This window comes from Pagrus major, chromosome 20, assembly GCF_040436345.1.
Source record: "Pagrus major chromosome 20, Pma_NU_1.0".
NCBI classification, from domain to species: domain Eukaryota; kingdom Metazoa; phylum Chordata; class Actinopteri; order Spariformes; family Sparidae; genus Pagrus; species Pagrus major.
The window spans coordinates 23,164,272-23,231,524 of record NC_133234.1 but is presented as its reverse complement, the minus strand read 5'-3'; the positions used below and the strand labels follow the sequence as shown (position 1 = coordinate 23,231,524).

At 42.5% G+C, this 67,253-nt stretch overlaps 2 protein-coding genes across 2 annotated transcripts; both read left to right on the top strand.

Moving 5' to 3' along the window:
* The first annotated feature begins 16,039 nt into the window (after positions 1-16,039).
* On the top strand, positions 16,040-29,877 carry dusp3a (dual specificity phosphatase 3a). The gene is made up of 3 exons (XM_073489290.1): positions 16,040-16,242; positions 24,515-24,747; positions 28,552-29,877. The coding sequence occupies exons 1-3, from the start codon at positions 16,040-16,042 to the stop codon at positions 28,779-28,781; spliced, it is 666 nt and encodes a 221-aa protein (XP_073345391.1). The 3' UTR covers positions 28,782-29,877.
* Positions 29,878-51,911: 22,034 nt separating this feature from the next.
* Positions 51,912-57,217, top strand: sost (sclerostin). Its single transcript, XM_073490060.1, has 2 exons — positions 51,912-52,311; positions 55,160-57,217. Exons 1-2 carry the CDS (start codon positions 52,062-52,064, stop codon positions 55,567-55,569), a joined length of 660 nt encoding a protein of 219 aa, XP_073346161.1. The 5' UTR covers positions 51,912-52,061; the 3' UTR covers positions 55,570-57,217.
* The last annotated feature ends 10,036 nt before the right edge of the window (positions 57,218-67,253 follow it).

Sequence of the window (67,253 nt, the reverse complement as noted above, 5' to 3'; positions counted from 1 at the left end):
GCATGTATAGGTGACACGTCCTCCAGCGCTGCTTTAATCCTGTTAGACAGACCTGACGCTGGGAGAGTTGCCAGGAGCGTTTCCACCGGAGGAATGAGACCAGCGGGTCACAAATAACCTTAAGTCCCGTCTAGACAAGAGAGCTAACAGACGCTAACACTCTGCTGTACATGTGCACACACATGTCCTGCAGGATGATTAAGAAGATATGTGTGACGGAGTCAAGTGTTGACTTCCTTCAACAGTTTTTGATGTTGACATTGGCTGGTCCAGCTTCTCAGATCTGAGGATTTCATGCTTTTTTTGTTGTTTATTATGTTTTATAATTAAATATCTTTGGTTTTTGGACATTTTTTTTGCATTTTTTTCTTTTTTTGACATTTTTTACAGACAAAAGTCTAAAAATCTTTGTTTTTTTTGGACTAAAATTGCATTTTATTTTATTTTTTTGACATTTTTTTCCGACAAGATACTAAATATCTTTGGTTTTTGGACTATTATTTGCATTTTCTTTTTTTTGTTTATTTTATTTCTGAATTTTATTACGTTCGGACATTAATCTTTTCGATTTTCAGGAGCTTTTACATGCACAAGAACCAAAACACTAAGCGAAAGGGGGAAAAAAAAATGAAAAAGCATAATAGGTCTTCTTTAAGGCGGTATTTTAAATCAACAGATTGTTTATTTCTTTAAATCCTGAGACATTTTTTCCCAAATACATGTCTTTTTTCATTGAACATAAGCCCGTCATTCGTGTAAAATGTGATCAGATCAATTTTTTCTAAATAATTTAATATACGACTATCAATTATGCTAAAATGTGGCTATAACAGATACATGATGACTTATTTGATTGAATGTTTGTAACTCCATCTTAAAAACGGCCAAAAAGTTCCATAACATTTTTACATTTCAGAATATTTTTGTGGCATTTTGCCTTTATTGATGGGGAGAGAGAAAAGAGGATGACATGCAACTGAACTCGATCTGGGACGCCCCGTCTTAGTTCATTTAATGTACCAACCAACTCGTTCTGTGAGTGAGCAACACTGAAATAAAAGGACAGAATATATTATCCTGTAGATCCTCAGAACTCATCAGCGTCAAACAAATTCCTTATTTTTCCATCTTTCCTGATCAATTTCAGTTTTGCACCGTTGATCACACAACAGAAAATATCCACAGCGTCCTTCACTTCCCTCGTTACATTCTCACATGGTGCAATGTGGTGAAATGTGGACTTGGCGTCAGGAGTGTTTGTCTTGCTCGATTGAGCGTGCAGCTTCATTTATTTATTTATTTATTTATTTCACAATGGCACCCGTGTGCACACTTGAAAACATCCAGCCCAGAACCATCATGCCATTCCCAAGGAGGGGAAGAGGAGGAGGCGGGTGGGGGGCACAACCATTGTGCTTTCCTTTTGTCTTGTTGCCTGAGACACCCCTGCCTCCATTACTATAATAGCAGAGGAGGAGGAGGAGGAAAGTAAATGGAAAGCCATTGTGTGAATGCTTTTTGGAATACGTCCCATGGCACACATTTAAATCACCCTAAATGGAGCATCCAATGATCTGTAACTGTGCAGAGGAGATTGAGTCAAACAGCTTCCGCCTGCCCTCTTTCATTAGCAACTTATTAAACCTGAATGGAAACTCGGAGCGTGCGACAGCAACAAGAAAAAAAAGGAGACAGAAACGCCTCAGGCATCAGTTGAATGCGACTAAATACCCTGTCATTCTGTCAAGGGCGCGCTGCAATTTTAGGGAAACGCAGAGGATTTTCAGACTCTTTGCTTTTCTGCTTTTTTTACTTGGGTATAGTTTTATTAAGGCAGTGAGGCCACGGTTTGCCATCCCATTCATTATTCACCAGCTGTGTTAAAGCGCACGTGCTGGGATTTAGAACAGCTGGATGGAAAAACAGCAGGAGGTTAGCAGGAATATCTAACGAAAAATAAAATCTTAAGAAGGAGAGTAAATATGATTTTTTCCACCTCGATCGAAATCTTTTCACCGCTCGTTTAAATCTCGGGCTGGTGAGACTGGAGAACTGAAAATATCCCTCTCACTTCAGAGCCACTTCTCCATGATATATGAACACCCACTGTGCTAGTGGCTCGTTCGCTATGTTCAACAAGCTCTCGTAGCTTTTCTTTTTTAATAACTGTGACAGTTACTTGTAAATGCTGTTGTTGTGTGCTTTGTTCTGACGTTAGCCGCTAAAGGGAGGCTGTTGCTGCCTCTTCTGCTCTGCTCTGTTCTCAGGGGCTGTGTGCTTTGTGCTACTGAGTTAGCTACCAACATTAACATTAGCAAAATGAATGTAAACACCAAACATGGCTATAAGGCCATGACTGCCTTATAGCTCTCACTGACTAAATGGAGGATGTGTGTTAGCGACTAGTTCCACAAGCACTCTTAGCTTTTTTGTCTAATAAATACATAAACAGTTTTGTTAAATGCTACAATCATACAAACACAAGCAATACTGCCATCACAAATGTGTGCTTTGTGCTAATGTTAGCCACCGAAGAAGGCTGTTACTGCTGCAGCGGATCTGTTCTTTGGCTCAGGGGCTGTGTGCTTTGTGCTAACTGGGTTAGCGGACAGTAGTCACTACTGTCAAGCTAGTATGTTAGCATTGGGACATTTTGGCTGCCACTAGCTCGCTAATAGCTTCAGCAATACATTTGCCTAGCCTTATGAAGGACTCAGGTAGCCTCTTCAGTCATTTTTAGACATTTTCTTTTATATGTCAGAGCATGCTGCCAGATTTTCGACAAATCTAACAAAAATGTTTGTAAAATAACTCACCAACCCTCAGCTTTAAACATGGAGAATAATATGATTGTTGTCCCATGCACACTTTCTATTCCTGTAAACAAAGAAGAGGGCAAAAGCAGCACTTTCTCATCGCTGTCAGCTGCAGTGTGGATCTCACAGCTCAGGGGACAAAACAGCTCAGAAGGTGAAGCGTGAGGACGGAGGAAGTGTGTATCGTGTTACTTGCCGTGTTGCCTGGTGGTCTGTGCACAGGGGCAGAGATGACGGGCAGAGGCCAGCGATGACAACACGGTGGTGCATATGCTCTCCTGACAGCTTCAGACGCCGCAATGCAGAAACAGGGAGAGGAGGAGAGGGGGAGGACACGATTACAGGTGCACGCTGACACCAATAACTCTCATTCTGTGGTGTAAAATGACTATTATTAGACGGTCTCATTCTGACATGATTGAATGGTTATTAAAAATGCATGAACGCTTCCCAGGTAATTTTCACACACTGGGAGGAGAGATGTTCTGTTCAGGTAATGACAAGATGTACAGTATGATAAGTAATACAGAGAGGTTTGAACGTTAATTATCTCTTATATTCAAACATCACCTGACAACAGTGGGTCATGCTGTGCAGCCAAACTTCATTCCCAGAAGTCGGTAAGGATGGCAAGTCAAGCTGGGGAGAGATGTGCATAAAATGGTGCAGAAGTAAAAGAAAAATGTGTAAAATACTGTACTTTAAGCTTGGATTAAAGGGGAAGTTTATCTTAAGAGTGAAAAGGGACAGTTCATCCAAAAATGAAAATTCAGTCACTATCTACTCAACCTTATGTGAATGGACTATTGGATGTTTTGTAAAAGGGGGAAATGAGGACAGACATCTTTTTGTCTTGGACCAGCTTGGATTTAAGGCTGCTCCTGGCTAATGTCCGGTTGCAGGACAATGAAAAGGGCAAATGGGACTCAGGCTCGCCAAACAACAGGAAACTAGCGAGTGTTGTGCCTTCATCTTTACAGAGACCTGACTCCACCACAACATCTTGCATCAAGCTGTTGCACTCGACTGACGTACCATGTTTTTGAGAGTGCAGGACTACATCAGGACGAGGAGAGGTGGACTATGTGTTTACGTCATCGATGCTTGGTTTACTTTCACCCTGACCCAAATTTAAAAAATGCGCTAAGACGAAACAGCTAGCTTGGCTTTGTCTAAAGCTAATGCTCACTAATTAACAAATGATATCTTGCTTGTTTAATCTTACAAGTGGACAGAGCCTGGCTAGTTGCTTCTCCTTGTTTCCTGTCCTTATGCTAAGCTAAGCTAAGCTAACCATATCCTGGCAATAGCTCCATAGTCAGCGGACAGACATGACACCAGCATCAAAAATATAACATTATATTTAAAGAGGTCATATTTATTTCACAGATATTGTATTGTTATTGCATTTTTATTGTAAACATATTATTTTGTTCATCATCTCTGACTTGGATTGAAAGAGCATTTTAGAAGCTAATGTTGGTCTGTACAGACTTTATCCTCAGCATGGCAGCATTTAACATGATTAACACTGATTAACCAGGTTGATTGACCAAGCTATTTAGAGCTGTTTTAATTACAATAATGAGACTGTGTTGTTGTAATTAATCCCCTACATAAGGCTGCTTTTGTTTTTGCCACAATCGCTGTAAAAAAAAATCAGAAGTGCTTTGTTGGAAAACAGCCAAAGGATCTGGTAATAATATTACAAAATCAGTAAGCTCTGCTCCAGAATGGCTAATTAACAGCTAAAATTAGCAATCACACAACTAGGAAAGCATTTCACACCATTAGCAGCAATAGCCCATGTGCCTAATATGCAATATAAATGTGCAATAAGAAGCAGAGGCAGTGGGCCGTTCAACACAAATGATAGCTGGTGTGTGCACAGTTTGGTTCGGAGCAAATTCATTTATTAATAGTGAGTGCACTACTGACTGAATTTAATGCATTTTCAGCCAATAGGAATACGAGAGTGTTTCCTGCGAGGCCCGTGGCTCGTAACTTGCCTTCAGGCAGGAATCAGGGCCGCTCAGGGAACAAGAGTCAGTCTTTCACTCTGCACCAAGAAACAAACATCCGCCTCATGTTTTTTATCCCAGAAGTAGGTTGCTTCGTCTAATCTGCCCAGTAACAGTTATGCAGTGTGCATATGTATGTTACAGTGGTGTGTCTGTGTGTGTGTGTATGGGAGTTGTGGTTGTGTGCAAGCATGCATGAGTGTGCGTGTTTTTGCATGTGCAGCCAACAGTGAGTGGGCTGGAGGAGGAGGAGGAGGAGGAGGAAGAGTGGGAAGAGTAGGAGGAGGCCAGTGGTAAAAGCTTCAACAAAAGCTAAAGATAGCACAGCGCTCGCAGGCACTCAATGAAGCTTAGCTTTCACTGTCAAGGTTACACACACACATACAGAGGACCACAGCGAGGGCCTGCGAGTGCACGAGGAGCACGTTTTCAACAGAAAAAGTAAAACACAGGTTATCAAGAGTTTACGGGATAATGCACAATATTGTATATAATGCATGACAGTGAATTACAGTAATGTTCAGCTCAGGCCTGCGCTGATGGAAACGTGCAGAGTTAGTATGTATGATGTGAGACAGAGCTTCGTATTCTGCAGCATGGCGTCCACGTTATTGACTGTAGCACAGTTAATATATAGCATCAGTAAAACATCCAGCTACCCATAAATTATAAAATATATATGCACAGTTTTAAACACACAGCGTGGTGAGATGTTCTCCAAATTAGTGCAACTGCAGAAAATCCTCAGTGAAACTTGGCGGCATGTGTTTAAATCGCTAACTTTTAATCTTTGCAGTCGAGGAGGCATAACTACCTGGAGTATATGAGCAACTGCGAGGCTAGCGATTTAGCTGGGATACAGCGTGCACACACGAGAGTTGTGTTGAAGTTCATCTTCAGACAAGGCAGCGGTCGCAAGTGGTTCTTATTTAGTGAGTCACATGTTTGTGGCCTGCTAACGAGCACACACCTGTTCACTTCTTAAAATGAAAAGGCTGCAGATTGTTTGTCTTAATTTCCAGTTGTGTTTCAGATTGTACTTCAGCATTTAAGGACACTAACTGATGGTTTTGCACACAACAAACTGGAGCCAAAGGCTAAAAATAGTTCCCGCTTTTCTGTTTTTGAATCAGCGACTCAAAATCTGGTCGAATCATTAGACTGCCAAAGATTTACACCCCTAATGTTATGAGTTGAAAGCTTGCATCTTGGAGTAAACAATATGGCAGATTGTTGTGCTCTGCCTGCATCTCATCAGCCCTGTGGTGGAAACAATACTTTTAAACTTCACACTAATCTTCACAGAAGATCTTCAGTCAAAGTAATCTGAGATTTATAATGGTTTAAAGCTCCTGACGAGTGTCCTGACCACATCCTCCATCGTGATGATCCAGAGCCCTGACACACGACCCGCTGTGACTAATCTCTAATGAATCAACACTTGTCAAACCGAACCTGCTGAACGTGAGCGTGAAGTGGTTAATTAAACAGAAATGACATCATCAGCGGCAGCAGTGACCCATTGATCTACTCCCCCTTCAGCCGCATGTCAATACGTCTGGCCGACTTCATCCAGCTCACTAACAGCTCGGCTCTAAAGATAGAACTGAACTAATGGATTTTGTCCAAAAAGAGCCACGAGCTCAGTCACACGGGCCGATTAAAGCCTCCGAGGAACTCTCCGAGTAGATTTGTAGCTTTTGGCCGCAATAACAACCAGCTTTTCTTAAGAAATGGGATAAAGTGCTCATGGACGGGGTGATAAACCCTCAGATTACCCTCCCACACACTTGTGTCTCATGGCTGCTTAATACCGGGATCAGGCTACATGACTGGACTCGGGGTGTTGGGCTCAAAAATGAGTGTCAGTTGCTCACAACGCAGCAGCTGTGTTTCCACGAACCAACGATCTTAGTTTTGCTTAACGGGAGAGGAAAACACCTTTTTCTGACGTAGCGAAGTTGAAACACTTGATTGATCAGCTGATTTTGCTCCAAGAAGACGAAGAGGAAGTAGACCACTCTCCACTCTCTGCTTTGCAACATAACTGGATGGAAATGCTAATACAGATGCTAATTCTTGCTCAAATCCAGACAAACAAAGCGTCCCTTCACATGAGCACACAGGTGACCTCACAGCTTTTAAAAGCAGGTCATGTTATTGTGGATTTACATGTTCCTATATAACTAGATTATAAAAGGGCCTGCTGGTCATTGTGCTGTAACATGAACTAGAAAGCTTTACGTAAGAACTGCTGGTGGATCATCGTCTAACGTAACATAAAAAGTCACTTATATAACTCATCATAACGGTATCATACATTATGGATCATGTGACCAGCGTCCTGCTCAGACAAACACTCCCTCCTTGTCTTTACGTCCTCAGACTCTTTCCCCTCGGGGTCATTATTCGATCCATCCAAACACTGATTACCTAAAGACAACACAGCGTGGCCGTGGTTATCACATCATCACCCTGTTGTTGAAATAACGTCCAGCCTAATCGCGCCCTGACAAAGAGGCCCATTGTAGGTCCAACACAAACACGCCGGCTTGTGAATCGCACCTCAGAAAAACCAGGAGAAATCCTTTCCTCAAACGCGCCTCTCTGCTTATGAGACCGAGGTTTGTTTGCAGGGGAAAGCGAGGAAAGTGTTTGTCGTGGAAGGAGAACGTTATCGGCGTTCCCAGATGTTAACGAGCGAGGCCCCGTGATCGCTATAAGCTCGTACAGGGTCGGCGTTTAACGGTTATTCTGGTGAGTTATGGAACAAAAGTAGGTTATGAAACTGTGAGGAGAATCCAGCCCGCTCTAGTCTGTTTTATAGGGTATCTGCATAATATGAAGGACCTCACTAAATAATGCATTCACGTGCCTTAATTTATAATGTTAATAATTGATATGAATGGAGGGGAATGAGGCAAGAAGGGTAATACGGTTGCTCAGTCATCTCGGAAAAAGTGTAAAAATAGAGAATCATAAAAGAAGAGAGAGTGAGAATCATCTTTTACACAAACATTCACACTGTCTCGTCCTTTAAATGTAAAAAGCTTCATCTGAAAGTGCCAGACAGAAGATACAGATGGACCATTACACAGAGGGAAGGACGTTAAATGTCCAGCTGAGTGACTCCACCGGTGTCTTGATGCTCTTGGTGAAGGATTTAATGGCTGCTTTGTGTGATGTTGGATACAAAAACACACAACTACAGTTTTCTCCACAGGATGGACTGTACTGAATTTCAATTGTTTTTTTTTTTTTTGATTTCCTGTTTTATTTTGTAGTTCTATCTTCTTGTGTCTTGCGTCACGTTCTACTTCCTGCTCACCTGTGTTCCCAGTGTTCCTGTGCTCCTCCCCACACCTGCACCTCATCCCCTCGTTAGTTTGGTTTGTTTTCAAGCCTGTGCCTGTTCCCCGGTCCTCCTGTGTTCCCTGAGTCCCTGATATGTTTGTTTGGTTTCCTGGTTTGTATTACTTTTGTTTTTCCCTTCGCCTGCCTTTTGTTGCCAGTTTTTTATCGCCTGCGTTGGTGCAAACAAGTGACAAGCTGAGCTTTAGGGTGAACCAAAGGCCAAAACAACAAACAAAACCTGAACGATCTCCCCAGTTAAAACTGACTAAACCCTTAACAGAAAGAGAAAGAAACAAAAGACATTTACTAAACCTGCCTCCCTAAACTTCACACAAACAGGAGAAAACGGTGTCAAAGGAAACGGCAGTTCACCCCTACGCTTCGTGGACTTTTATACGCTTTCACACTGCTCCAATGTTACCTTGTTCAAGCAGCTCGATTGTGAGGTTTTTCTGCTTTTTGTGGTCTCATGTGACAGTGAATAGTGTATATTTCACTTTTGGACTGTTGGTCAGACAAAAAAGAATTTGATGGCATTGATTTGGACTTTAGGAAATTGTTATGGACATTTTTTTAGACATTTTACAGACTAAATGGTTGATTAGGAAACTATCATGACGAATAATGAACAAAGAAAATAGAAGCAGCCTCACAAAAATCATCTTTTGACTCTTCGCCCTGTGAATATAAACTAAACAGTGATTACAGTATGCTTTGGTTTAGCATATAGAAAGCATCTTGTGTTTCATTTATTTTTCCAGAACGCTGCCGGCCTTCGTTTTAATTAACCACCGAGGAAACGCACAGTCTGTCGAGAGGTTACTCAGAGCTCTGCATTTACAAGTCCCGTCAGAAAAAACGGAGCAGACTGCCCAGACTGAAAATGACCTCGCCTGAAAGAAAAACACCCGAGGTCAGGACCTCATCCCTCAACCGTGAGATTAATGTAGGCACACGGTGGCCACCCAGAAACGGTACCGAGCGGTCAGCGAGGCTCCGATTTACAGACCAGACGGGCACGTTTACACAAATACGAGGAAAATTCACAATAACGCTGCACCTATCACACTGTGACCGAGGTTTTATCATCATCACACCCTCATACTTGAAACTCTTTTGTGATCTGCACTGTCCTGACGCATCAGCATTCACATTACACTCCACTCCTAAAGTTTAATCAAGGTGTCCGGTCAGGCAGATGGCTTCACAATCCGGGTTTCCCCCACCTCGTATAGAAACTTCTATTGTCACGAGTCCTCTGACATAAGACGAATAACCTTCTACTGCCCGGCTACAAAAGCTGCCGGCTAAAAGCCGGACCGAGCCGTGGTCACCGCGAATAAAAGGAGCTCAGATTGATTGAGACGCACTGATTCTGGTATGAAAGGAGCTCAGGGCTAAAAGATATGCATTACAATGGAGGGAGCATGTAGAGAGGCAGCTTTAAGTGACAGAGTACAGCACATGCAGAGACCATCTGGATAATTCAGCAAAAAGGCTGCTGCTGTGGAGAGACCTCGCATCTTAGAGTGAAGAGAGGAGACTTTGTTGTATATTTCAAGGACTGTCTTTCTTAAAGGAAAAGTTCACCCAAAAAATGGAGATTCAGTCAGAGCTGACGGGAAGTCGGGTGAAGTTTTCGTAGTCCGTGAAACATTTCTGGAGCTTCACTGTGAAACAGTGCTACAGCACTTAAATGGCTCCATACAGCTCGTCTGGTGTGTTTCAAGTCTCTGGAAGCCCTGAGATCACAAATTGATCTGAAAAATGTGTTATTAACTCTCTTTTTAAGCCAAAATCTTCAAGTGCAAGAGCTCAAATGAGCATTACAGGTGTAAATGATGTCTATTATAACATCTTCCAGTGTAATTCAAGTCTCTGGAAGCCTCAAGATGACACATTTAATTGAAAAGATCTAAATTACACCCACAACAAGTGGCCGACCTACTTCAGATGGGGTACGTGCCAACGCTTTGGACTTTTGTTGCAGCATTCTCCTGAACACCTGAAGTAGATGGAGACTTGTCCAGAAACAAACGTGTCCAGTTTAATCCAAGTCTACAGAAGCTCCCCGACCCAAAACTGATTTGAAAAGATGTTATTTTCAACCTTTTGTAAGCTGAAATGTAGCCGCCGAGCTAAAACCAGCTCCTCTCAAGTGGCTCAACCGCCCAACAAGGCAGTAAATAAAGTCTTTTTTAAATCAGTTTGGGATCTTGGAGCTTCTGGAGACTTGGATTACCCTGGAAGAGCTGCATGGAGCCATTTTATGCTTATTTTCAGTTGTCCCCATCTACTTCAGTTGTTTAGGAGGATGCTAAGACTACGAAAATTCACCTGACCTTCCATCGGCACGAGGGGGAGAAGATAATGACTGAATTCAGTTAACTTTTCCTTTAAAGCAAATACTAGTCCATAAAACATTGAATATTTTCATGACCCATGGGTTATAAATATTGGTGGAGCTCCCCACAGCACATATAGTCCTCTTCCGGAGTTTCTCAGAGAGAGATGAGAGTAATTTCATAACACTATACTATCTCTGTCACTGTATTTTTAAAGCATAACGACTCACAGAGGAAAAACCACCAATGCCTCATGCAAGTTTCACCCACACAGGTTTTGAAGGAGTTAGCATTAGTCTTCGGATTGAGAATACAAATGCATCTGCCCACTGGATGTGCACGAGGCACGAGGAGAGGAATATCCCACATTAAAATGTATATATTTAGACATTATTCATGTGTGGATAGTGGGCCTGTGTTCAATCTGCTGATGAAGATGCAAACAAAAACCATTCTCCCAGGCGGAGTGGCTTCGAGCCCCCTCGGGAAAAACTATCAATTATTACCGAGCTTCTCTTCTTGTATGGATTTTTGTGCTAACAAATGAGAAGGAAGATGTAGGAAAGACGAATTCAGACCTTTGTACCAAGGGTTAGTGTTGGATCTACAGATTTACAGGTGGATCTCAGCTCTAATCAGCCACGTACAGGCTCCATGCGGGTTTTTCATTTTAAGATAACAGAGCTAATCTCAGATATTAGTCAGAACCGGGTCATCTCAAATCAGATTTGTACCTCCACTGCCTGTCACTGATAGCTATTCTGCAGAGGGACTCAGGTGGTGGTCGTCCAATTAACTTGCATCATGGTGCAGAATGAGGAAGGCGAAACTGTCAATAAAAATGCTCCTAAATCAATGTTCAGTTCTGACTTCTCTCAGCCAGATGGGACTCGCCGTGGACCCTATCACAGACAACCCCCCATAATTTATGTATTCTGCATTTTTATGTTACATTATCGCTGCGGTGCCGGCTGCTGGCCATTGTTTTCTTTGAATAGGTAATAAAAAATAAGTCATTAGGTAGATTGTAATGCTAAACATACATCACAGCTACTGAAGGAAAACAAAAATGAATATTAAAATTGAGGATGCAATTGTCTAAAAACTGTAATACATGTATACATACATGGTACTGGCTATAGTAAAACTACATTGAATTAGAGTAACGTGACCGTTAAGCCCCGCTAGTGACTGATGTTAGCATTCTTGTACTGCTCATTTACAATGTTGACAAATTTCCCCCTCTAAGTTTTAAGCTAGAAATGTTTAAAACAATGTTTCCTTGATAATTTACAAAATCAGCTTCTCATTAGTTTATTTCTGCCTGCTGAAATGAGCGGTGGCTGTCGGATTTGATCAACTGTAGCTAACTAGCTAATTAGGCTAACGTAGCTAGTCATGTCAGAGTAGGTAGAAAACAGTCTACCACTTAATTTTTAATGTTTCCAGCCAACTTGTTTTGGTTTGTGAATCTTGTAAAAGCTGTCTTAAATTGATGGCTAGTGCGTAAATAATATTGTGCTAAAGCTAAAGCTAAAGCTAACTACATGTCCCATTGCACTCGACAAAAAGCCTTCAGGGTTTTTCCAATTGGATATTTTAATGCAGAAAAATAATCTCTGTGGAAAACGCAAGTTTAGATACTTACATATTTTGTTCAGCGAGATAATCTTCACAATAGTTGAGTTTGTTGTCTGAAGTGAGCTGTAGCCGGCAGTTTTGATCATCTGTAGCTAGCAAGCTAATTGAGCTAACATTAGCTTCACTTCGGAGTTGGTTGTAAACATTGTTTCTCACTGACTTTTTAATGTTTCCAGCCAACTTGTTTTGAATTGAGAAACTTGCAAAAGCTGTCTCGAATAAATGGCCAGTACATAAACAATATTGTGCTAACGGAGTAAAGCTAAAGCTAAACTACACGTCCCATTGCCCTCGACAAAAAGCTCGTACAACTGGATTTTTGAGCCCTGTGTTCACCGCGTCATCGTGTCAAGAAATCCAACATTTGCTAAACCGTAATTAGACAAGTGAACAAGTCTATTGAAAGATAACACAGAAATAATGAACTTCAGGTCGAGTTCTCACCAAAGTGGATATGAAACACTTCACAGCGGCTCATTACTTGAGATTAAAACATCTTTTGTGTTGAACTCAATCAATGTCAAGTTCCATTAAGTCACCATCAAACATGTTAAGAGCAGACCTGTATTACAATGAACACACACACACACACACACACACACACACACACTCACAGGTGTGTGCACAACAGGGAGCTCAAATTTGGTTGCGCAAGATCTGTTGTTGCCATGGTGCTGCACTGCATCTCCTTACATTGCCATGGAAACACAAAAACGATGACTGGCACGGGGCTTTAAGTGAAATGGGTCAAGAGCATCCGAGTTAAGTCAAGTCAAACCCAATTTATAAGCGCAGCCCGGCACCACTTAAGTACCTCGGTGGGCTCAACTCAACCGACCCAGATGGAAAAAACTCCCCGAAAATTGAAACCACACTGCAAATATTCCACAAATCGTCATCTGATTGTCGGGTTGATCCCCTTTAAATCACTTTATCTGAGGAATATTTGACACATGTTCTTCAAAATGGTGGAAGTAAAACTAAGTTGGTGGAGAAATGAAAGAACGTAACAGTGAGATGAAAACCTTTTAGTCAGCAGTGGAGTCAGTTTTACTGGACGAGATGAATCTTTTGCAGGTCGCTGCCTGAACACGTCTGAATGCACCTGTTCTGACTCATTAACCTACTTTATAAGAGGAGAGCTGCTCTCGCTCCCTAAGCCTCCCAAAATACTGTTGTATGACTCGATTAACACAACCCAGTGTGATCACTGTTATTTTAAGACTTATTTCTCTCTGTTTGCATTGTTATAATTACTGTTTGGTTAAATTTACCCTCACTGTGCCTCCAAAAAATGACTGTTTCATGTGTTTACTTGTGATTTAATAGAAATGTAGCTCCACCTTGTGGTTGTAGGTGTTACAGTGCACAATATGCAGGTTAGTCCGGCACAATCACACTGGTGTCGTTCACTGCAGGGAGACCACAAACAATACAGGTCAGTGCTCGTTCTGCAGGAAGCAGCTCAGAATCTGCAGATCAGAACTGCAGTGAAAATATTTAATGAGTCGTCAGATCACGTGTCAGAAAACAGTTTGATTATTAATGCAAATTCTGGGAATCACGTGCCTGTTTTCATGATATGCATTAATGTAACAAGACACATTTCCAAGAGCTAAAAATAGCATTTTCACCACCACAGGGCTCAATGAAGCGGCTCACTAAAGGCTCGTGCTGACATCTAGAGGTGGACCGAGTCAGTACATCTATCAGGATGTGTGAAACGTGCTCATTAAGAGTATGTGTGGAAAAATCCAGACATTATTTCCTCCAACTGTGGCGGTAAAATGCTTACGGGCCGGCACCAACCTACATAAAAATAAAGACAAATGACTTGTAAAACTGGAGGGGATGCCCGATGTCAGCTACTCGGACAATAAACCAATAAACAAATGTGCTCCGACAAGCCCCAAGGAAATAAAATGTCCTCGGTCTCTCCTCACCTGCACACAGGTGAAAGACAGGTGAAAGACAGTGAGTCTCAAACAATGAGACTGCTACACAACAGTGTGACAAACAGTGACAGAGACAGCAGGTGCACTAGTCTTTTATCTGACCATTATTATAAGGTGTTGGCCGTGGTGTTTTTAATTTAGTGTGCAAACAACCATGAATGTTTTATTTCAAATGACTGGGAATGTTTCTTGTTCATTTTTCCTAAAGTTTCCATCTGGCGCAGGAATTTGCACCTCTCAGTTATGTGAGGATCGAGTAACTAACTGCAAAGATGGATTTTATTAAAGGAAATTACATGTGAACAACATGTATAAGATATATTACTGCATCACCGTAAACAGTGATTAGATTATTATTTCTGTATATATATTTGTGACAAGACAGGAGCAGAGAAGCAGGAGGATCTGCTTGGTCTTTACATTCATAAAACTGACTAATAAATGAGTATATCAACAATAAAGTTATGTGATTTATAAATTAACCTCCGATTTTCAAAAAAAAATAGAATAGAAATACTCAAAATCTTCTAAATGTATCTACAAACAGATCAGCAGAGACTCACAGGTGTCATAAGAAACCCGTTCAAAATAAAGAACTAAGTTGTGGATGTTACGAGCGGCACTTGAAGGCAGCACGCTACCCTCTCCTCCCGTCGGTGTGTCCCCGCCGTCCTCCGCCGGTCCCGCTCCGTCTCCGGAGTGTCTGACGGCCGATGGGGTGTGTCTGCTGGAGATAGTGGAGGCGCGAGGCAGCTGCGTGAAGAGAGCCGCAAACACCCAGAGTCAGACAGGAAGCCGTGTGATTTAATCCTAAACAATAAAAGCCTGGAAAACATTGTGCCGCCCAGAGTAAAGACGATGTAATGGATGGAAAAAGTGATCAGTGACCAGTCATATTTTAAATTATAGATACATTTACATATATGCTGTATGCTAGGGGTTGATTATTGGAACCACTAATTCAGCATTTTTTTTCCTGAGTAACAGAATCAGACTAAAACTAATTAATTAATAAAAAAATACTCATGTACAGTAAGTAAGTAACTGTAAAAAAGGTAAAAAAAAAAAAAATGGTTCCACAGTTTGCGCTCAACATACTGTACTGCTGTAACGTCAGCTAGCCGCGTTAGCTAGCGTTAGCAACATGAGCGTTAGCTAGCTAGCATTAGCAACGTTGAGCTAGTGTTAGTGCAACAAACTGGCATCAGCTTCAGGGAGAAGAGGATTCAAACAACAGCGTGTTGTGACGTGAAAGCAAAGCGAGATGAAATCCAGCATTCAGTGGTTGAATGTTATTGTTGACCCCTTTAAGTTATCAAATAAATGTGGTGCAGTAAAAAGTACAATATTTACCTCCAAAGTGTAGTGAAGTGGAAGTATGAAGTAGCAGGAAATGGAAAAATAGTCAGATAACACTCGTACCTATTTAAAAAATGTACTTTTGTACAGTAATTAAGTAACTGTACCTTCCATCACTAATTAATATACCATTAATATATATCATTAAAAAGTAGAGTAGAATAACATTACCCACAATGCAACTTAGCCAATGAGTGACATCATTGGAGGTACACAAAAGGCTTTATACTACTTTTATTTCACATCAGCAGTAGTACAGTACTACACAAGACCTGTAAACACGCTTTAATCGTACAATTAGTGGAATTACCCTTTAAAGTACAATAAATACTATCTAGCTAGCTAGCTATCTATCTTATTTTGAAAGTGCGGACCGGAACTACATGTCGAACGTCTCGCGCACTTGCCGTTGGTGGTCAGACACCTCGCAGACTACGAGACAGCGCGCGCACGACTCGCGTGCGGAGGTAAGATGCAGCTGAGCGGCGGGACGAGGCTGAGCGCGGAGCCGGCGGTCGTCTAACGGGAGTCCCGGAGAACAGAGAGCCATGAAGAAGCACCTGAGTCCGGCGAAGCAGCAGCAGCAGCAGCCGCCGGCGGACGTCCCGGCGGCGGCTCCCGGCGGCGGCGGCGGCGGCGGAGAGGTGAACATCCAGCAGCTCAACGAGCTCCTGGCCAACGGCACCGGCTTCTACAGCCTCCCGACACAGCACTTCAACGAGGTCTTCCCCAGGATCTACATCGGCAACGCGTGAGTCGTTTCTGTCTTTCTCAGTCAGGACAGGTTGTTGTTTCCCTCTTCATCATCTTCATCATCATCATCCTCCTCCAGACGGCCACGGTGACAACAGTGTCGCATGCCGGCCAGCACGCACGCAGGGCGGGCTTGTTGTGTCGCTGTCTCCGCTCTCGTCGCGGAGGCAGCGACCGCCTGTTGTTGTCAACAAATTGCGTTGTCGTTCCTCGACGTTACACGCCCGTGACTCACAGCAGGCACACAGGTGGATATTGTGTAACAGCACAGCTTATCAATACCAGCAGGATCGATTATTTTCCTCCATTTATAGCTCCGATAAACACGCCCGGGCACAAAGAGCTCCGTGAACCCCTCCGTCGTTACCGTCGCTGCCGTGTCTCCGTCGAGCCGCTCCCATCGCGTCCAGCTGGGCCGCGGGGAGGCGACATGACCGGGGCTCGTTTTCATTCACAAAACAGAAGGAAAACAACAGGCTGCTGCAGAACAAAGAGGGAGAAGCAGCAGCACGTGAATTCAGGAGTCGTGAGGGTGAAGATGATGTGGTGGAAACACACAATTATGTCCATTGCATTGGACATAATAACAATAAGCAGATGTATCAGCCATTATACACATTATTCTTCCAGTAAGTCCTCAGATATGGTTGTAAACACTTGTGGCAAAGACATTTATTGAAGTTAATCAGAAATATACTTTATTGACAGTAAACTTGAGCATCTTTCACTGCGTTATAATCTCTAATCAGAAATAGACGAGGTTTCGCAGCCCAGGCAACACATTTATAATGATAATAATGATATAAACTTTATTTACATGACTCAAAATTAGTGTAGTTTCACTTGATTGTTTATTCTCTGACATATCTGAATTTTTTTATATCGTTTTTTGTGAATATTTTTGGTCCCCCAGAATAATGTGACACATTTCATCTATACATGGTGTATATATGTATATATATATATATATATATATATATATATATATATATATATATATATATATATATATATATATATATATATAGCACCTTTTTAAAACAGTTTACAGAGTGCTTTGACAAACAAGCGAAAATATATCCGTTGTAGGTCTGTATCTGCCGATAAAAGAGAGTCTGTTGGACCACCTGGGACCTAATTTTGGAAAAAAACATGTATGGTAGTGATCACATTTGAATTGTGCCATCATTTACACACGTTTGTTAATTTAAAGGATGATTTGTGAAACCCGAGAAAGCCCTTTCACATAAGTGCACCTTTCTTAATACTTTTTCTTTGCCCAGGTGGCGGCCATGTTGGTGGTGATGTAGTTCACTGAGCTGTTTTACACAGAACTAGATGGTATTTTACTGTCTTTATGACAAACAGCGAATTTCTTGTCTTGGGAAATTTCCTTCAGATGAGATGTGATGTGAAAAAATGTTGATCAGTGTTTCCCAAAGCCGAAGATGACGTCCTCAAATGTCTCATTCAGTCCACAACACAAAGATATTCAGTTTACTGTCAGAGAGGAAAGAAACCTGAAAATATTCACATTTAAGAAGCTGCAAACAGAAATTTGACTTTATTTCTTTAAGAATCACGCAAACCAATTATCAAAATATTTGGTGATTTAATTTAAACATGTATGAACATTATTAATCCAAATAAAAATGCATTTTGCATCTTACAAGTTGGTCGAATCAAATGTCAGGTTTCTTTTGGGTTAGTTTTCTGTAGCTTCGATTAAACGATTGAAAACTAAACAATACTATAATAAATACTGACAATGTACAGATTTACATATGAAAACAGTTGTTTGTTTTAGCCGACATGCTGTGTGCTAACGCCGACACACCACCTGTACCTGCTGTAGTGGTGGAAGGTGCTGAGCACACCAACACATACAGTATATATAATGTGTATGTATATTAAACATGGCGGAGGCCGAACCATAAATCCACGGTGGTTGGCTGACTGGATGCTATCGGCTTTGCAATGAACATGCCGACTCTTCAGGAATTTACAGCTCGCTGTTCCAGTAAAACCAGTTGCTGGTACTTCCTGCACACACGTGTACAGATCGTGTACGAGACGTGTTGTTTTGTGTTGTGTGTGCCGGACAAAGAGATGAACAAATACACAACAGTCCTCACTTAGATTGTATTATTGTATGTTGTTCACAGTATCTAAAAAAAATGAGTTGATAATGAAAAGTTGTCTTGAGGGTTGTATTTCGAACCTTAATACTTTTTAATGATAGTTTAGTACTGATACCGATATTTGTGAATATAAAAAACGTGATAACGATACAGTATATTAGTGGATTACATGTTAGATAAACACAAAACATAAGCAAACAATCTTGCAAGGGATCCGTTTGCTTTATTTTTAATTATGAGTCGGATATCCAAAATTTTATACCACAATATCGTCCTGCCCGAATATCGCCATAGATGATATTATCGCCTCCACCATTCCAGCAAACATACAACACTAATAAATGACAAAATAATATTAAATAAGAAGTTTTAAATTAGAAATTTAGTGCAAAGAATGAATTGCAAACATAACAGAAAAGCCTCAAGAAAGCCTCTGAAGCAGCTGAAGGTAAATATTGTGATATTCGATGATATTTTATAAAGACCTGAGGCTACTTGTCAGGGCTCTTTGGTGGACAAACTCTGTAATGGGGATACTGTTTATATCTGCTCTTCTATGTATTATTATTATGGCATATTTTGGTCAATGTGTTATTTGATAAACTGGTATCGATGTCTGTTGTTAAACAGGCTCATACTATTTCTTGTGTCTTAGTTCATGTAATTAAAACAAACTGTGGCACAATGAGTATTTGAGGCAACATGCAAACAATAGTAGATGAGCCACTTGTCAGATCACAAATACAACAGTGAATTTAATGTCGTCACCCAGCAAAGTGAAGGTTTCTGGTTTCTAGCAATTAAAATCTAAAATATCCCACAAATATGAAAAAATCATTTTCAGGTTTCAAGTGTCAAATTTGTAAGAACATCCGTTAAAGATAAAACAGTTACAGGAAATGTAATTTCAACTATATTTCGCTGTGCTGTAATGTAATATAAGCTTTCAGAGAGCAGCTCTTAATCTCACTTTTATGGATTCATGGCGGAGAGGCGATTCAGGGATGCCCCTGAGAAACGTAGTGTCTCTGTGCAGTCCATCACTTGGCTCCAGCCACTGCCAGGAGAGTGGTGGAGGAGGGTGAGCAGGACGGGATACAAGCACATTACTGTACCTCAGTGCTACAACAAAATCAATCTGAATATGCCAATCTGCCCGGCCAAGTCTCCAAACAAAGTGCTGGCACTCTGAGCTCAGGCTGATCAGACGACGCCGTCGGCTTTAAAGAGACTCTAATGTGCTCCCAGCTTTATGATTTCAACCAAAGAAGAGATTTTGATTTCTGATGAAGGAAATATATCCACTGATTATGAGGAACAGAGTCTGGGGTTAATTAATCAACTGTTTTACCATTTAAAGTACATCATAGACTGTACAAACAAGGGATGCAGTGTGATGTTACAGATAGCTCAGGCCGGGCGAGGTGGTATCGATTGTTGTTGAAAGAAAGCACCTTGTCCTCTAATTCCACCACTGGGACCCACTAAGACTTTCTGCTGATGTTTCCTGCTGCTTGGACCCTGTTAAAACTCAAATTGTGTACTCGGTCGACATAATAAGATCCAGAAAATGCACCGACTGCTCGGTATACATTAGGGTTCTGCGATTTATAACAATTTCCCAGCTGTCCACCATTAGCCAAGCAACCTGCGAAAGCTGATTAAACAATAAATAAAATAAAATCAACCGCAAACCTCCGATATAGTCGTCCAATCACCCCACCCTGGTATATATATTGTACAGGTTGCCGCTCACGTTCGATGACACTTCATGTGAAAAAAAAAATAGCTTTGTCCTTGAAGATATTCATTATCATGTGATCCCATGGGGAATTGAGCCCATGACCTATTTTAGGCACCAATCTATAGTTGAGAGCCTGTGTTTCAAAGTTAAATATAGGTTCGTTCAATGAAAATACATTATAGTTCAAGGACCAGTCAGAATATTCTCGTAATTGATGGTGTTTGCTGACATTTATTATATGGTGTGAGAAGAATGTGAATATTTCCTCTGTGAGTGTCTTTTGGTTGTGGACAAAGCAAGACATTTGAGGACGCCATCTTGTTAATGTTAGCTGTATAGTCAACCTTCTGTGAACGTAGCGTTAGGTTAGCTACGTAGCTAATGTCAATCAAAACCCACAAAACAAAAACACATCCGAATAGTAAATTAAAAATAACTTTTTGACATCGTACAAAATTTCAAATTCATCGATCTGTTACTCAAACTGGACTTCCTGGATTGTACTTCCTGTCTCACCAGTAACTGAAGAAACATGCCAACAAAGTCGCTTGGTTCCAGTAATTTATATATTAATTAGAGTATAAAACAGTATAAAATACCATGAACCCTGACAGGATTTCATCCAATATCACCCAGTGCTAGTACATAGGTATAGTCTCCTTAAAGATAACTACCAGTCCTATAGGGACGAAGCAATAAACTATCCAAATGAGACAAATAGAAAACAGACATCTGAGAATAAGAGATCGAAGGGAAAAAAAATGAGGAGCCAGCACTACTCAAACAATGCAGTATAGTTTTAAAACTGATTATCTGTAGGACATGTCAATAGCCTCCAGCACTCTGATGAACTCGTCAGTGCAATGTTCCCATCAGCCCTAAACGGATTACGACTGTATTTTCCGAACTCAAACTCTTTCACAGTTTCCAGAACAGTCGTAGTCAGCACTCTGAAACCACCGTGTGCAGCAGCTCAGGGACACACTTAAGGTGTGGTTGTTTGCTTTGAGGAACACTTTGGCTCTTTGTGAAGCCGGTCTTTAATAATGGACGTTTTGGGACTGCAGATCCCAGGGTGAGGAGGCTGGGACCGGCCAGGTAAAGAGGAAGAGAGCCACTGACTGCAAACTCAGTTCGACCTCAGTGTGCCTCTGCATCGTGGTAGTACAGTAAATGTGAACAGCGTCAGTACAGTCACTTCTGCTTCCTCATACTCTGATGCACATGCTGCATTCAAGTGCTCCAACTGTACATGTAAGCAGTTACTGCAAGCATGTCCTCAATCATTTATGCACATCTAAATATACACAAACAGATTGTGAATTAGAAGGTGAATAATTGGAGTCCTCCCATCTGAAGGAGTCTGCGCCCTACAGCTGACAAACAAGCAGATGGCCGGCTTCATCCCTCCTCTTATGGCTGTAAAGCAAAATGGTGACAGGCAGGGTTTTTTATTAGTTCTTGCAGAAGGGGCTTTGCAGCCACCACCTCCAGGGAGCCGTCCAGGGTCACCTAGCCTCGCCTCGACAGCCTCATATTGACTGTAAGCACACAGCGCTGTCAGGGGGAGCATTTCACATGAAGATTTATGAATCGTGGGTCTGAATAAAAGTAAAGCAAATATAGGCTAGATAATGTTAACTTTTAGACTTCAGAATATTCTTTTTTCCCTCTACCAAAACTTTGGCATCATACTTGTAATAACAACGTAAGTTTAATTCCAAATTCTGCATCTTTTGTGATCTTTTTTTAAATAAGCCACATTTCTCTGATTTCAGCTTCTTAAACGTGAATATTTTCTGGTTTCTTTCCTTAATTATGATAGTAAATTGAATATCTTTGGGTTGTGGACAAAACAAGACATTTGAGGACGTCATCATGGGCTTTTTGGAAACACAGACCAAACAAATAAATCGATTAATCGAGAAAATGATGGACAGACTGGTTGTGGACAAGGTGGTGTTGGTGCTTTTCCTTGAAGCAGACACACCCCCGACTGTTGGCGCTGCTGTTGCATGACATCATGAGCAACATGGCTACCACTAACAGCCTGGCTACTGCCCGAAGCAAGAAAAAAACAAAACACTGTAAGAATCCCAGTTTGTCAGAGAAACCCTGATCTCAGTGCTGTGAAAAGGCAGAGTGAAACAGCTGGTTGTATTAATAAGTAGGCAGCTTTTGTTACTTACTGATCTCGTAGAAAAGTAAGTGAAAGGGTAACGCATATCAGTGCATCTCCATCCAGTGAATCTCTGTTTCTATCACTCTCCCTCTTCGTCTTCTCTGCCTCCTCCATCAGCGGTTTCTTTTTCTTTTGCAGTGTAGATTTTGTACAGTTATTCCAGCTGTTCCACCGTTACAGAAAACTTCTTTTATGCTGTCATTAGTCGAGGGTTTGTGCCATTTTTCTACAGCCGTGACACTGTGCAATTGGTAGTTATTCAAGCAGAAAGGGTTGCCAGTTTAAGTAAAGGATCAGAAAACATTTGACACCACTGTTTTAATGCATTTAGTAGTGAAAGATGTAACACACTGGAGAAAAGAAGTCGGTCTGAAGTCATGATTCGTCCGCCTCCACTCGCTGCAGAGCAACAGTATGCTGCAGTTTCTGTTGTTCAAACATAAATTGTGTACAGCTAATTAGTGACACTAACTGTTCCATAAAACTTTAATATAACATACACAAAAGCGCCGTTTTATCTAGAATCAATGCCCGGTGCCTTCGGCCAGGTTGGATCGTAGCAGCGGACACGGGCGTCGAGCCAGGCAGGCCCGGAGCAGCCAAAAGCTCTGTGTGCCTTTTGTTATGGTTTGTTAGCTGTGTGGGTTTGTTTGCTCTGTGTAGGACTAACATGCAGGATTGTAGTCATTAAAAACAGCTGCATATTTATTGTTTGAGTAGATGAAGATGGAGGTGAAGATATGCAATTCACAAAGATCAACCCAACATGAGCATTTTTATTGAGATCTCCGATAACATGACACCTGTACAGTATGTGTGATTGTTGAACAAGTCATCGCACAACCTGATAGAGTTTGCTTATATGTAAGTTACAGTTTATATCATTATGTACTCTTATAACCTTTTATTGACCTGCTTTCAGCTTCTGTCCCATATAAGGTTGTTTGGCAATTCGTCCTGCATCCTGTGTTTTGAGGAAGTGGGGGCTGTGCTCAGAGCGGTTAGAAGATTTGTAACTGAGCACATCTCTGTCCGTTCTCCTCGCGAGTAAGAAATTGAACGCCTTGTCTGACTCTCTTTGTGTGTTTCAATAATGTTTTAGGTGTTTGAACCTGACACAACCTTTTGGCATAAGTCTGCTGCTATAACAGCCTTTCTATCAGAACCTGGCTGCAGGGACCCGTTCAGCCACAAGAGCATGAGAACACTGATATTGGCCCATTTAGGTCGGCTTACGGTTGGCGTTCATCCCAAAGGTGATGGATGAGGTTTCGAGGTCAGGGCTCTGTGCAGGCCAGTCAAGGTCTTCCACATGATTATATCTTCATGGACCTCTTGAGGGGGATGTATAGAAGAAGGAAACACCTGTTTAACTCAGTGGATACTGTGGCATTACTTTAAGGTAGATGTTTTTGACTATTTTATATGCTCAAAGTTAGTTTGAATAAGGAAATGGAGAACTATGAGTTTTTGGGTATTCAGGGGTATTTTGAGATCACAAAATGGAAATTTCTTTGCAATTTGCTGTATATTTCCTTAGAAAAACGTGTTTAGAGTCAATTTTTATTGATATCGTTATTACAGATAGAGTTTTAATCAACCAGATTAAGTGGAAACACCTGTGTGGCTGTAAGATTTGGCTGTGGATAGTTGTGATGCACCTTTTTACAATCACCGCTAAATTATCGATGAATTAGTTGTTACTTGCAGACTTTAAGCACTACAGTTTGTTGTAATATGTGTGAAAAGACATATTTGAGTACCGTTTTAAAGCAACAACATGCTGAAGTGCTTTCCTACACCTCCCAGCAGACATGCAGTACTTGACTTGTGTATGGAGGGATGCTGTGATGGTGCCAGCAGCGTTCACTAAAACGTATGCAGAGTTGTCGTGCAGGATGCAACCTACAAAATATCACTCTAAAATAAATTGTGCTGACGCGCTGCTTCGCTGTATCTGTCAGGCGTTATTATTAGTGCCGTGATTTGTCTTGGATGTCTTGTTCTGCCGCTGTACACTCATCATTTTGTGTTGTGAGAGGACAAAGTTTTATTTCACCATCAACAGAGGCACACTAAAAGCTTTTACTAGTGTACAAGCTTTGTTTGGATGCAGCAGACTTGTCACACACATCAGCAACTCTCTAAAGAGATTAAATTACTGTTTTTCCTCTGATCCTGAATCTCATCCCACCTTTTTCAGGTTCGTAGCCCAGAATACAATGCGCCTGCAGAAACTCGGAGTGACGCACGTCCTCAACGTGGCGGAGGGCACCTCCTTCATGCACGTCAACACCAGTGTGGATTTCTACGCCGGCACGGGCATCACGTACCACGGTATCCAGGCCAATGACACCGACCAGTTCAACCTCAGTGCCTTCTTTGAGGAGGGGGCAGATTTTATCGACAAGGCCCTAGCACACAATAATGGGAAAGGTGAGTTATTTTAAAAAACGTGGAGATTTTTGACGATCTCTGAGGTAGAGATGTACAATACCATTTAAATACTCCACTAATATTCCTGTTTACATGCAGTTGTGAATACCCACAACCACTTTCTTCTTGAAAAGGTCCTTGTGGTGGCAGTTCCATGTCTCTCTGGTGTTTACTCAAACATTTGCAAATGTCACAAACGGGTTTAGTTTCAGGAAGCGGTTACCGACTACCTCTGATCTGCGGCATATCAAGATTGTGCAGGTTTGTTGCTCTTTCCCACAACATGCTTCCTGTGAACTGTGTCCTCTGCACCAGTTTGCAACTTGTCCTATGTGCATGAATATGTGTGATAGAAACCAAACCAACGAACAGTTACCAAGACACATTTGAGGACAGACGCAACCCCTGTGGTGGTGGTTTTCAAACAACAAGTAGCTGTGTTTCTCTTTCAGACTAGAAATGTGGGCTTTTATTTTGAGCATGCCTCTCTACCCCAGCCTCGCAAACTGTCCAACATGTCTTAATCGGAAAATGCTATTTCTGGAATAAGGCCTTAGTGGGAATATTCAAAACATGGTCAAACATAACATATATCTCACAGCTGAAGAGTGGACTGTGTTTGATACCCTCCATGCTCTGTGTAATCTTAGGTGAGGCATTTACTTTATCAAGCAGGGATGTAACGATATACCGAGTTTCATGATTATCGCAATAAAAATGCTGTAACTGTATACAAATAATAAATGCTGTACACGTCACATTTATCAGGTCATTGTTCGAGACATTTTTTTGTTTTTGTTTTTCTGATTTCGCAAACGTATTTTTGACAACTTACATCACATTGTTTTATTACAGAGAGAGTAAAGTACCAAAAAAAGGTCCCACTGGGTACTGGCACCGAATTCCAGGTACTGGCTTTGGTATCGGTGTGAACGGTGTCTTCACAAATTACTCTTACAGTGCGACTGTCACTTCACTGTTGGAACGTAGACTGATGATGGTGTTACAGCAATAATATAAGCATCAACACTGCCAAAATTACCACGAAAAATTTTGGCAGACAATTTAATATCACTCGTTATCAGTCTGTGGAAATGCACCTGAAACCCAGAGAGAATTGAGAGTTTATGTCGTAACAAAAACCCCTCAAAGATAGAAGAGATCAAAGCTGAACACAGTGTCTTTCTCACTTCAGTAGCTGCTGCTTGAAAGTAATTTGTCTCCGCGAGTTGAGACATGAAAACAAGCTCCTCTCGCTGCTCGTCTAACAAAGGATACAAGATTTAAGGCGTCTTTTAATGAGTCGATCTCAACGCGCCTCATCGCCGCGGATCTTAAAGTGAAGACGGGGGAGATAATCATGACGGCCCCGAGCATCTCAGGCTAAATCTGACACACTCCTGAGCCCTGCTCCATATTCCATTATCAGATCATGTCCCTGGACGTCATCATTGTCAAAATGTTCCCTCCATAACACACCTGTAGCATATGACACTTCTGGACTTGGTAACGATCAGTGCAATTAAATGATGTATGACAACCGGTCAAAACGCAGAAATCAGCAGAGAGTTAAGTCTTAAATTAGCCGTTTGATTCACCTGCTGGGTCAGGTTTGCTGTTTTTATAGCGTGTGCTGGAAAGTAGAATATTTATATCGATGAAACAATCAATCCCAGGAGGCCTCAGCCCTCCTGCGCCCAAAAAGATCTATCCCCAGCTCTCCCAAAGCTGCAACTAAATTTAGTCGTGAGGGATGTGTTTAATTTGTATTTTATACTGTGGATTTATTGTCATCTTTGACACAGAAAAGCCTCTTAATTCCCAGGCGGTTTGGCGATGGTGCACCAACGCTGTGGTAAATCAGGAGTGAGGAGTTCTGTAAGAAGGACTGTGGAGGAGAGGGAGGGAGGGAGGATGGGGGATAGAGGAGCAGAAACAGGAGAAAATGTCTCTCCTCCTCCCGCTGGCTGCTGCTGCTGTGGTTTGACATTGTGCTGTGTGCCACTTTGTCTTTGACATTTTGCGACCCTGAGCTGCGAGCTCTGAAAAGGTCGTAGGTCTGGGATTTTAATGAGTAACTGCAGTGATGCATTGTTCCTGTGAGTCGGCCATAATGAAGATGTAGGGTTGGTGGATGGACAGTAAGTGGTCATGTTTTCCTGCTCACGCTGCGTACTTTAATCTGGGTATTATAAGTGGAAACCATCGACCAAATTACCAGCACCCCGCGCTAATCAATATTTTTCATATTAACAGTGGATCAATGTGTTAAAGGTGAAAGGTCTTGGGTCTTAAACCCACAGAGAGTTATCACCTGACCCTGCAGTTCTCTCCGGCTCTACACAGCCTCTTTGAAATCTCAATTTCAAATTGCCATTTTCAAAGTGGAGCCAGTGGCCCCAGAGTTTGTCTGGAGCGGGACCTCAGATCACAGGAGGAGTCGCCCCGGGCGACGAGATGCAGCTCAACTTTTAATTGATTTTTCTTTTCCTCCATGTTTTTACAAAAATTCAAGTTTTGAATAAGAGTCGACGGCTCTACTGGTGAGTGAGTGATGGAGTGAGCCAGAGATCTGCGTGTCTAACAAGAGGATACAGAAGAATCAACATTGATCTGTGGCAGGCAGGGTGATTGGGTATTGAAGAGGTCATTTTATTGGCAGCAGACTGTTCTGGGTGGAGCACGGATGAGGAGATTATACAACAGAGGAGAGGAGAGAGATGTGAGGGGTAGTACCGGGAGACAGAGGTGTTGGGTTTCACATAAACTGCAGACTCTGCAGATCTGACCTGAGCCAGCACATCAGCTGCTCTGTGAACGAAGTCAGATTCCTCGTGGGGGTTTTCGGCTTGTCAGTAATGAAAGTGTGAGTCAGATAGATAGTAAGACGCAATCTCGGAGCACAAACAAGTTGTGATTTGTGCATGTAGAGATGCAGCACAGAGAACATTTATGTATTCTGTCCACTGACACACAGACTGCACAGATTGTTTGCAGCGCGTGTGTTCGCTGTGGGACGCGGCTGCAGTGAAGATGATTGACTTTGCCGAGTCTGCAGCAGAGGTCAGGTCTTGTATTTGCATCTTCTGGCACAGAAGATGCTTCGCTCGGCACCTTTGGTCGCAGCATATGTTCCCCGAACACTCGTACTCTTCTTTGTTTTTCTTTTGTTAATTTGTCTCTTCTTTCTCACCTCATTTTTCTTCCTCTGCTCCTTTTTTTTTTTTTTGTTCTTCAACCGCAGTCTACAGAGTAAAACTAAAATCCCTCCACATTATCCTTGATATACAATATGTCTCCATGATATTCTATCTTTTTCTTATTTTCAACAAAAATCTACATCATTTTGGTGAATCCAGAACTTGATATATCATCCAGCTCCATTGGTGTCAAAAACTACAAGAAACACTGAGCTGAAAATGGCCACAGAGGATTATTTTCACTTAATAGCCATCCTGCTGCTGTAAATACGCACTAGAGCACTAAATGTGTATTCATCCACAGCAGAAAATAATCCCTAAGAAATTCAGAATTAACTTCTGTTTGAGTTATGGATGCTTAAAACTACAGTGCCCAGCTGTTTTAGGAAAGTATTTGACCTTCACTTAAAATGTTTTTTTTTTATTTGTGGGCTGTTTCTAAAGAGGCTCAGGGAGGAAAGTGAGAATTGTTGGTTTTTGATTTGTTGACATAGATGCTGCCAGCCTCATCCTTTAAAATGACTTATGATAAGACTCTTCTATGTGCAGATGTTTTTTTTCTCCTCTCATCTTTTTGTCCTATATCTCTGTTTGTCTCCTCCAGGGAAGGTGTACGTCCACTGCAGAGAAGGCTACAGCCGCTCCCCCACCATGGTTGTCGCTTACCTCATGCTGCGCCACAGAATGGATGCCCGGCTGGCGGTGGCCACCGTGAGGCATAAGAGAGAGATCGGCCCCAACGAAAACTTCCTTCGCCAGCTGTGCCAACTTAACGAGAAGCTGGCGAAGGAGGGCAAGCTGAACGGGGAGGTGGGCAAACTAAAGACCAAATGAGAACACGAAGAGACCCTCTGCCCCATCTCCTCCCATCATGCCTTTCACAGGCTTCAGCTGCTCTCGGAGACTGACCCCCCACCCCGACCAAACCAGCACCCATCTGACACGCCAGGGGTATTCTGAAACACACATGCATTTATCTGTGTAGATAACTATCCCTCATGCACACACACACAATCTCACACACATAGTTTTCTTTTGTAATCTGTCACTGCTGCTCTGTAAGGGGACATCTTGTCAGTGTGAGCTCAGATACTGAATACAAACAAACCCCTCATCCCCCCCTTTTTTATCTACGCCACACAGATGAGCAGTCGCTCACTGCGAGCACCCGAAAGCTCTAAATTTCTAGTGTTTTTGAGCTGAGCTACTTAAAGCATTCCTTCAATTCCCACAAAGTTGAGACGGTGAAAACGTCGCCCTGATTTTTACGACTTCCTTAAATAGTTCTACAAGATTATAGCACAATCATTCCATAGTTTTCCACTGCCGGGAAATGTCAGCAGGAGTAATCTGAGATGTTGAAAAAGTCGATGGCCACACACGATACGGACGAAACGAGTCAGTTGTGTTACACAAGAAGTGAGATGTGAAAACATTCCATGAAAACAGAAAAAAAGCCCCTCAGAGTTTCGTTTGCCCTCTCAAACCTGTATTTAATGCACAAACACGAATGATTCACACTCTCGATGCAAGCTGTAGCTCTATGTAGCATTTCAGTCGGCATCCTTGACTCTCCGGCCTCCAGTTTGACAGCGGTAGCATCAAAAATTTGTAAGTCAGTCGTTGACACAGAGCACTGAAACACAAAGGCAGCAAAGGTCGAGCTAATTAAAAATAACGAGCTGCATGCGTTCATGTAGCGGCCATATTTAGCTGATGTGATGGATGTTCGTTAGAGCTAAAAATGACGGTAAATTAGTTTGTCATTGAGCTCAAACAGAATGCACATCACATTGAAACACAAGAAAAGGTCTCTTCTACATTTTTAACTAATAAGAGTGGTATTCATTTGATTTTCTAAGAAGGTAGCAGGAGTTGAGGAGATCAGGACTGCATACCGTTGTTCTCACCATCACCTTTAACTGACATTATCTGGATAGCTTTACCAAGTTTAAACACAATCTGCTGGTTCAGTTTGTGTGTTTGAGGCCAATGTTATATGGCAGTGAACACCTTTCCAGAGCTTAGTTGGTAATTTTATGTGGTTTGTGACCTGTATGTATAATTCCTGTAAGGACTATAAGAAAATCTCTGGTAGGATGAACGACTCACAGCATGTCAACAACCAGCTTCTTAAATGTGACGATTTGATGCTCTTCTTTGTCATATATGACGATAAACTGAATATTCCAACAATATCTGTAAGAGGCCAATATCAGCCGATAATGTTGACGGACTGATTTTAAATACCCAAATGTAAAAAGGCAGCACACACACACAAAACTTCAGGACAAAGTCGACTTACAACAATTTCATCAATTGTTTCTGACCATGTCAACAAACATGCTAACGTTTCATCGTAGTGGCCCAAATCGGAGCATTTCATAGCGTCGGCGCGTTTGTTAGTCGACTGTGTCCTGAAGATTTGTGTGTGTGCTGCCTTTTTACCTGCTTATTCAACAGTTGGAATAAATGACTTTGGTTGAGCACCGATGGGACGGTGCATCCTTTTGAAAGATAAGATACATTGAATATCTTTGTCTTTTACACTGAGGGTTGAATGAAACAACGTAAATGTCTGTTAGCCTTCGGTTAGCTTAGGGCTAACAGGAAGTTTTCACAATTTTCTGTTTTTCCGATTTTGTGGATGAAATCGATAATGAAAATTATTAGTAGCAGCCCCTTGCAGCTGAGCCATGTGACTGGCTACATGGACGAGTGATCTATGAGCATCTAAAAGGCTCCAGAAAGTTATTTTCTCACTTTTACTGCTGCATAATCCCAACTCTCTGTGCAGGCATACATTATTTTTACTTCCAGACACTCCAGACACGCTTTAGGGCTGCAACTAAATGATTGTTTTCATTGTCTATTAGTCTGTCTTTTATTTTCTTGATTAATAGATTAGTTGTTTGGTTTGTAAAATGTCAGAAAATGGTGAAAAACGTTGATAAGTGTTTCTATGACATTCTCAAATATCTTGGTTTGTCAACAACCTGAAGGTATTCAGTTTACTGACACAGAGAGGAAAGAAACCAGAAAAAATTCACATGTAAGAAGCTGGAATCAGATCATTTTGACTGCTGTGACATTAGTTAACACTCTTAACAGAACATTCATAGCACACCCACATTAACACACCATCATCAGCTGTAGCACGATGGTGTTAAAAGCTGATTTTTTTTTTTTTTTCCTGTTCACCGCCTTCAAACTAGAGGCCCGTCGTTGTAACTGTCACAGGATGCCACCCACTTCACACAGAACGTTCCAGTCATCACGCCAGAGAGTTGTCCACTGCCAATTCCCTGACACAGCCGTTATCCACGGCCCGTATCCAGTTCCACTGTTTCATCAACACAGTTTGTCAGAGGTCCATACACAACATGTCACTGTCTCACTCCCGAGTGTGTGTGTCTGTGTGTGTGTGTGTGTGTGTGTGTGTGTGTGTGTGTGTCATACAGTAGTTTATTATGCCTGACTTTATGCACACACCACGAATCACAAAGCCTTTCTTTGGTTGTATGTACTAAAGCATTGCAATATATGTCAATACCCCATCAGATATATAGAATGTAACCACATCTAAATATGAGTATCCAGGCTGTAGTTGTCACATATAGGCGACAGTAGTTCAACAATACATTTCGAGAGATATTACTGGGCATAATACTGTAAACTTAGACCCTAGTGCCAGGAAGTGACGAGCGACGGGAGTGTTTTTAAAACCTGCAGCAGGTCACTCCTCGAGACGAGTTCCCGGGAAAAAGTGTGAGAGCGAGGGAGCGTCCGACTGAATACTCCTCCTGAACAAACGGCCTGGAGCATGTTAGCACGAGTCCAGGGGGGGTACTGAGTCGTCTCACCAGAGAGGAGAGCAGAAACTAGGTTGTCTCACCTCATTAATGGCACTATTTATTCCTCCTTTGATATATCTGTATACATATGAATATATACATGTATACTGTATATACATATTTAAGTGTTGACATATATGAATGTACGAGCAATGTGTCTATAACGTGTAGGTATCGTCAGTATGTCTTAAGTCCTTTATATATCATGTTATATTTGTATATGCTCCTCCATTCTTTGTGTTCGCGGCTGATTACATGTACACTCGTGCTCACGTATGATGTACATGTAAAGTAACGTGTGTGATTGTGATGTTTCCGATCACAATCGTGCAAAAAGGGTTTTTTCCGAGCTTAGCCGGGACGCTGAGGCATGTAACCATCGTGTTTTTATAGTGTTTTCTGACAGTTTCGGTTGCCATGGTAATGCTTATTTATTCATACACAGCAGGATGCAGGTGGCAGAATAAGATGGATGAGGATTATCCTGCACACGTTCGACTCATCCCATCACATTTTGCTGCTTCGAAAACATTCACAGGTCTTTTTTTCTCGACAGGAGTTTTCTGTTTTTCTTTCTGGATGAGAATGAAGTGATTCTCCAGCTGTACTTTACATTTCAATGCGATGTTTTTAGCTGCGAAACGCACCACGACACCGACTCAGAGCTCACAAACGTTCAGCTTTAGCAGGCTGCAGATCTACCACGAAGAGGAGTTATTTTTTTATGATGCTTTTAACCTAATACAGACTTATTTTAAGCTTAAGAAGAGCTTTTTTTTTCAATCGTAACAACTGACAAGTGGCACCAAATGACAAAAACAGCACAGTTTTGGTTTGCTGACAATGTTTTAAAGAGAGGAATGAGAGAGGAAATAGTTGTTTTGGTACAAATAGGCTGCCTGACCACGTAACGCTCCAGCTGGTGTTGGACGTGCACTGCGAGTTGGTTGCGTGGTTTCGGTGTGTCTGTTTTCCAGCCCTGCGGTCGAGTCACTGAAATGTTTCTGAAAACATTTGAGGCCAGAAGTCAGCAATGCAGAATCTTTAATCATATTTGATTTCTGCAAGCCTGGTGCGTCACACCTTTACATGAAGTTGAGGTCTGATCATGATTATGCCACTTCGAATCCGTCATCTTGCCGTAACAATCATCCTGCTCGACCTGGCTGGTAACGATCCATATTATCATCTTTTAGAGACGCCTTTATTTTGAAATTGAAAGAAAAACGTAGCTGATGAAATTGAAAATCCTACCGTTCAGACTGTGATATCACTAAATATCATATCGTTGTCCAAAGATTTGATATATCGTATCTTGTGTCATAAATTAGTTGCTCCTCTATATTGTACTGAAGTGTCTGCTTTACTTGGAGGCAGTCCAGCCAAATGTGTGAGAAAAAGTCCTGCAGACTCAAATTGAAATAAATCAGACACTTTGAGGCCATGTGTTTATACAGTGATCTGATCTCATCAGGTCCAATCTTTAAATAAAATTTCAAAACACGCATTGAAATGTCAAGCGCTGCTGTCGGAGAAGAAGGGAGTATTATCACGGGGAGTTAGAAACGAGGGCAAACTGTCTCAGACTTTGAGAACACGAGTGTGTCCTGCGGGACGTCGCGCTGGTTCTGGGTCACACACAGGTTGTTCCTGTCCACGCCGCTCATCTCGCACGCTTGAAAATGTCTCAGATCTGTAAGAGAAACACTTCGGTTCGTCTTGCCGGTGTTCGCAAGATGTGTGAAATCAAGTGCAGGCGTTTCAAATCTGAGACCTTATTTTCAAGTCTGACTTTAGCGCATGTGTCACAGCGCCTCATCATGAACCCCAAACCACACAACAAACAGAGAGAAACCACTTCCTCTGTTCCCGAACACAACACATTAAAAACACCAAGATGTCTGTGCCGAGTGAGCTACAATACTGTGGTGTACACAAGCCTGGTTTCTAAACATTCACAATTGGCTTTCTTTTCATTCAGATGGACTGGGGTTTCACTCACATCTGCTCTACAATACTGCCCTCCTTCTGAATACACACAAAAAAAGCAACAACTCAGTGTTTCTCGTTGAGTTTTACATCCAGTTTATCTCCTTAAATTTGGGAATCATTGGGGTTTAAATTCTTCAAACCGTTCCAGGACGAGGGTACGTACTTTATAGCATCGACTGCCTGCACCGACCTGCTTATCGACTCAAATCATCGACAGTTTTTTAGCCGCTGGTAAACGCTCTGAGGCAGCCGGACTAGCCATGGTAGAAGTCACGTTTTTATAGCCGATATTTACACGACCAAATTGTTCAACTGATGCAACAGAAGAAAAGCTTCTATGATGGCTACACTGCTGGCTTCACGCTCCTTTATGCATCGAGTAACAGATGAACACTGCCACCTGCTGTTCAACAAACCCAGTTCTTTTTTGAAACGCTGATAGTTTATGGTGTTTATAGCTCATGACATCAGAAACGGTTACAATCCAACCACGAGTCCAGTTGTTTTCTCTTCCCTGTGATGTCGTTCAACAAGGTACCAGCATCATTTTGTGGGTTATACTCCAGGTACATTATGTATTATCGAGAATGTCAAATGTGAAATGCCATTAATGTATATTGTTATATATCCTGAGTATGTAACACGCACTATGGCAATTGTGAATTGCTGCATTTTACTGTCTTAACTGGCCTACTATATATAGATAGGACATTGTTTGATATTATTGGATCTTGTGAGTTGAAATTGCAAACGAAACATTGTTTATGACTTCTTTTTCTCTTAATGATGTTGAGTTGATTTTTTTTTTTTTTTGTATTTGAATTTGTCCAATTACAAGGATACAAGTTGATTATAGGTTAAAGGAAAAGGACACCCAAAAATGAAAAATTCAGTCATCGGACGATGGAAAGTCGGGTGAAGCCTCGTGGTCAACAAAACATTTCAGGAGCTTCACAGCAAAACAACAATGCAACGTTTTCCTAAACAAGTGAAGGAGATGGAGACTAAAGGAAAAATGACATAAAACGGCTCCATACAAACTGTCCGTTATAAGCCGAGTCTCCAGAAGCCTTAAATTGATCTAGAAAGATGTCGTTTTCACCCTTTTTAAGCAGAAATCTTCACTTTAGCTGCTAAGCTAAAAGCGTTAGCTCACACACTGTCAGAAGTGGGTGCACAAACTTGACCACATGTCAACGACATCTTCAAATCAGTCTGGGATCACGGGGGGCGTCCAGAGACTCGTGCTGCATTCACACGCTCCTCGGACGTTCCCATTTCCCGAGTTGGGCACAGTTCGATTACGCCCAACAAGCTGTATGGAGCCATTTTATGTTTTCTTTTCAGCAGAGGCTGCAGGCTTTCTGTTTTCTGGTTGTCCGTCCGTCCGTCCCATTCTTGTGAAAGCAATATCTCAAGAACGCTTTGAGGGAATTTACTCAAATTTGGCACCAACATCCACTCCTGTAGTGGTCAAAAGGTCACTGTGACGTCTCAGAAACAAGGGAATGTCTTCAAATTTGGCACAAACATCGACTTAATCCCGAGGTCCAAACTTTGAGGCGCGTTCTAGTCCAGTTTAGGGCTGTCCTACTGTCAAATCTTCAAGTGCATGAAGGCTCCCTCACAGACATTTTGAGCCCTCTATGGCCACTTCCCGTCAGGCTGAAGATATGCTTGTTTTTAACAACGCGTTAGTGTACGCATGAGGGCTGGCTCGCGTATCCTGCGTCCGTTTGGAGCATCGGATGTGCACATCCTGAGAAATAAACGCTAAGTATATGCGAGATGTAATATGCACATGAACAGTAGGAGCAGTGTGGGGACGTGACCGGGTCAGGAGTCGGTCAGCTCGTCAGCAGCTGCAGGGACAACAAAGGAACAACAAGCTAACGTGTGCTCTCTAGTGGCATCCTCTGGTAACACACGTATAATACAGGTAAGTATGTAAACAACTGCAGTGTGGAAGCTCCAGAAATGTTTTGTGGACTGTGAAACTTCACCCGTGAGCAGATAATGAGTGAGTTTCCACTTTTGGGTGAACTGTTCCTTTAATTTTTTTTGCTTTGCTAATAAAGAAGGTGATTTTTTAAATTTTTTTTGTACAGTAGGAAACTAAAAAGTTACTTCTCCGACTCCACCATGAATCTGAACACAGTCAGTCACTACCCGTGTTGTTTTTGGACGTCAGGCCTGGAACAGACGGTGATTGTAATTCATCCGCGGTGCTTGTTGAAAAACCAGAGAGGAGAGGAGGATCGTTAAATCGCTCACAGAGAGCCTGGTAGTGTTTTATCACAGAAAAACCACATCAAATTGACTTTTCGGCCAAATTTCTTACTCCCATGCGGCGCATCTCAGACATCTGCGCCGAAGCTGGCAACAACCTGAGCTGTTCAAACCCTCCGTGACTGACAGCTGATGTCTGACATCATGGAAACTCATCTGGCCGATGTGTCCATGATGCACTCGACTCCATCCGTCTGGTCCTCTCGAGAGCGTTCAAACAAACACCGGAAATTACTTACAAATACTGTTTGGCCCAGGTGAGGTGCCTCCACCAGAGCTGTCCTCCTCTTCTTCTTCTTCTTGCCTCCATTCAGTTAAAGCAGGAGTTTGAGCACAAATGAGCCCACTGCCTGACTCCTCCTGGAGTCCACGACACAGTCTCCTCTCGTCTCACAGTTACATTTCTGTTCGTGCACAGACGTCGTCGTGATGTTTGATCGGCTTGTTTTTTTTTGGGTACATCCAACTTGTATATCGGTCACCGCCATCACAACAGTAACGACACAGCACCCCACCCGAAGCCTTACAGTAACGATCGATTCCTTAGATTGTTTTTTGAGTTCAGTGTATCTCACTTCACGCAGCAGGAAGGGACCGCTCCCTTACAGGATGAGACATTGTTGAAGTGCACTTGATTTTAAATTGCAATGTTATTTTTCTTACCTTGGAGAAGTCCCTTCTTTCTTATGTTTAAGAAATAAATGGCTGAGGTATTAACATCTTATCAGGAGTGGCTCCTTTTGTTTATGACAAGAATCAAACACAAAAAGACTAAAATCTCAAAATATTACAACTTTTTTGTCGACTTGCTTTTGAGACATTTTGAATTTATCCTCAAGTACAAATTAGTTCTCTAAATATCTTTATTTATAACTTTATTCCTTAAATAATATTTTTTCCCCCTTTATTTTAAACATACTTACTTAATTCTTGAGACATTATCACTTGTTATTCTTTACATAATTCCAATTTTTCTTGTTTAATTCAAACTTTTCTCAAAGTAGTACTAAATTCTTAATATGTTATAATTTCCTTGTAAATCATGACTTTATTTTGAAATAGTACCACGAGTTCTTGTAATATTTAAGCTTTCTACTCAAATATAATATTTACTTGCATTAAATATTTAGATTTTATTCTAAATGTATTCACAGCGGCCTTAATGCTCTCATTGTGATTATATATATTCACTGTTAATGTCGTCTGTTTTTTCTTTGCCCTCTGACAATCGTAAGAAATAAAAAGCTTTAACTGGGAAAAAAGAAAAAGATGAGGCCGGTGATATTCTGCAGGTTGTTATTTTTATTTTCAACAAATCACCAGACAGAAACCAACAGTGTGTCTGTTTCTCAGCACTTCCTGACGTCTGCAGCTTTCCACCCCGAATCCATTTATTCCTTCTGAAGACGTAACCCTTTAAAAAAACATGTCACAGATAAATCATTTTTAGAAAAACGTTAAACAAGATGTAGATGGTAAATAACACTTCAGGTGAGAGGAAAATGATTGATTGATTTGGGGGTGAACTGTCCCTTTAAAGAGGAGGACGTGTATTTCTTTGTAACTATTTTCAGCGGTGGATTAACACATTTTATGCACTACTTTGTTATTAAACGTCATTCTGTGCCGTTAATGACACATCTGATCAATACAATAAAATAATGTCTGTCGGTTGCTGTTGCACAACGTCGCCACTAAGTGGAGGCAGATCCTTGTTCAAACTCTTAATCTGAAAGCCAGCAGTGACAGAGAGAGAGAAAGCAGGACGGCCAGCGGGGAGATGACATCAGGAGTGGGAATGAGATGACAGAGAGCGAGAAAACCTTCCAAGTGTTGATGCAAATGCTTTTTTACGTTACTGCAGCGACACACCTGTGACGGACCGGTCGCACAGCAGGGTTACTCTCCTGCTACCTCCTGCGCTGCTCCTCCTCTCTCCCCACGCTCCCCTGCACAAGCAATTACTACAGAGCAGCTGTGCGGTCCCTGATGGGCCCCAGTAAACCAGGGACCCTCCTCCCTGCTCCGGCCCGAATCAAACCGTCGCTACAGGTTCAGGATTCAAAAATCGATGCAGCAGCCTTTTCGCGATAACAGAATCACTGCTGAAGAATAAAAAACCTGTTAGCTCTCATTAATCCAGGATGTCTGAGGAGAAAAATGCCAGGTACAGCATCCATCAGGGGGAAGTGAAGGTCAGGAAGTAGCTGGAGTGAAATGGAGGGATTATGTGTTGCAGCAGGTTATAGGTCCCTCTCTGCTGCTTACGTGAAACAATCCAGGATGCTTTTTTTTCCACCCCCCCCCCTACAAATCTCATCAATAACAGCGGGCGTGTGATGAAGTGCCATTTATTTCAGCTATGTGCGACGGCAGCGGCGGCGGTTCGTGCAGCGTGGAAATGTTTATAGCTGAAGGCCGGAATCAAAGCAGACGAGTTCCTGTGCAGTCACATGTCGCCGGTGACACTTTAATTAGTGAGTCGCAGGACGGATGTTTTAAACTCAGGGAACGGGTCTGGTTTCAGGTTTGTCTTAGATGTTGTTAGAATTCAAATAAAAGCGAATGAAAATGTCATGTTTGGGATGAAAGTGCTCTGAATCACTGTCTCGTCTTGTTTGAATAACGCGGGTGGAAGCTTGTGTTTGATGCTTGTTTACGGGGGAAGTGATTCATTGGTGAGAAACAGAGATCGACCTTGACGAACTCGAATTTTTCTCCCATAATATCACTAAGTAAAGTTAAGAAAATTTTTATTGCTAGTTGACTCATTTATCCCGTTTCCCTCCGGCTTTATGAAGTCCAGCGAGTGGTTTCTCAAACTTCCAGTCACTTGCATTTTTTCCCTCCACGTGTTTGGGTTCGTTAAACTACTTTGAATATGATTAGAGTCCTGAAATGTGCTTGGCGATAATTCTCCACAGCTTTTTTTTTTTTTTTCCCTCATATGGGCCCTTCAGCTTTCATCTCTGTCCTCAATTTTAATGGCTTTATCAAATAGAAAGCATATGATGCTCTCTTTAAATCCTCATCCTAATGTCCCACACTGAGATGATGGAGAGGGTGGAGAGGGAGAAATGCACATCTGTGGCGCAGCGCTAATCATTAGGAAATATTGAGAACAAGGGGAAAAAGGGAGAAAAAGAGAATGGAGCTTTGGAGCTGAGAGATCCTCAGATCCTCTTCCAAGTGCCTGCGCCCGTGGTAGTGTTGCTTGTTTAATCTCCGTCTCTCAAGTGTTTTATTGCACTTGCTGTGCTGCATGTTGATCCTGCAGGTCCGGTTTTTATACATCAAACCCACACACTGATACGAGGATAAAGCTGCCATGTCAGGCCTATGAAAGACAGTTAACAAGTACTTTGGAGACTTTTTTTTCTTTCATCGGAAACAGCGACAGAAATCACATCTTCTCCACGAACACTGATGTTGAAAGAAGAGGTTCACCCGTTATCTACCCGCTGACAGAAAGTCGGGTGAACGGTAATCCAAGTCTCTGGAAGCCCTGAGATCCCAAACTGATTTGAAAAGATGTTATTTACACCCACTTCAGGCACGGTGCGCCCTTTTCAGCCTGTCCTCATCAGAAAACTGACTTTGAAAGCAGCTTATTACGACCCATATTTCTGTTTGTTTTTAGGTGGCAACCTCTAGTGGCTGTAATAATGATTACAGGAGCGAAGTAGGAAGTGATGTGAAGAAGAATAAAGCGCAAGAACATTCTCAAACAAAACATTTCTGGAGCTTTGCAGCAAAATCAGCGTCCTAAACCAGCGTTTCTCAGTCCTGGTCCTGGTGTTGATGTCATGCATGTTTTAGATGTTTCCCTGCACCGACACACCTGATTCAAATGATCGGCTTGTCATTAAGCTCAGATAACGACCCTTTCATTTGAATCAGGTGTGTAGGATGCTGATTTTGTTGTGAAGCTCCAGAAATGTTACAAAACGTCACCTGATTTCCCATCAGCATGACGGTGAGCGGATCGTTTTCATAATTTCTTTTGCATGAACTTTTCCTTTAATAACGATGGGAACCACTTAATAGGAACCAGCAGATCGCTGTGAGAGGAACAATGTCCTAAAATTATACATGAACCAAAACATCCTCATGGAGAAACTTGTTTGAGCTGCGGTTGTTCAGCGACACTGAATACTCGTGGAAAGCAGACGGTGATGTTGGTGAAACACAGGCCTCCATTTCAGCTTTGAAACAGATTTTGCAGCCACGCTAATTGCAAAGGGCTGCACATTATCAAAAAATTGTCACCAGAAGTAGAATATTTGATTGCACAAGCGCAGTGCCGCAATAACAAAATTAAGAAACTCCCAAAACCATTGCCAGAAAATATCTGTTCATTATAAGCACAGAAAACTGCGTCTGCATCCATGTGATTGTTCCTGTCGTGTTACAGGAATTGTATTTGAGTGATACGTTTCTTTTAACCAGCTCCAGATGGGCTGTACCACTCAATTAGCATCACCTGCTCAAGGTTAACTGCCTCATATTCATAACACAGTAACTACTCGAGCTTTATACTGTGGCAGTGTGCACCTCATTAATAAGAGTGTTGGTGTTTTTTCTTAAAGGCATGCTTTGCTTTTTTTTAGGTGTTCCAGGAAAGTACGTGTGTGCAGATTTTAAGCTTTTAGTGGGAGTGAAGTGACAGCCTGTTCATGAGAAATCATAAAAAACAACTGCTAAATACACCTTATGTATTCTTACATCACACTGAGCATTAGCAGCGCTGTGATCCACCCTGTTTGTGTAAAAATCTGTCTGCGTGCCACTTAAAGCCGGGGGTTGGTCCGACTGTAGAAACCAGTGAGAGCAAGCAATATTTTGAAAGTATTAAACCATGAAAATCCCACCTCCTCCCTTCAAGATGTGTGTTAGCGGCTAGTCTGCTACGTTCAGCAAACTCTCAGCTTTTCTTTAGTCTGGAAAAAAACAAATAAGCATCTCTGTTAAATGCCACAATCACATAAACACACAAAAAAAAGCTGTGTTGAACGTACCTCAGTCCAAGAAGGTTATCTGGTGCGGCAGGTGCTCCTTACTGCTTTTTAGCCACTGAAAGAGGCTGTTGCTGCTGCTACAGCTCTGTTTTTTGGCTCAGGGGCTGTGTGTTTTGTGCTAATGTTAGCTGCAAAAAGAGTGTGTTATGGCTAACATAGTGGGTCTTTTATTGGGTTCAGGGGCAGTGTGCTTTGTGCTAACGTTAGACGCTGAAGGAGTGTATTGCTCCTGCAGTGGCTCTTTTATCGGGCTCAAGGGCTGTGTGCTTTGTGCTAACTTTAGCGGCTAACTGCTTAATGTCTCACTTATATGTAAGAAAATATGAAAGAACATGGCTATTGTTAGCACTCACTGCAATCAAGCTAGCATTTTTAGCATTGGGAAATGTTGGCTGCACTTTCACTGCCATTCTTGTGCATCTAACTCTCCTGCAACAGCCAGGTACTGGATTTTTTTTCTCGCTTATTTGTCAGAGCAGTTTATCTCTGTGCTCCACGAACAACTTACCAACTCTAGTTTTAAGGTTTTCTTGCAGTATATTCTTTCAGCTGCACCGTGACAGTGATCATATCTGCAAAGCATGCAACCATTTCTGTCCCTAAAATCCCACATGTGGTCATACTTGGTGAGAAGGTGCAGGAGAGCAACATTTGTACATAAAACAAAGGCTGGACTTTCTCAGGAAGCTGCACAGTGGGTGGGCTTGGAACTGACAGCAAGCTACAGCACCTTCACATGACGAGCTGAGGCACGACCTCTTTTAATACCTCTGCTTTTAATCAGCCTTTATTGGATTAAATACAAGGGTGGTGGATTATTCTCACATGCTTGTTATCTTGTTTTATTAATCTTGTAAAAAAAAAAAGTCAAAGTTGCGAGCGATCCTCCAAGCCCTGAAAATAACCCTGTGAGTTCTGGCGGGCACGGCAGCTGCGTCTGTTTGTACTTTTATGCTTAATTAGCACACCTTGCAAAGTATTCTGGGAGATTTTGACAGTCAGGAAGAATGTGCAGCTTTGGCGCTGAAGCAGCACCAGATTTTTCATTCACCACCTTCATATATCACAGCACGCTCCTGCTGATATTTACACAAGCTGGGCTTTGGTGAGATTTTTTTTTATTTCAGCTTGCAAAAACACTTTTTTAGTCTTAGCACATGACAGAAAGCTGTAATGTATAACAACCATACGTTGCAGCACACATGAATCATGACTCCAGCTCTGTATAAAGTGGAGTTAAAAGGTTAAATCTGACTGCAATTTACAGAGCTGCTAATGGAAGAGTTCAACATGTTGGCGAGTACACATATTTGCTTTGGTGCTGAGAGTGACATAAGAAGATTGATACCGCTCTCATGTTTGTGCGTTCAGTATAAAGCTGAGCTGGGGGCTGTTAGCCTAGCCTAGCATAAGGAGTGGAAGCAGAGGGACGCAGCTAGTCTTGTCCAAAGTTCAAAAACACGCCGACCCGCACCTCTAAACTAACTTGTTTCTTTATTCTGTAATGTAAAAATATCTTTTTTGCGGTTTTAGTGGCTGACAGGTGAACTCTTGTTCCTCAATGTTAGCCGCTAAAGGAGGCTGTTTCTGCTATAGCAGTTCTGTTCTTTGGCTCAGGGGTTGTGTGCTTTGTGCTAAAGTTAGCCGCTTAAAGAGTGTGTTGCAGCTAACATAGTGGTTCTTTTATTGGGCTCGGGGGTTGTGTGCTTTGTGCTAATGTTAGCCACGAAAGGAGAGTGTTACTACCACTACAGGTTTATAATGGGCTCAGGGGTTGTGTGCTTTGTGCTAACGTCAGTTGCAAAAAAAGTGTCTTTTATTGCAGTCGCCTACAGTTACAAGAGTTAGCTACAGCATGTACCTACCCATAAAAACGAAAAATGTTCTTTGTACATTTCTGTTTGAGTATATGAAAAATAAAGTTCATTATTGAGCTTTAGAGGTGTTGGCAGACATAGTTTTCATATTCTGTATTGAGTTTAAGACAATCAAAAAGAAGACAGTGGTTCATCTGCCCGGCCTCAGCAGCAGTGGTAATTACCCTCTGTGCTTCCATGTCTGCTGCAGGTTATATTTAGACTTTTTATGGTGCTGCTGTTTGACAATTTATAACTCAGATTGAAGGGAAGGTACAGGATGTAAAGTGAGATCCTGAGTCAGCAGATTTCTGCTAGCTCCTGGAGAGACACAAAGAGACAGACAGACTGATAGTACAGTCTTAAAAACCTGCGACTTTCATTTAACACATCAGTGTTTTTGCACAAATGAGTCATGCATTTTATCTTCCTTATTTATCCTGCGAAGACAAAATGTTGTTCTTGTGGCGGGATGATGACAATCTTCTGTAACCTACCAACAATCTTTTCTGTGGAGGTATTTATATACAACAGAATCCTGCAGTGGTTTTCAAAACCAGAGCGCTTTGGTTTTAACTCTGGTCCGTTGAGTCAGGGTCTGATTTACACCCGTGGATGTATTATAAGATCTGGATACTGGACCCACAGATGGCACCTGTTCAGTCTTATAAGAGCTGCTTGGAAGCCCACATACCAAAAGAGTTAGAGTTTCTCTTTCTTTGGAGAGTGAGATGCAACGATTGATACCACTCTCAAATCTGTACTCGTATATGTAGCTATAGCCAGGAGGTGATTAGCTTAGCTTAGCACAGAGCCTAGTAGCAGTGGGAAACAGCTACTATACTTTCTTTCTTTTTAAAGTTAAAAAGATGGCTAACAACATCTGTAAAGCTCACAAAAGCCCCGTTTCCACCAAGCAGTCACGTTCGGTTCAGTTCGTTACACAAAAAACTTATTTTTTGCATTTCCATTATCAAAAGATTTGGATGTATCGAAAAGAACTGCTCTGTGAGCTCCTGTTTTTTTGTCACACCTCTGTTGCAGTACCCAGCAAACTGATCTGATACTAAAAGATGCAGTTAAAACACTGCAGACCACAAGATTTTAAAAAACTCCTTTGTTTGTTTTCTCAAGCAACGTTTGTTTCACGCAGCAAACATAAAATCTAGGGTTTGGGTACATTAATTATGGGCTATGCATGGATAAGAAGTGGTTGATTATTGAGTTCAGACAGAGCTAGGCTAGCTGTTTCCCCTTGTTTTCAGTCTTTATGCTAAGCTAGGCTAAAATATTTCTGGCTCCAGCTCCGTGGTTAATGCACAAACTTGAGAGTTATATCATTCCTCTTATCTAACTTTCTGCAAAAACTTCAAACTTTTTCTTTATTATTTTACATCTGTATAGGTTTAAATATGCTTTCATGTATTTGGTGCTTGGTCCAAAACTCACCTTAACATCCTGGGCGACATGAGGGATAAAGCACGTGACATAAGCAGCTCATAGATGCTTATATAAAACCACACACTGTGTCTGTACGTGAGATGGCAGTCTACTGTGTGTCTGTACGTGAGATAGCAGTCTACTGTGTGTAGTGAATAATTTGCTGGGTAATTTCTCTCACTGCTAAGAATAGCAGCTGTGGCCGGCTGGCAGGCAGCGTGCTGGTGGTGAGCGGTGTGCTGAGAGGCTCGGCCTGGTTAGCAAACAGCTTAGTGTGGTCTCTGAGGTCCGGCCAGGAGAGTTCCCGCAGCTCCTGCTACTTGGCTGCGAGGCTGTTTCGATGGGCGTACTTTCTATTTTGACGATTCTCTGAAAAAGCCTAAAGGCAAACAATGGGAGATGGCTGGAGTCTGACTTACAACAGCCAGGGTTAAATCTCCTGTTTTCATTTCGCTGAAACCACATGAAGGATCAGAGTTTTTTGGACTTCAAGGCTTTATCATGCCTCGGCCCGTCACCTCCCAGTGACCTGCTGCCCCGCTGACGAAAGGGTCGACGCTGCCAGCAGACAAACGAGTTGTACTTTGAGTTCGAAGTCAAGAAAAAGGAAAATACAAATCACTACTATCTTCAGTGCCCTTCCTCATTCTCTCTCTCTCAAAGCCATGTTCAATCCAGCGAGTGCTATTTTATTCTCCTGCGATATTGTTCGGCTCGACGGTGATTAATTATTTTCATTACACGCCCATGTACAGATATGGTTTGGAAAGAACTGTGTGTATATGAGACGGCTGATAAATCAAATTGGATGGAGTGGGGAGAGTCAGCTCCGGTGTCCTCCACACTGGGATATACAAAGTGATGCAGAGCAGAGCCGCTGTCAATAATGAAACACTTTCAAAAACGTCCAGGGTCAATGCACAGCCATTGATCAACATCACAGCAGCTCTTTGTAGTCGCTGCCGGCGTCTGGATCCTTCACACATGTATGAATCACGAGGGCAGCGGGAATGTAAGCATAAGATTTGGTGTTTCCGATCAACAACAGCAGCAACGTTTTCACTTCAGCTTCCTCTGTGTCAGTCAGGGAGATTTGTTTGGAAGACTAATGTAAGGTCTGAAGAGAAAACACACACAGTGTTAAAGTCATGATTACATATTTGCTTGATGAAGAAGAAGCTGCTTCCGGGAAACCGATGCTGAGACACGACAGTGGAAACGCCCTTTTGTCACGATCCAGTCGCCAGAATAAATATTAGCTCGGTACCTTTTTCTTTCTGCTGCAACTTTATGTTTCTTTATGTTTTCAGTTTTCTATTTCTCTTCTGTTGGTTAGGTTTTAGGGCACAAAAAAAACTTCTTTAGGCTGAAGAAAACATCATGGTTTGGCTTGATATGCGTGTTTTGCTTGCCACCAACACGGCTGAAGATGGTTTCGACTTCCCTGGAACAAAACGGCTGAAAATGTTTAAGATCTCCTTAAAAAACACCTGATTTTGTCGCTACAAAAACAGCTGGAAATGTCAGCAGGTGTCCACAAGAACAGCCAGTAATGTCCCTGGCCTTCCCTAAAAAACACCCAGTTTTGTCGCTGCAGAAACGGCTGATTTTGGTAAAAACTGAACCTGCTTAAATCTAATTTATGTATTTAAACATAAAATATCAGAAAACTTGTAACACAAAAACCAACTGTCTTACTGTGAACAATCAGCTGTGGAAGTTTCCTGCTGATATCTGTCAGTTGTTCATCTGTTGCGTCTCCACGCTAATTACATCCAGATGTGCAGCGACTTCGAAATGCAGATACGATACGATCTACATTTCAAATGCACAAACGTTGATGAGTATCTACACTTACGCACAACTGCTGTCACAAGCGATGGATTCTTGCAGTTCTGCACAGGAATTTTTCCCCGATCCGGTCTTGGATACACAGAACCTGACAGCTGTTCAGATGGAATAACATGCAGGAATTTTCTTACCCCGAACCGTCAGAGCGTTAATCACTGATCCACAGTAACACCCTCTGCAACATGTTCTGCACTCAGAGGCCATAAATATACAGTACGTGCCCATGTTGCCCTTTACTCTCTGCAGCACATCTATGTCTTTAAACAAGTGTCACATGCAGCTAATGAATCATCTTCTATTATATTTTATGTGGCAAGCTTAAAAAACTTGTTTCTCCAGCCTTGTTTGATTGATTTATGATCATTTTCATAAAAAAAAAAAAAAAAACTTCAGTGAAAATGCCAAAACAAAACAAAAGAGTAGGTGGAGAAGTTTGCGTATCGATTAAAACAAGATGTGACGAACAGCAACAGAAACAGATTCAGCAAATAAATATGACTTCATTAAGTGTGTTGAAATCCACCGGAGCAACTGGAAACAGACAAGACATCAGATCCATGTGGGAAGAAGAGGGGGACTGTCACGCTCCTCCAAAAATATTATCTTAATTGCAGGAGCGGCAGTTTTTATTAATTAAAGCCTCCATGTGTCATAAATAAAGCACTGTGCTGCCTCGGAGGCGGCTTCGCCTACAAATCACATTCTCCAGACATCCATCAAAATATTCAAAATATGACTTTTTGTGCATCAAGTTCAGTCCGATTAAAACCGCGTTTCATCATTTTCTCTACACGTTTCCATTGTTTGATGATTGACTGGCGCTTCCTCTTCTGAAATGGTTTCATTAGATACTTTATTGATCCCAGAGGGGAACGTGTCGATCCTTCTGGAATATAAATATCACACTATAAAGAGAGTTGGACAAAATATAAAACAACTGTACAAGACAACAGAACACAAAGAAATAGAAATGTAAGATATGTGCAACACTATAACTACAGTGTGGTTAATAATAATAATAATTCCTCCTCCTCTGGACAATTAGCGCCACCAGCTGTTTGTCTTGATGCAGCCACCTCATTATATTTGCACCACAGTAGTGGACGGTGCATTAACTCGCATTTTCTATTGTGGTTTCTGGATATTCTGGTAAAATTTGCACTAAATTTGGATGGAAACTTGACTTTTTTTTGCTTTCTGTCTTTTAAATGAGCATTTTTCAGCCCTAACACTGGGGAGTTTTGCTATAAAAACCAAGAAATAGAAATATTATGACATATTTTTCTCCAAAACCCTTTTATAATTCAATGAAAAGAGAACATTTGTGCAAGAATTTTGACTAAAAAGTGTAAAACTGGAAAGATTTTGAAGTTTAACGACACGTAAACAAGATTACAGAAATGGAGATTTGACCAGACGAATCCCTCCTGAGCCTGAACGCTTTGAGAGAATATTTCATTTTTCAACCGAGTGGCTACAAAACACCAAACTGTGGGTGATTTCAACTTTTCAGACGCGACAGGGTCGCAGTAATGTGTCGGCTCCACACGTTCTCTCTCACACATCTTCACAGGGACTGATGTGGGAGGACGGAGAAGCTGGAGTTGAACCCACTCTGCATGATTGTGGTGGACACGTTATGAATAATTCACTCAGTCAAACAGAGTTAAAGATTACAGTCTGAAACACGCAGCCGTGTAACACTATCTCCTTATTTACTTCCACTGGCCTGTAATTGTGTTGGAAAAAAGGGAAATGTGTCTCCAACCTGTGTGATCGAGTGTTTCGCAAACTTGTGCGATGAATCACAACGACCGAGCGCAAAGACACGAGGAGCCGGAGCGCCTTGTTTACGGACTGAAAACACTGTTTTCCTCCAGTTCCATAACGATTGCGCTCCGTTCCTCCTCTGCAGCGCTGGAGGCTTTCTCGCAATCTGGTGAGCATCTGATTGTTATTTGGGACTCATTGTGCTGTTATCATGATAAAAAACGCAGCAATGGGGCCTAAGGGCTCTTTAAAGAAACCCAGAGAGGTCTAAATTGAGACTGTGACTGACATCGGTCGCGACGAAGGCTGTAATCAGAGCTGGCTTTGTGTAGACAGAGGGACCATCCATCGCTCGCTTAAAAAAATTCTGGCACGACCTCAGAGCTGAAGGCTTACACACAATAGGAGGACGAAGCTGTCTGCTCCGGTTACTTCAAGACCTCTTGGCTTATGAAACGAGAATCATGTTCGACTGCAGAGTTCAGAACTGCTACGACATCGGTGAGCAGCACGATCTGAGATTCAGACACCGGTGGACTCCTCAATTAACCCCCTTACCACCGAATTAAGGACGCGTCATCAACAGGAGGGTTGTTGTTCTGATATCGATCCCACTATTGGAAATGCAGCGAGTATAAAAGTCTAAGATTTAGATTTAGTGCACAAGTCGACAGTATTCATGGACAGCAAGCAGCTTATGAAACCTCAAACACATCCATAACATAACACCCATACAGGGTTAGTTAGTTAGGATACAGCTTTTATATATTTTAACACTCTGGTGTCAGATTGTAACTCGGTATTGGCCGATACACAGCGTCCAGGACAAAAACATGGTATCAGAACATCTGCAACCAACAGACGGAGTTGCACAATGCAGAAGGAGCTGTTTAATATGACGCGTCCACTTTGGTTCACACGTCAGGTCAAGAAAAACAAGATTTTTGGTTCCTTACCAATTTATTTTTGGTCAAAAGTCGCCTCAGAATCACGTATTCAAGCTGTAACTGTTCAGTCTTCACTTGAAGCTGCGCTGTCAATGATTTTACATCAGTATTGGAAACAGGTTGTCTGTGTGATGTTGCCAGTTAAACACTAAGGGGTAAAATCCATCCACGTCGACCTTTATCAGCCAAAAAAACTGGGCTCACATTCATCATCCAAAGAAATGCTACCGTTGCTCCGAGTCTGCTGAGTGTGTAAACAGGCAACTGTTTGCTAACACGTTAACAGCTTACAGGGTGCTAAAATGTCAATGTTAGCTTGTGCTTTGCTGCACCAAAGTAGCAAAAAACAAATAAATGAATAGTGTGGATGTAATATTATAATCAAAACCACATAAAGTCCCAGAAAACAATCTCCGTGGAACAATAACAGATGTTGTAGCTGCTCGTAGCCCAGCCTACCTGACAACATCACGTATTAGCTGAGGCTAAACTGTAAACTAATGCAAATTATAATTGTGGTGAGACTTTAAAAAGAGTAATTAAACCAAAATTGGTAGTTTTTGACTTAATGAGACGTTCAAACAGGCTGCAATGATAAAGCCTCTGTCTCTGGTGATGTTGTTGACGGACCCACATTATATAATCCTCGTCTCACAATGTCATTATTCTAATTTAGACTTGTTGTGCCTGTTCGCGTCCACCATTTTGAGTTGCAGCGGACCACAGCTCTGCAAAACCCTGATTTACGGCTTGTACAAAAGTAGATGGACCGTGAGGAGGACATGTATGATTATGGACGCTGCTCCCTGCCTCAAATGAACGGGTACAGGACGTGTCAAACCGGAGATATCGACCGAGATTTAAGGGATTTTCCCCAATTTTTTCCATTTGTAGCTCTTCTTCAGACTTGTCTCCACATGCCCACAAAAAGAGCTGGACATTTAAAAAAAAAAAAAAAAAAAGGACGAGTGTGATGCTAATGAAGTCTAATCCCATCTCTCCTGCTTTCACAAGACTTGTTTATTCTCCCTCAAGAGGGCAGTGTTTGAGTGAAAGAGCCTCCATCTGTCAGCACTCATCAAATCACCAGGATGAGAGCGATGCCAAGAACTCAGAGGAGAGTGAACATGCAGCCCTCAGCCCGTATTATTTTATTTAAACCAGATAGATGATTGGATTCTCATGTAAATCATTTAAATAAAGTTCTGATCTTGTGCACAACACATGGAGGAGCTGAAGGAGTAAACGATGGATCTTTAAAATTGAACATCTGATTGGTTTGAGTGTCTCCGCGGAGAGCTGTGACGATGGATAATTAATGTGAGAAATGAATGATTAACTTGTGTACGGGGGAGGAACGAGGAGGGGGAGGAGGAGGACGAGGAGGAGGAGGAGGAGGAGGAGGAGGAGGAGGCAGCAGTGGAATAACTTCATCTCAGCACTTCGAGTCCAAAATAAACCTCCTCAACTCCAAAAACGCCTGAATACTTCAGAGACACGTCATGCAGCGGAAGTCGTTAGAAAGGCAGAAGATGCATTTTGTTCTCTTCATTACGACAACAACAACAACAACAACAACAACAGATCAGCTGCCTCACTCAACACTACAACATGTGTCTGCTCCTCTCACCTCCTCCTTCCTTCTGTCTTCTCCTCCTATCCTTCGTCCTGTCCTCACCTCTTTCCTCACTTCCAAACTCATCCCATCGTCCTTTCCTTTCCTTTCCTTTCCTTTCCTTTCCTTTCCTTTCCTTTCCTCCCACTCCTCTCTCCTCCTCTCCTATTTGTTATCCTTCCTTTCCTTGTCTCATCTCCTCCTCTCTCCTCTCTTCCTTCCTCTCTTCTTCTCTATTTTCTCTCTATTTCCCCACTCGCCACTATTCTCCATCTTCCTTCTCCTCCCTTCCTTATATTTCCCCCACTCCAACATTTTCTCTTCTTTCCATCTCTCCTCTCTTCCTTTTCCTCTCTACTTTTCACGTCTCTCCCATCTCCTCCTTCCTCTTCCTCTCGTCTCTCTTTCTTTCCTTTCGTCTCCCCTTTTCTCCTTCTTTCACTTCTTCTCCTCTCTTCTTCTCTCCTCTATTTCCCCCTCTTCTTATCTCTACGTTTCCTCTCCTCTTTCTTCCTTTCATTTCCTCTCACCTCCTCTTCTCTTCTCTGTGTGTTCTCTCCTCTCTTCCTCCCCCCTCTTTTCATCTCCCCTCTTTCTCTATCTCCCTCTCTGGCTATTTTCTCTCTTCCCTTTTCTCCTCCTTTCCCTCCTCCTCTCTTCCTTTCCTTTCATTGTGTTTCCCTTCACCTTGGCTCTTTTCCCCTCTCTACTTTTCCTCTTCTCTTTCTTTCCTTTCCTCTCCTCTTCCCTAATGTTCCTTTTCCTCTCTTCCTTTCCTCTATTACCCCCCCTTTCCTCTACTTTCTCTCTTCTCTCCTTCTCCTCTCACTTCCTCTTCTCTTTTATTTCCTCCTCTCCTCTTTTCTTTTCCCCTCTTTTCCTTTCCTTTACCCTTTACTGCTTCTCTCATTCCCTCTCCTTTCCTCTTTCCCTCTGGCGTATCCCCCTATTTCATCTCACCCTCATCTCCTCTCTCACTTTCTCTCCTCTTTTCTTTCCTCCGCCTCTCCTTTCTTCTTTTCCTTTTCACCTATCCTTGATTTTTTCCTCCCCTCTTCTCTAACCCTCTCCTCTCCTTATCCCCTCTCTTCCCTTTCTTTCCTCCTCCTCTCACCTCCTGTCCTTTCTTATTTCCTCCTCTCCTCCTTTTTGTCTCTTCTCTTTTATTCCCCCATCCTTTCTTTTTCTCCTCTCCTCTCTTCCTCTCCCCTATTCCCCCGCCTCCTCTCACCCTCTCCTCCTCTCCTCCTGTAGTTTCTCAATGAATCTCTCAGGTCGGACCCTCCCACTCTGTGTAAGCTCTTAATTGTCAGTCTTGACGGAAACTCTCGTAGCTTTAAATACCGTGTGCGCCTCTTTCACTGAGGATCTCACCAACATCTCTCAGTCTCTCTCTCTCTCTCTTTCTGCCTCGTGCCTCTTCTTCTCCTTCCTCCTCCTCGTGCACCTTGGCAGTCCTCCTCGCGGTCACCGCTCAGCAGCATGCAGGTGTCTGTGGCGCTCCTCGTCTCCAGCTCGGCGCTCCTGCTGCTGCAGGGATGCTGCACGGTCGTGAAGGGATGGAAGGTACTGAAGAACGACGCCACGGAGATTTTACCGGAGTACAGAGAGGACACACGGACTCCTCAGGAGCCGATCACGCAGGCGACCAACGGCAGCAACAACATCAACACGAACAATATGAATAACAGGGCGAAGAGCGGCGGGAGGACGGCGAACACGGTCTCCTACAGTAAGTGTTCATGTGAGGTAGAGTTACATTAAAAACACAGGTGAAATCAATCCTGAGGAATAAGATTGTTTCATATTTAGATTATTTTTCAGGTCAAACTAGAAAAAAATTGCGTAATTTCAACGGAGGCCCGGTGCGTAAAAGTGAGGAGACGTGCGTAAAAATGCGTAAAACAGTTAAAACTACGTGTTTATGGAAAAAGAAATAAAATATATATAAGTAAAACCTCATGAGAATTTATGATTTATACACGTGAAAACTTGTAATCATTATTTTTCTGTGCTAAAATCATATTTTTCTTTTTTGGGGGATTTTGGTTGTGCGTCAAACCACACTCGTCTTTATTTAATACCTAAGAAATGAAATCTGACAAGTGACCTTATTATTAAAATATGTCCTTATTCTGAGGAAGTAAATTCTTGACCCATCTTTTCTTTAAAAAATCAAATTTTTTTTCCAAATTCGTGGATCTGACTTAAAGACAACCTTCCCTTTTAATTTCCACACTGACTCCCTGATTAAAAGCAGCATCTGCTGTGTGGGAAGTGTGTGTTTTCTTGCTTCATCCTCAGTCGCCACAGTCGAGGGTGATGAGAGCGGCACAGACGCGCATTCTTGCGGTTTCTCCCCCCAACAGCCTTCCACAAAGTGAAGTGGAGCATTCAGAGAGACATGAGGGCTTTTTTCTTTTTCTCATTGTCTTCCAGGTTATTTCCTCCTCTCTTTATACTATTAGTCAAGCTCTACTTGCGCCATAACGATTTGATTGCAACAACATGTCTCCCAAATAGAAAGAAAAAACTCCACAGTGGGGGTTTGATTTTTTTTTTTTTTTTTGTGGGAAATTGCTTTTTAAATGCAACATTGCCTTTGAGAATGATTCCCACCTGTGGCCCGGGAAGGTTTCCGATGCTCTCGCTCATGTTCTCACAATTTTCACTTAATCATCGCAGATCAGAGAAGATGATGATTGATTAGATTAGAGGATCAACAGCTGACGGGAGGAATTAGCAAGTCGAGATTTGTTAGTGTGAATGATTTTTGTCTCTGGAGGAGAAAACAAATTAACATTTGAAGTGAACTTTATCAGGCTCCTAAAAAGGGGTGGAAAAAACGCATTGCCTTGTTTTCACACGGATAAGCAGGCATGCGTGTTGCGTTTCACACAGAAATCTCCTGGATTATTCTCCTCATCCATCTCTCGGCTTTCGTCCTGGGACGGCTCCTCAGGAGCTCAGTGGGGTCACAGCAGAGATCTGACCACTGCCTGGCCTCCCTCCAGTCCTCGCCTCCCACCGCCTGGAGGGAGACGAGCAGCTCAGGCAACTTTACAGTAGTCTGCCGTTTTCTTTTTTTTGTTTTTTTGTTTCCAGGCCACCATCATTAGTAATGATTTTTTCAGCTTGACAGTGGAGAGGAAAACAGGAAATGTAAGGGTTGAAACGCTCATTGGAGCTGACTTTTTGGGTGGTAATTGGTGCAAACCGCCTGCCCAGTGCGCTGTAGACACTGTGTACCGCTGCGGCTCCCTCCAGCCACAGAATAACACCAGATCAGGTTCTCCAAGGGGAGAAAAAAAAAGGAAGTCACCTCACATAAATCCTTTGTTCAGCCCTTTTTGCAAAGAAAGCCACAGAGGAAAACAGATCCCTCTCTGAGTGTATCATTTCTTAACCGACAGTTCCTTTGCCCCTCTTTTACACGCTGCTTGTAAAAAAAACACAACACAGTACGATAACTCATGCGCACGGCTGTTAAAAAACATCGGATTACAAGGCTCAGATCAGTCTGGCAGATGTCCAGTTTGTGCAGAATCGTACAGTTGCAGAGCTGCCTTAAAATAACCAGACAGCTATTTACTCCTCCATCACCACATACGTTTCCTGAGGGCCGACGCTGTGTGCCAGCTTTTCCTTCCAGCTCAGACCTCCATTAGGTTTGATTGAGCTGTTTAATGGCCCTCTGGTCTGGATTTGCTATCAGCTGATTGCTGCCAGCTGGATTTCTTTTGTCAGGACCCGTCGTCGGTTAATGATCGGACCATGAATCAAATTCAGAAACTCTGATCTGATCTCAGACTTAATGTGCAAATTGTTGCATTAAAGGTTCAATCTGTAGTGTTGGAGAAGAGGAAGAGCTTCACTGACTGATATTTTTATGCCTAAATAAACTAAATAAACAAACTCTTCTGAATAAACTGAATATACAAACTGAAGGACAACACAATTTCATACTGTTTTACTTTGTTTATATGTGGCGGACCCTGCCAACTTTCTAGCTTCAAACTGTGTTCTAGGACCTTATTTTCCTCTGAGAACATCTTGTTTATTCACTTATTGTAAAATAAATATTTCTGAGTTTGTATCATTACCTCATCAATGTTGTAAATATTAAAATTCTGAGTTTTAATTTCTTAAGTTCTTGTATCTTTTCCATAAACAAGCTGTTCTCAGAGGAAAATAAGGTCCTCAGAACACTGTTTGAAGCCAGAAAGGTGGCAGGGTCCGCCACATAAACAAAGTAAAACAGAAATTGTGTTTTTCTTTAAGGTCAGTTTGTTTATTTAGTTTATTTAGTCATGAAAACAAAGAGTGTTTGTTTTCAGGCAAACAAAATGAAGATCTTTCTCTTCCGATTAAGTGCACCTTTAAGTTGAATTTATAAAACTGCTTTTTTCGGCTGCACTTCTGTGTTCGAACATGTTTTGAGTCCATGTTGAGACAAACAGCTGCAGCACTGAAGCAGTTAACCTGCTGTGTGTCCACTCCAGCGGGGCGGCGGCACTTCAAAGTGTGTGTTTTGGGCCGAAGCCACGAGTGTAACTGTGATATCCTGTTCTTCCACCCAGGTGCCTCGGAGCTGAGCTGCAGGGAGCTGCGTTCCACCCGTTACATCACCGACGGATCATGCCGCAGCACCAAACCCGTCAAGGAGCTGGTGTGCTCGGGCCAGTGCATGCCCTCGCACCTCATGCCCAACTCCATCGCTCGCGGGAAGTGGTGGCGGAGCAACGGCTCGGACTACCGCTGCATCCCCGCTCACACCCGGACGAGGAGGGTGCAGCTGCAGTGTCCCAATGGCAACACTCGGACTTACAAAATCCGCGTGGTCACCTCCTGCAAGTGCAAGCGCTTCAGGCCCGAACACAACCAGTCGGAGGCCAAGGAGGTTCCGAAGAGGCAACGCGCGAAGAAGAACAGGCCTTTGTCTCAAGACCGGAGCAAGAACAACACGCCGTTGGTTGGCAACTCGTACTGATGCTCCTCTCCGGACACCAAAGCGCACTCACACACACGCACATGCTACACAACACACCGACCAACATATCTCCTTCAAGTAGGGAGGAGACGCAATAAGAAAATACAAAGAGCGAATTCATAAGCTAATTGCTGGGCTGGTTTTACGTCATCAGTCTTTTTTTTTTTTTCTTTTTTTTGTCGGCATATTTGCGAACTTTGCGTACTTGCATGACAAAATGAGTCAGTGCCGGGGGGATCGCCACAACTGTGAGCGGTCAGGAGACAAGTATCTGATCATCCCAGCAGCTCAAAACCTCCCTGAACTCGTGTCTCAAACAGATTTCATGTAAGCATAATGAGAAGTCCTCCCCGAGGCTTCGAGCCCATCTGTACAAACATCCAGCGGATCCAACGCTGCAACGCACCACAGCCCTGTTTAAAGCTGAAAAGGTGCATCTTCGCTCCAAAGTGGTTGTAATCCGTCTCCTTTTTGGCCGTGTGTGGAGGAGATGGTGGCGGCTCTGGGGGCTCTGGCGGCGGGATGTCGACAGGTTTCTGAGAGGCCCTGGCTCGTACGGCGGTCTGACAGCCCGTTAAAAGGCCTCACTCGTCAGGACGGCGCTCCAGGCCTGTCAGTTACAGTAGCGCCTTTCCCACGACTAGATACGGCGAAAGAGAAATGGCGGGTGAAAGCAGTTTTGTCAGGACTAACACCACTCGGGCACTTAGGAGTCCTGCGACTCCTCTTAATTACCAGATGAGTCCATTCCTAGTCATAAAAAGCATTTCCTCTAGACATAGCCGGTTCCTGTTTGCTGGAATCGCACACAAGAAAGTGCACATGTGTGTAGGAGGCATCAGAAAATGTGTGCGTGGTTGTCTTGTTACCTAGGGGCAGAGCGCTCTCCAGCACGCCCACACCGGAATTCTTTCGTACCGGGCCAAATAGAGCAGCGATCAACCGTCCGCGGCCAAAAAATCCATCACGCAGGATTCAAGACACCTCCACTCCCATTCACTCTCTGCTCCCATTCTGTAAATAGCTCCAACAGGAAAAGATGGGAATAAAAATAACACAGACAAAACAATAATTCAGTTTTTTACCCTGATAGAATCGGGGCAGGAAGAGGAAGTGGCGATGCCCAGTTTGACCGTCCGTCAACCTCCTTCCTCGAACGGGACTGAACCTCCATGAAGAAAAACTCACCGTGTTTCCACTTATTGTCAGCACCCCGCTGTTTTTCCGCTCGTATTGCTTCCTGATCTCGGTTGTCTAAACTGTACTGACAATGTTTGCTTCTTTTTCCGACTGTGTGTTTGAAATAGCAACTGGAAGTGGGGTTTGTGGTGTAAGCTGAGAGTCGTGATGCATAACGTGACTGTACATATCATACCTGTGTGGTCTCCTGCAAGTGGTGCCCCCCCCCCCCCCCCCCCCCCACTCGATGACGGGGTGTTAAAGAGAAGCAGGCTGTTTCCTACAGACACAAAGAAGGACTGTTATAAAGAATGAACTGCATATTTATTTTTTATTTCCACATTTAAATTATTTATGCAACTTTTTTTTGTAGTAAATGATAGCCATTATTGTCATATAGTATGATAGAGACTTTGGAAATGAAATACTGTACAGTACATGAATAAAGTAAAGGAAGATATATTTGAAAGAGCTGGCTTACTTGTTATTATTCTTACATGAATGTTTTACCCACCAAACGTTTAAGAAATGGTTTATATAGATTTAATGTATTATTACCGACTCCTCTCGGTGGACGGGGTCTATAGAAACAAATTTTAACAAAAATTGCATTTCCTGAAAAAAGTGCAGCAATCACGTGCAATTTTCAGGAAATGCAGTTTTCTGGTGATTGATCTATATGTTGGTTAAAAGCCTGTAAACTGTAAATTTGTCACAAAAGTCTGAGAAAAGTGTGTGTGTGATTGCTGCCTCTGCATCAATCACACACACATGTTCCCTCTCTGGTGATTGATGTGTTGATAAATGGTTTCAGTAGTGGTGGGTGTTTAACCTCGCACACAATTTTCGCTTGCGCTTGTTCAGAAAATGCATTTTTCTGACGATCTTCCTCACTTTTTTCCTTCCTGGTGATTGATTGCTCATGCAGATCTCCTGTGCCAAAATGTAAATTCATACTAAAATTGCATTTCCTAGAAAAGTGTGCTTGATTGCTGCATCTGTTGCAATCACGCACACGCTTTTCTGGTGATTAATGTGTACGATAATTAGTTCTGTAAACGGTAAATTCTCCACAAAAGTCTTTGCTAGCATAGTCAGTTAAATGATATTTGTGCTGTAGCGCCACCTAGAGGTGAATGACATCATATTTCACAGCAGTGATTTATTTTAACATTCAAAGTGCGTGGTTATTTCGCACTAAAGAGATACGGCAGCGTTTTATTCTCCTGTACCAAGTTGTAAGAGTGTGTCAACACAATACATACAAACATTTTTTTTTAACTTAAATTGCATTTCCTTTGCTGCATCAATCACACACACACTTTTCCTCTCTGGTGATTGATGTGCTAATAAATTATTTTAGTAGCGGTGGGTGTTCAAACTCACTTTTTTAGAAAATGCAGTTTCCTGGTGATTGATGTGTCCAATAATTAATCTGTAAATGGTAAATTTATCACAAAATTCTGCACTCATCGCTCTGCTAGCATAGCCCGTTAAATTATATCTGTCCTGTAGCGCCACCCAGACGTGAATGACATCATATTTCACAGAAGTGTTGGTGAATCATGTCTGATGATGGCACACAAAACTGGTCGTTACTGAATGATGTGTTTAAGAGACACGGGCTTTTTATCGTCCTGATCATGGAGGACCCGTGTACCAAGTTTCATTTCATTCATTCATTCATTCATTTCACAAAAGAAATCACGTTATAGTGTTACTGTAGCGCCCCCTGGGTGTAGAACTGTGATGAATGTTACACTGACTTGTTGAATGTGGCTGTTTCTACGACATACCCAGATTTGGTCTCAGTGAAATTTAGCATTTAAGAGTTACGGCGTGTTAATTGCAACAAGCCGTCGCTTCAAAGTGTAGATTACAGCCAAATGTTGAGCAATACCACAATAACTATCTCATAAGTTTAGTATATCCACTTACAAGCACTTTAAAGTGTCTTATACACCATTTATTAAATGTTAAATATAGTGCTTAAAGATATGAGGAGTTTAAAGCTCCAAGTTAAACTCAACAAAGTAGATTTGTGAGTCTCATTTCCGACGCTTTGGGTTTGTAGGTCAGGCCAATTTGACAACAATTTGAAGGGGTTGTACAAACTAGACCTTTTAAGTAAAGTGTGACTGCGTTGCCTTTACTGCACGTACACGCTTGGGAAATCTCTAAATTTGGATGTTTGACGTCTGTGCAAAGAAATTCAGGCAATTAGGAAGTTCATATCCGTCACCGTTTTGGACTGACTGCTCAAATAAAAAGACGAAGAAGAAGAAGACAAGAAATCTCCGCTCTTGAGATCTCTGCTCAGTCGGAGCACCAACATTTCTGTTTATGAGGTCGGATAGGAGCCGCAGTCATCATTCAACATCATTCCTCTCTCCGCCTCTCCTCCCTCCAGGCTTCGGGCTTGATCCAGTGCGAGTCTGGGAGTTCACAACGCATCCCTCTTCGCTTTATTCGAGAGCTCTGTGGATGCTTGTCATATCTGGAGCACAAAGTACTACCACAGCGCTCGCTGAAGCTTTGGACTTTATGCAATCCAGGCACAGAAAATGTTCCCGACAAAAACGAGGTGTTTACGCGGAGATTTATCTGCGATGTAATTTTTAATTACCGGGACAAGAGCTCCCTTAGAGCGCCGAAATTAACTTAGCGTAAACACAAAACAGAAGATCTCTGTGGAAACTGTGGCTGAGAGCTCGTCTTTAGTCGTGCCAGTGGAGAACAGTAGATATTAAGTTTCACGACGTCATCCATAATGTGCAGTCATTATGTCATTTACAAGTCCTGTTTTCCAAGAGAGAACAGACATGCCATGCTTCCACTCAGGCAAAGAGCGTGGAACAAGTTTCCCGAGAAAGTCAAGAACACATACGTAAGAGCGGTACCTAAAGATATTGATGCTGACAAAGCATCTGCCCCGTGTTACTGTGCGAACCCAGCGACCTGCAGGTGACCCTCACAAGACCGGGGGGAATACTGCGGTGCACGAGAAGTCAGGCATGATCTATTCCCAACAAACGCAACAAGTCCACGACACTTCGTTCAGGCCCCGATGTCATCAATGAACTTTTGGATACCAGGTGCAGAAGTCCCTGAGGGTCCCCCGCTCTGTGGAGGAAACCGCACTCGATGAGGTTACGCACAACGCCACGAGTTCCCAAACTGACTCATGACCTCCATAAGGAATATTTATAGAACTGACACACTGACCACAAGGAAGGATAACTTCCTTTGTTTTAATGCTGGAGAAGAAATAATAAGACGGCACTGAAGGAAATGATTTACGCTGTGTTCATCAGACTTTCAAGTTTACGTTTAAGTATCAGGCCCAAAAACTAAATACATGCTGATGACTCATCCTGCACTCGGGGGCGTACACTAATTTTGTATCCAATTAACGTTCTCGTCATCTTAATGACGCTGCCATGGATGTATAAAGAGAAGGATGCCTCTGAGTAAGGAAAGAAAGAAAGTATTTTCTTCCTGTCTACCGGCTGGACAGATGGCTTCACCTGTTGCTAATGTAGCTGCTAACCACTGAGGTCATACGCAGCCTCAGAAAATGATGGAGGCCAGTTGCAGTACTGAGGTGATTAATGGGGTTTCATGTTGGGCAGATAGCGGCAGCTTTGTTTCTAAAATAAGCGCTAACTGCAGCTAAATGTAGGCTTACTGCCGTTAGGTAGTTTGCTCCATTAGCCGTGCAGGTTCACTTAAAATTTTAAACATTGGCTTTACTTTAAAAAAAAAAGTCAGGAAACCGATTTACACCAGAATTACCAAGTAAAGTAGACAATTAAATTTAAGTTGTACGAGCTAAAAAGTTATTATCATTCTACTTTTAGTCCACCCGGGCTTGCAAAGAGCCAAACCACCAAAACCGCCTCGGTACTGTCGTCCCTCCCATCAGAACTGGTCTCTGTGTTCTTGGAGGCTGTGTTGCTTCATCCTGGTCTGGTAATGTTCACTACTGGGAGCTGTCAGTCCACAGAGTTGGACAACCAGCACTGATAGTCTGGGAGGGGTGGTGGTGAGACGCACATTGAGCGCTACTGGCTGCTGTAAACGCCGAAGGTTCAATTTTCAATTTCTCTCTTGACACGTTGCCGTGATTAAGCACCGGTTAGGTTTAGGCACAAAATCCTCTCGGTTAGGGTCCGGAAAACATAACCTTTTTGTTGCCACAAACACAGCTGGGAATCGTCCTGAGGTCTCATTAAAAATATCCAGTGGTGTCACACAAATGTTAAAACGCAGACGCAGACAGCGGTCACTGGGCTTGGCAGCCTCGTCGCTATGACTCCACCACCATCCCCTCTAAAATCCTGACATGAGAGACCGGTCACAAACATGCAACGTGAAGGTGATGTGACACTGACGAACATTTCATCCTGGTGATCTCATCTTTGAATTGAGGATTTCTTTATATAATCACTGTTTCTGATCACATCTGCAGTGAGTCTCCGCTCGGCCACGTCTTCCTTTAAACTCTGAAAGAAAAAAATGACCTACGTGGATTAAAAGTTGGGATACCGCTCCAAAAATGCATGTTTCGGTTCCCTCCTTTGATCTCACAAAATGGATCGTCAAAATATCTCATTTCAGCTTTGTGCGTTGCAAGACTTATTGTTTAGCACGTTTAGCCAGAAAGTTTTCTAGAAGGGAGCCACTTGAAGGGCTTAAGCTCTGTCAACACAGACGTAACTGATGTTCTGCCAAACGCAGAAGAGACAGTCGAATAAAATAGTTTGTTTATCATCTGCAAATAAAGAGATTGTTTGACTGATGAGTGTTTTTGCCAGTGGTATCCAGTCTTGCATGAGCAGGCGAGTCTCTTCTGTTGACTGCAGAAAAGCGGCCAGTGGAAACTGACTTGAGGTGACATTCATAGCATGTGAGGCACTTTGTCTCACATGCCAGAAACTAACCCCTATAAAAGTGTTTAAAGTGCTGTGTTTCTGGTCAGCTGCCTGTGCACTTGGATTGCTTAACACTGTTGCAGGCTGTCCAAGACGTTTATTGAGATGGAATATATCGACCGAACACAAAACATTCAGGCCTTCGTCGAGGATTACATGAAATCAAAATGCTTTCTACACCCCGGTAGTTTCACCTCCGCTCCTTCGAGCCAAACTCTTCCAGGAGCGGATATTATTGCTCAAGTCAAACACATATGGACGATGACGGATGTACTCGGAGACGGATGTTTGTGCTCCTCCAACCACTCCCTTATCAGGTCATGAGCGCTAATAGCTTAAAACCAAATGGAAACCAGAAGACATGTCTGGCGGCCTAAAGGAATGAGGAACGCGGAAAGTTCAACTAATTTTGTGTTCCTGCAACGACGCGGGGCTTTGGAAGGTGGATTGTGTTTCCTGCGAGCTGAGAGTTGTAATTCTCAGCAGGGGGAAAGGGAGAAAGCTGGGGTCAGACCCAAAGACGTCCTCTGATGTTCGCTTCGACTGCATCTCGGAGAGTTATCGTTTTGTAATTCCACATTTCCGAGCGCGCCTGTGACGAACCGGACCACCTGTGCGTCCGTTAAAAAAGACGTAGAAGTTGGCGACACTCTTCCAGAGATGGACGGTAGCACCGCACGGGTCAGGGGCTTCCACTGAGCCATGTAAGCCTCAGTCTCTCAGCTGAGGCCAGGCATGCAGAGAGGCGAGCCAACCATATGGGCTCAGGACAACAGGAGGTGCAGGGGATAGGAAACAGGGCTGTCAACAAACAATTCTAAACAACCACAGCAAGCCCCAAGGTTCTGGAGGCAGAATGCATTTCCTTGCTTAATCACCACCTCATGGGCTCTGTATCTTGTAGAAAGGTCAACAAAGATTTCACTTCAGTGTCGTGTGTTAACAGGAAAACTGCAGAAAATTAGGTGTCAACTGATCAAACTTTTCGGGCCTTTAAAAGACATAAAGATGAAATATGCCCGGCTGCACACTACGTGGTAGGTGTATGTTACGCTCTGTGATTGAGGGGGCACGTAAAGGCCAATCCAACACGTGTAGCATCAGGAGTTTACACAACCTGTCAGACGCTAATTAGCTTGAGGTCGATGGAAGTGACGACTCGGGGGAAGCTGACGCGAGCAAGGTCGGTTCCTCCGCAGCCAAAAGCAATTAAAATGTCTGTACGCGCTTGACGTGTTGTAAACTGTTAGAACAGTGAAACAGCAAATCTTCATTTAGAAAGCATGTATAAGGTTGTACAGTGAAGAGATGTCCTCCTGCCAATACAGACAGCCCCTCTGGGTTCAGTTACAGAAGTGAGAAAACTTCATTCAAAGTCAGGCTGACATTTATAAATAATCCAGAAGTGGAGCGAAGCCTTTCTCAACATCATGTCATGTGGTTTGCTCCAAATGTCGAGATAAGGATGTCAATTTATTGTTTATATAAAAAGTCCTGAGTTTTCGGGCCTTTAATAAACAACATTTCCCATAATTCCTCGACTTTTTGCAGGAAAAAACTACACAGCTTTGATTATGACGACGTGAGGAGCTGTAACACTCTGTGATCACAACAGTTGGTGCTCTTCAACTTTGTAAAAATCACAAAGGTATGAAGGTGCAATATGTGAGAATTAGCATCCTCTTGAAATCATACTCAAAACAAATATTCATCCTACATCCTGTGCAAGTGTAGAATAACTATATTAACTTATTTTTGGCCACTAAGGAACAGAAAGACTCCAAATAACAATGAATTAGAAACAGATAATTGATGCACTTATAATGGCTCACGTGTTAGCAAAGTGTTAGCCTACCTACTAACACATCCAGCAGACATGCTGTGATATTTACATCCCTGTGCAGCCTACTTGTCTTTCTTGACACCCATCGAATGTTAATCTTATTTATGCTTTTTTATCCCTGGTTCCCTTAGAAAAATATGACTAGCTTGTTGGAGAAGCCACTAACATTAACTATTCCTCTGCAGCGAGCTAGCTAAATGTTCCCCTAACGCTGGAGAGTTAGCGTACACTGGGTTTGTATTTTATTTGGAGAAGCCGATCACAGTCTAACGTCACTCATAAAGACTGTTGAACAAGAATAATGAGACAGAAAAGGCTAAAAGCTGAAGAGAAACGAAGGTGTTGAAGTCCGGTAGCGTTAATCACTGTTAATATCAAGCAGTTAGCTTCTAGCATGTGTCGAGGTCTATTTTAATATCAACAGGACTTTTTCTCGGTTAAAAAAATGATTTAAAAGAAATTTTAATGGATGAAATGTTTTCAAATTAAGACTGACAGCAGAAAACCACAGACTGCACGTTCACGGAGCATCGACAGTTACAAACAAACCCATCTATCTTCCACACATTTAACCAATTTGCTTAAAATCAAATCGAAATGAGCTGACTCACTTCACTCCTCGCTGTTTACTGATCATTCTCCAAAGACAGTGACCCAGTTGACAAGACCCGACACGGCCCAGCGCTTCCTCCCAGGGTGGAGCACAAAATGGCTTCGAGGTACCGTAAATTGCTGCTTCTCATCATGTCTAAAAAATGTCTGTTTCGTTCGGTGACATTAAGGAGTTTTCTATCAGCAACCATGTCATCTCCAGATGGTGTTCGAAGCAGCCCAGATGCATTTATTGAGTAACGGGACAGAGTTTGTCTTTTCAATTTCAGCTTGCGCACTGGCACACGGGCCTAACCTGCAACACACACACACACACACACGATCGCATTGGAAACTCACACACGCTCGCATAAAGCTGGCGGTCACCCAAAGCACTTGAGCGAAAGCATGTTTCCAATAAGGCGAGCTAATTCAGCAGGCATTTCTTGAAAAAAACAGCGAGTGGAGGGGGGATCGTTAAAGCCAGCGTCCTTTAAGAGCGCAGAGAAACAATTAAATGTGCTGCGGATGATTTTTAAACAGGAGCAAAGTATTTGTGTGGGTGGTAGACATGGCAAGTCTGGGGTTATGCAGCCCATGAGAAACAGATTTATGACAGGCAGTAGTCAGTTTCTAACCAAAACCTCCCCTCGCCTCTCGAATCATTAAATACAGAGTGAATCAAACCAATTTTCTTGATGTCATCATCGCCAACCACAATGATGCCGATTGTATTAATGTGGTGGTGCCAGCCAGACCATGACTAGCGATCCGTCCCCTCCCTTCCCCTGCTCTCACAGCTGATTCTGATCATGACGAAGCTCTCTGGACAGGAGCTCGCCGATGACAACAGCATCTTTGTCCTGTTCGAATTAGATTAATTTCTGTGACATTGTTTCACCACGCAGGCTTAGAGGGAGCTGAGCCTGTTAGCCAGTGGCTCTGCCCTCCCCTGAGGAGGATATCATATCTACTGCAGCCTATCTTGGAAAAAAAACCACAGACACCATGCTCAGTTCACTGGCATTGCAAAATAGGACTTGTGCAGGATTGAGAAGTAAACAGTGGCGTATTCTCGGTCCTAGAACAACAAACTGGAGTTTTTTCCCTGAGGGTTTATGGCTACTTCCACAGACTGGCCGGTGCCTTTGTGCTTGTTTATATGTTTATGTCATAGTTCCTCAGCTGAGGAGGTTAGTTTAGGGCACAAGCGTAGCGTTACATCGCCTCATCTCTAAAACCCTGAACTTGATAATATTCCTCTGAAAGAAGTAAATCAGTAAATTCAACTTTCCCCCCACATGGAAGTTGTTTTATTTTTGAGGCCTGCTGCCGATTAATCAGGCGTCGGTTTCTGCTTCATTCTGACCCCCATCGGACCAGCTCAATGCAATCAGCTCCAAGTGCAGAGGAAATTGCTTCCTATCCCGTGTGGCCGTGGGTGCACGACCCAGAGGAGGCTCAGCCAGATATCTCCACAATCTCCTCAAGCTTAGGAGAGTTTAAGATCAGGATCAATTCAGCTCTGCAGCCCCTTATCAGATGTCAAAGAGCCTCTGGAACTGTAAGCCTAATTCAGTGTCCCAGTCTTGACCCAGGGTTGGAAAGAAGGTCTCCCGAAAGTACGTTGTTTCAATGTGGTCAAATCAAGTTTTTTTAGTGAAACAGATGCTTGTGGGAGGATCTGTCACCCGCTATGCCTATAATTTGTTTTTTTTTAAAAACGCACAATATGTAGCTTCTGCCACGAGGGGCCTCTCAGTCAAAACAAAAGATATTTGCAGACTGCGTACCAGACCGGAGCCAAGACCCCAGGAAGAGCACCAGGCTTTGAAGCCAATGTGAAGAGTCATTACAACGTAAGCTTGTCATCGTGAAAGAAGTTGGTCCGATGAGATTTGGAAAGTCTGGAAGAGCCGCAAATATTTTATCCAAGTTAGCCGAGGGCTAAACTGGCAGTTAGCCTGCTCGAACAGCGGCCTCTAGTGCTCACGCCCACAACGTGGAAGATCTGGGTAATTTTATGATCAGGAAGATTACTTTAACTTTTAAAGTGGATTCATCTTCACTCCTATTTATTAACCCGACTGCAGCAGTGATCCACAGACCTCCTTCATCGGATGTTGTGTGTCGTGTAACGTTTTGGTCATAACTCTGAGTTTAAAGTCATAAAAACAAAAGTCAGACTCAATTTTGTTTTGGTTTTTTACAGTGGATGTTATCCTCTCCTCATACGTTGCTGGATTTCCCTACCCTGGAAGTATTAACAAGTGATTGTTGGAAACATTGTGGATAACGTAAGTACAAGTCATTTTTAGACCTCTTTAATGCTGAATTCCTACATATTATATCTTTAAATAGTTGCTCGTCAGCCCTCACTTTCCTCATTGAAAGCTGGGCATGGCGATCAAATGCTTGAATCATTCTTCTCATGGAAACTCTTCTTCTTCTCAGGGAAATGTGTGGTGTGGGAGCAGAGTAGTCTGATACTGGGGCGTGGGCTGGATTATTACTGTTATGACAGCTAAAGCTAATTGTTCAAGAAATAGTTCTATGAGAAAGTGTCTCTCTTGGTGTGACTCACGCTCAACCATCTGTCTTTCAGCGAACTCCTTTTCCATTTAGAACATTAAGTGTTTGCATCATCTCCAAATTCTCGCTGAGATCAGTAGAAGCCCAGGCCCACGCTCAAGAATAACACACAGCGTTTTGTTTTCGCTGTTTATGAAGATATATAACTCTCGGTCTTTGACATCTGCAATGAAGTGCTTCTAAATACTGAGGGCGACAATCTCTTCCTGCTTTGCAGCCGGATTCACAGGCCTGGATTTCACTCTTGCTCGGAGAGGCCTCGGTCGTTATCACAGTGTGCTGAGATTGCTTCCTTAGTCAGCGTATCTGACCCAGCAGGAAGGAACACGGGGCAAACAGTATGTTCTCTACCTCCACTGGAGACGAATAGACGAGGAGAGAGTTGATTCAGGCAGCAGATGCCTCCGGGTCCTCTCGCGGACAAGCGAAGAAGAAGACTATAGATAATTAAATGCATTACAAAACCATCTCAGGCTACTGTGTGTGGCGCCTCAATCACAGGATTTCAGGAAAAACAGCACTTTAAAAGGAAAACTCATGGCGTA

Coding starts and splice junctions, on each gene's coding strand:
- sost (XM_073490060.1), top strand. CDS start 52,062: ATGCAGGTGTCTGTGGCGCTCCTCGTCTCCAGCTCGGCGCTCCTGCTG. Junction 52,312..55,159: donor GGCGAACACGGTCTCCTACA/GTAAGTGTTCAT, acceptor TCTTCCACCCAG/GTGCCTCGGAGCTGAGCTGC.
- dusp3a (XM_073489290.1), top strand. CDS start 16,040: ATGAAGAAGCACCTGAGTCCGGCGAAGCAGCAGCAGCAGCAGCCGCCG. Junction 16,243..24,514: donor AGGATCTACATCGGCAACGC/GTGAGTCGTTTC, acceptor CACCTTTTTCAG/GTTCGTAGCCCAGAATACAA. Junction 24,748..28,551: donor AGCACACAATAATGGGAAAG/GTGAGTTATTTT, acceptor TGTCTCCTCCAG/GGAAGGTGTACGTCCACTGC.